Genomic DNA, 68,551 nt, shown 5'->3' with positions numbered 1-68,551 from the left:
GGCGGCTCCCCGTGCCTGACGCCCGCGCCCTGTGCATGTGCACATGACTGTGTGTGACCGGGACAGGCAAGGCCCCGGCTTGGGCACCCTTGCCTCCCTGGGTCCATGCTCACCATGCTGGGCCATCTGTTTCCAGAAGGTCCTCTGTGGCTGGGACAAGGAGGTGTGTCCTCCAGCCCACGTCTGGGGGGCCTGACCAGGGACAGGCAGCAGTCGCGCGTGGGCACCCAGATGGCCCGCAAAGACTTACTCAGGCGCTTCGGATCCGCCCTGAGGGCGGGGGCCTGTCTGCCTGGTTGCCAGCTTACAGGGATGGGGACAGGAGACAGACGCGTCCCCTTGGCCAGTGTCTCGGTCATTGGAGCTCCTCCCCCTCCCTGGAGTGCCTGCTCCGTGGGTCACTCTGTCCAGGCCGAGGCAGGACCATGTGGGGCAATTCCAGAGTCAAGGCCTCCTCCTCCACCGGCCTCAGCAGAGGCTCAAGGGCAGGAGGAAAGGCATCAGGTCGTGCCCCAGAGGAGCCCAGGGAGACGCTGGCCAGACAGGTGCGGGCAGAGGGCGCACCTGTGCACACACGTACACACAAGTGCACACACGTGCATGCGCACACACGTACACACATTCACACGCACACACGTACACACATTCACACGCACACACATGCACACATATACACACATGCATGTGCACACAAGCACCCATAGGTCACATGAACTAGAATAAGTACTGCCCGAGGCTGACCTTCAGAGGGAGGCTTGATGCCACTCACACAGGGGCACACGCCTGTCACAGGGGAATTCTCAGCAACCCGGGAGCCCTCAGGAGACCCTCCTTCCGCCCTGACGCCATCGCTGCCTAGAGAGCCCCCGGCTCCCCACCCGCCATGGGGCAGCGGAGGAGAGGCCAGAGGGACATCTGCTGGAAGACAGCTGGGAGCGGGGACTGGGGACGACAGCAAGGAGCCTCCTGGGTCCAAGCCCCGTGGCACAGGCCTCGAGCGCGGAGGGCCGGGCAGGGAGGATGGAGGTGCAGCCTCAGTCACAGGAGACCCCAGCTGCTAGTCGCCTCTTTCCAGGAGAGGGAGCACGTGGCGGCCCGTCAGCCGCCGGTTGTTCCCAGGCTCGGGTGTGCGCCAGCTCCGGGGACGCGATGCCACCTCAGGCCACTGCCACACGCCCTTCCTCTCCGCCTCCCCAGGCCCAGATTCAGGGACGCCTCCTCTGTGAGGCCACCTGAGCCCTCCGTCCTGGCCCCTCCCAGCCCTCCAGCCCTGCCCCGGGACCCGTGCTTGCACTGGTTCCTGTGCCTCACACAGTAGGTCACTCCCTCAGGGCCCTCCCAGGATGCACCTGTGGCGGAGCCGCCCTGCCAAAGCCCCGCGGCTGGACCCCCATCCTTTCCAATGTGGCTTCTTTTTTTATTTTAAATATTTTTTCGTTGTCAGTGGACATTTATTTTATTTTATTTACTCATCTGCGGTGCTGAGACTCGAACCCAGTGCCTCACATGTGCAAGGCCAGCGCTCCACCCCTGAGCCATGGCCAGGCCTCCACTGCGGCTTCCTAAGCCCGCCCACTGCCTCGCCTGCTGCCCCATGAATCAAAGCATTTTGAATGGCAGCTGCTCTGACCGAGAAGCCCTCCCCACTCCAGGCGAGTGACCTTCCAGATGACTCGTCCAGGAGCCCCTCCCCCAGGAAGCCTGCTCTGACTGCCCTGGTGGCCTCAGCGCCTCCCCTGGCGCACCACAGCCCCATGGCTCAGCACGTGTGTCCTGGGCTGACCTGGAGATCCATCCATGGCAAGACACCAGGGACCCCAGCCAGGGACCCCACGAAGAACATCTCCCCTCCCAGCTGGCCTGGCAGGTTTCAAGTGGTTGTGACCTTGGAGGTTAGAAAATCGGCCTTGGGCAGCACCTTAGTTGGGATTCCTCTGACTCCTCAGGGGTGCCCCAGGATGCCACAGTCCCTGGGGACTCCCCAGCTGCCCCAGCCCATTCTCCACATGGCAGCAGAGGACACCCGCGTGCCTGCACACCTGACGGTTGATACAGACCCTCCATGGCTCCCGGTGCCTCAGGGCAAAGTCTCAGGATTGCCATAGTCTTGGACCTCTCCAGCCTCCCCTCCACAGCCCTTCACTCTATCGGAATAAACCGTGAGCAGGTCCCCACACGGGTGCACCCCTGAGTCCTTGCCGGCCCCCCGGCCTCCATCTGCAGGACCTCCATCAGCACAGGAGATGGTCCCTGCTCTCTCCAGAGAGCCTGGGTCAACGCATCAGGCCCATCCACGGTGCCACTCACCCTCAATCCCGGACAACGGGCCCCCCGGGCCCTCCTCTGTCCTCGTCTAGCATCGCCTCCAGACCGTGGGATCGGGGCTGAAGTTCTGCTGGGCTCATTGCCTGGCACCAGCCTGCTGTCCCTGTTTGTTGAGTGACTGAGTAAATGTCCCCATTTCATAGACAAGGCACATGTGGCCCAGCAGAGCAGTGACCATGGCTCGGGTCCACCGTGGAGCCCAAACCCAGGTCTCCTAGGAGAGCTACCAAGAGTACCTGAGCTGCGGCCTGGGCCTCACCCACCTGGTCAGGCCCCCACAGGAGCAGCAGGCTAGGCCACCGTCCGAGAGCCAGAGTGGTCCTTGGAGCCTTTGGGCCACTTGCTGAGGACAGTTGCAGAGCCAGAGCTCCAGGCTGCCCAGGCCAGCCCCTGTCCCCTTCCACCTCCCAGTCTAGGAGACGGGGTGGGCAGGCGGCCCAAGGAGGGATGTGGGATCCTGATTTATGATGGCAGCAGGGACAGCGAGGTGGACACCACCAGGGACCCTCAGAGATAAGAGCCCAGAAGCACGTGAGACACGTGAACAGCGGGCAGCGGGCACGCCAGCTCCCCCGGGCTGCTGGAGACACCAAGGCCAGGGAAGGAGCAGGCGGCCGTGCGGCCAGGCCGGCTCTCGCCCCTCCACAGGCCCGCCCCCCTGCTCTTCCCCAGGGCGGCCTCCCCTGCAGCTGACCGCCCCACACAGGGGCGCCCTGCCAGCACTGCCCCTCTGTCAAGGCAAACCTGCCCCAGCAAGCCACCTGCTGTCACCTGGACAAACGCTCCCGTGGTCCAAACCAGATGGCATCTCTCCATTGCTGGGTGCAGTGCGGTCCCTCAGGTAGGGCTGGGGCCACCCTCAGCTCCCAGGACGCACGTGGCCTCCGTGGATCCCTGACCTCTACCTGAGCTGTTGAGGCCTCAGGTTCAAGGTTGAGTCTTCAGGGTCAAGGCTAGGGAATCTCTTCTTTGGGATGAGACCCTGAGCTAAGAGGACAAGGACCAGCCTTCCAGCCTAGTCCCCGCCACCTCCAGAACACTCACTAGCCAGCCCTGGCTCAGACACGTGCTCTGCCATTGCTTTGATCCTGGTCACGGTGGTCTTGTGAGACGGAGGAGCAGACTCACGAGAACTAGAGGAAGCGAGAGCTGAAGACGCAGCTTATGGTAGGACCCCTGCCTGGCACCTGCGGGGTCCTGGGCTCCATCCCCAGCACCGCGAAAAAGGAATCAGAGGACCCTGAGGCTGGCAGGGGCCATTCGACCCAGGCCACCAAGTGCTCGGCGGGGCTCACACTGGCAGCTCCCATAAGTGACCCCAGGTCCAGGGAAGGTTGCAAACACGCCCACTCTTAAGTCCAGGGCAGGGGGCCTTCCAGCTGGCGCCCAGGCAGGACACGGTGACAGGGATGCCCGACTTGGGAGAGTGGGCGGTATAGAGGTAGGGGATGCACTGCCGCCCGCTCAGGGCACAGGCCGCACGTGGGCAGGGTCAGAGAGGCCTGTGCCCAAGGGGTGGAGATGTGCCAGCTGAGTGCCCCCAGCAGGAAACGGAACCAGGCGCCCGCGGCGGGCAGAGGCGGGCAGAGGCGGGTGCCCAGGCACAGACTGCAGGGCTGGGCCAACACAGCTCCGTGGCCCATGAGGCCGCAGGCTCCTCCAGGCAGGGCCGGGCCTGCTGGTCAGAGCCCCACAGACCCCCGCAGCCCACCCCGCCGCCCTCCCCAGGAACACTCAGCTCTGGATGGAGACTGTCGGGAAGCATCCGGTGTCTTCCTTGGCGTGTGCTCTGGGAATGTCGTGAGAAAAGTCAACCACGCTGCTGTCCACACAGGTGGGGCACCTGGGGCTGGGATCCAGGTGCGGAGCTGGCCGGCCAGCCCCAGGCCCCGGTGCCAGACCACGAGCCACGAACCGCGAGCCACACCCCACTCTGGGCCTCAGTCTCGCCTTCGCGCAGGGGGCTCCCTCTAGACCTTTCCATCCCTGGAGGATCTGAAGGTGCTGACTCAGCAGCGCACACCAACAAGCTGCAAAAGGTCCCCGCGGGGACCTCAGGGACACCTGCCTTTGTTCCTGCTGGGGCCCTGCTCCTCCTCCTCCTGGCAGCCTCAGGGACCAGCGACAGCCCTCTGGAAAGCCTCCTTTGACCGCTGGTCCTTCTAGTCCCTCCATCCCCTGTTGGTCCCAGCCCCGGTGCTGTGGGTAACCAAAATGAGGGGGGTTGCTGGACAGAGCTGTCGGCAGCCCTCTCCTCCCTGGCTGGGAACCAGACCCAGCCCTCAGGTGGCTCAGATACATCTCTGGGGCATCAGGGTGACCCCAGGGTGACCAGGGAGCAAGAGTGTCAATGAAATGACCCAGGCTTCTGCAGCTGCCAAGTTTCCCCCACCACCCCCCAGACAGACCTGGGCCAGGGGTCTGGGTGTCCCTGGCACTGGCAGGTGAGCCTGGCTGATGCCCGACGCCAACTCAACACAGCGGCAAAGGAGATGGCGGAAGGCTGGCAGAGCCCGGCAGGTGTGACAGAGGCAGAGGAGGGCAGAGGCCCTGGCTGCCCAACCGCAGGCCGGCTCACTGCTCTGCAGGGCTAACGGCAGCGCTCTGGCCCCTTCTGCTTTCAATGAAGACATGGTGGACAGAGTTTAAGGATGTGTTTCCTTAAACTTCTCTGGGCTGGGGCCAGAGACAGGAGGCAAGGACAGGAGAGGAGTGGGGCCAGAGGACAGTGCAGCCCCTGCCTCCAATACCAGCAGAGCTGCCGGCCCACCTGGAAGGCTGGGTCAGAACAGCAGCCTGGGGTTCCCCTGGCCCAGGTTCACGGTGGGAGCTGTTTTCACAGGCAGGGAAACTGAGGCAGAAAGAGCGGGCCCAGAACCCAGGCAGAACCCATGTGGGAGCCCAGGGCACTGGCCCATAGGCTGTGCCTGAGCAGCTTCTAAGGAACAGTTTTGAGGAGGAGGCATCTCTGCGGGTCAGAGGCCCAGGAGGGGATGGCCTGTCCCCGCCTGGACACAGGTGTGTGTCTGTGAGGGAGCCTTGCGGGCCTGGCCCTCTCTGCCCTGCTTTCTGACCCAGGCATTCTGGGATTCTCAGTCTGGCAGATCAACCGGGGCCTGGTGCTGCAGCCTCCAGGGCCTCAGCTGGGGTCCCTGCAGCTGAGAGCCACGCCCAAGGCCACCAGACCTGTGGAGCACGAGAGTCCGGGAGGGAGGCCGAGCCGCCCTTGGATCTCCTGACCTGCCGGGCCTGCCCGTCCCGCCTGCCCCTAGCCCCGCTGCGTCTGCCTTGGCCTGCCTCTCGCCAGGCCTGTAGAGGCCCGAGGGCCTGGAATGGATCATATCCGGCCCAGCCGTCTAAACAGGCCTGAGGCCCCAGAGCTTGTGGGCCCAAGGGGAGCCCAAAATAGCGTCTGAGTCAGTGTCCCTGCAGACACCCCCACCCGCGGGGGCCCACAGGGAGGGGCCTCGAGGCAGTCCAGACCGGGGACCAGGCCAGGTCAGTCAGCCACCTGCTCTATTGGGGCCCAGCCAGCGGCTGGCAATGCCCTGAGGGCAGCGAGATCACCAAGCTCGTGAAACAGAGCCCAGGAGAAAGGCGCAGCCCTGCCCAGGGGCAATGGCCAATGTCACCCAGACAGAGAATCAGGGCCTGAGAGAACCCTCCGTCCTGCCTGGGGCCAGAGCAAGCCCTCCCGACACAAGTGAGCCTGACGAACGGGCTGGACAGGGACGGGACGGGAAGTGGGGAAACACCCCGAAAATAAGCAGAAACCCCTCTACAGTGGTGGGTGACCGAGTCCCAGGAGTTCAGGCTTGTCCCAAGGCCCTGCTGGGGACATTCTGCAGACAGTCCAGAGGGCTCCGCCTCAGCTCTGTCCCCAGAATCACCCCCCTGGTCCTCGCCCGGCAGCCCCCGTCCCGTGATGACCCCTCAGATTGCGAAGAGCACCCAGAGGGGCCCACCGCCCTCCAGGGGTGGCCTGCCCTCAGGAGAGCCCAGGTCCGGGGCAGGATCTGGACAGGGTCTAGGCCACTGTCGTTCATGGTCCAGTCGGGGTGGGCTGGGCAGAGGGCCCTCCAGGTCGTGAGGCTGGGCCCTGTTTCAGGCAGAGGCCAGGAGACACACGGCTCACTCAGCTGGGTCCCAAAGCTCAGGCCACATCCCGTCCCCACACCCCAGGTGTGTGGCGAGGTCATTTGCCTGCCCCTCGTCCCTGGGCTGGGGCGGGAGGCGGACGCCTAGTCCCCCGCCGCTGGCCTGATCCCCCAGCTTTCCTGAGAGCGGCTCTGCTGTTCTTGGCCAAGGGCCTCCTCTGAGCCTGGCACGGCTCGGGCTTGGCGCTCACCAGCGAGTGAGGGCTTGGCCGGGGCCCAGCCAGGGCAGTGGACATGATTAAAGCCCAGAACCTGGGCCTGGGCGGGCAGCAGCGGCCCCGCCGGGCTCCAGTCTGAGGGCCGGGCCCACTCCCAGGCCCCTCTCATCCAGCACAGGCTGCAGGGCCTCCGCTGGCTACCTGGCAAAGATCGTGTTCCTCTGAAACCCATCAGGGCTCCCCCCAGGGAAGGACCCCGAAGACGGCGGAGCAGGGTCCTCTCTCCCTCACAGCCTCCGGGAGTCCCCGCCAGGCTCTGGGCTGCGGGTGTGGAGTCAGATTTTCTACAGAGCCCCTTGTCCCTGCTCCAGTTTCTTGGAACGACCCTGAGCCAGCGACCCGAGGGGCTGCTCCGAGAGCCGTGCAGAGCGCGTGCTGAGCGGCCCCTCCGGCCAGGCACCTGCAACGTGTGTTAGCTTCTCGACTCTCTGGCTCGCACGACCCTCTCAGAGAAGGGGAAACTGAGGCACCCGGCAGCTCGCCTGCCCGGGGTCAAACAGCTGAAAGTGTAGTGGTGGGGACTTGAACCCAGGCTACGTGCAGCCAGGACCTTGGCCTGGAACCACAGGAGGGGACAGAGGAGACAAAGAGAGACAGAGTCTGGGCTGGGCTAGAGGCCCCCAGGCCAGCTGGGGGGATGCAAGGCAGGGCGGCAGGGCAGACCCAGGGGCCCGAACAGCCCCTGAAGATCCTCTTAGAGAGCCCAGTGTCCCCGGGGCCTGTAGTTAGCAATAGGTGTTTTCAATTCCTTTCACTTGCAGGCCTCTTGGGAATCCCTTTCTCCAATGCTGCCTGAAGAGAAGCATCTCAGTAGAACCCCAGTGACCCACCCAGTTTCATTTCTTTTTTTTTAAATATATATATTTTTATGTTGATGGACTTTTATCTTCTTGGTTTATATGCGGTGCTGAGGATCAAACCCAGCGCCTCGCACGTGCTAGGCAAGTGCTCTTCCACTGAGCTACAATCCCAGCCCCCAAGTTCCAGTTCTACAATTGCTGTAATTCCACCCCAGGGACTGGGACCGCAGGCTGAGGGAGAAACAATAGCAAGCTCCCCGGGTGGCAAATCCCATTAGACCACCCATCTGTTAATTCTATATGTGAAATATTAGAGTCCAGGAAATCATGCATTTTTCTTCATCCTAGGTGCTGGGGGTGAAACCATGGGTCTCCCTCATGCTAGGCAAGCCCTCTACCGCTGAGCTGCAATCCCAGATCCAAAAATGCAGAACTAGGGACATATCAGAGTAGGTCTTATTCCCCATTAAATCCTCAATGTCCAGCACAAGGCCAGATGCATAATAGGTGCTCAAGAAAACATGCTAAATAAATGAGCGGGTGCCTCTCTGTTCAATGGCTGATACCCCGGCTTCCACGTCAATGCTGTTTAATAGCCAAATGCCATTGCCTGAGTCGTTTATACCCTACCTTCGATTAATCCCAGCAGAGGGACTTAGATTAGGTTAAAGTCATTAAAGACACAACTCCACCTCTTGCTTCCAGGCAGACATTACCAATCAGCAGTGTGATTTCTCACTACTGGGCCTGGACAGTCTCAGAATCCTTCATGTGGCTCAAGCAGTCATCGGTCACCATACACAGTGGGTAAAGGAACAACCTCTCTTTGCCATCCTGAAATGAACTCTTCCCACCCGTAGCCACAAGGCCAGGTGGTGGCCTGGGTATAGGAGGAGTTGGAAGAAACAGGTCAGGAGGCTCCTTGGAGGTTCCTAACCGCACTCTGGGGACCCTCCAGATGCACATACAGGTAAGCTTGTCCATACCTGTGAGAAAGGACACACACGTGGAAAGGAGAGAGTGCCCCCAGCTTGCTGCCCGAATCCTGGCAGGCATTGGAACCAGATCTCAGCCTGAAAACCACAGGCTTTTTTATTAATCCCAGGGCCTGGAGCAAGGGCTGGGCCGTTGCAACAGGCTGCGCAGCTGGCGACCCAGGAGGGAAGAGCTTTTTCCAAATGCTGGGGCCACCAGGCTTGGGGAGGGCGTGGGCAGGCACGCTAATCCGACTCTGCTGAGATTTAAAATGACCTGGATCAGCGTAGATCATCGGCCTAACTATGAAAAGTCAAACTGCAAATCTTCTAAAATAAAACAGGAGAATGTCTGCCTGACCTTCGGGTCAGCAAAGATTTCTGAACCAGGACAGAAAAAGCTCTAACCTCTAGAGAAAGGTTCCATACATTCGATTTCATTAAAAACCAATGCACATCCGGACATGGTGCTACATGCCTGTAATCCCAGCCACCGGGGAGGCTGAGGCAGGGGGATTGCAAGTTCAAAGCCAGTCTCAGCAACTTACTGAGACACTAAGCAACTTAGCGAGACCCTGTCTCAAATCAAAAATAAGAAGGGCGGAATGTAGCTCACTGGTAAAGCACCCCTGGGTTCACTCTGGTACCAGAACCAACACTGGGCTGGGGGTGTAGCTAGCTCAGCAGTAGAACCCTGCCCAGCATGCATGAGGCCCAGGGGTTTTATCCCATCACCCCCAAGCAAGAAACAAACAAATTCAGGAACTTTCGCTTAACACTAAACAACATTAGAAGAAAGGCAAACTATAGAGCAAAATTGCAACACCATATATAAAGAACTCCTGTAAATCAATAAGAAAATATCAAACAACCCATTTTCAAACATGAGTCTAAGACTTGAACAAGTACTTCAAGAGCAAGGAAGTTAAATATGCCCCCAAAAGCAATTGAGAAGAAGCTTCATGGTCATTATGCACCAGGAAAATTTCAATTAAATCCATAATGGGATACCCCTGCACACCCACTGGAATGCTAAAATTTAAAGCCTGAATTCCAAGTGTCTAGGATGTGGAACAGGTAGAATTCTCTTACACTGATGGTGGGGATGTCAAATGGTGCAATCACTAGAAATACCATCTGGCAATTCTTCAAAATGTAGCCTCAAGGTAAGTGTATGCAATATTATTAATAGTTTTGTGCATGAGGTGGTGAAGGCCTGTAATCCCAGCAACTTGGGAGGCTGAGTTAGGAGGATTGCAAGTTCAAGGCCAGCCTCAGCAATTAAGCAAGACCCTGTCTCAAAATTTTTAAAAATGGGTGGAGGAGGTGCTGGGGAGGTGGTTCAGGGGTAAAACACCCCTGGGTTCAATCCTAGTACCAAAAAACATATTAGTAATTTTGTGCATGAAACCCAGTTTCCTGGTGTGGAATTCTCCATCTGTGGCAGCAAGTGTGTGCTCGAAGGTTTAGGATTTTAGAGCTCTTTGACTTGTAGGATTAGCAATGCCCAACTTATTACAGGAAGGAATTCTACACAGTAAAAAAAAATGAATAAACTCCTGCCACCCATAATAACCTGGACGGTCTCGCAGCTGCAATACATGCAGAAGATTTAGCACAAAAGAACACAGCCTGGGATTCCACACCCTGAAGTTCACACTGGCCTACTGACCTTGCCATAATAAGTGACCACAAACCTGGAAGCTTAAGGCCACAAAAACTTATCCACTCACCGCGGAGGTGTGGGCAGGGCCGAACCCCCGACCCCCCAAAGGTGCTAGGGAAAGAGCCTCCTTGTCTCTCGGCAGCTGCCGGTGGCTGCCACACGGCCATCAGAGTGTCCCTTGGTCTGTGGATGCTCCATTGCAGTCTGCCTTGGCCTTCAAGAGACCTTCTCCCCGTGGGTCTCCACTGTGTCTCGGGGTCCAGATGTCCCCCTCCTTCCCTTCATGAGACGACAGGCATTGAATTGAAGACCCGCCCTAACCTGACATGACTTCATTTTAACCTGACTACGTGTGTGAAGACCTGTTCCAAAGATTACCTTCTAGATGTCACGGGTCAAGACTCGAAGGCGTCTTTTGGAGGGATACAATTTAACCCAGTACAAAGTTCAAGAACAGGCAACAGTAGTCAACCATGAGAGACAGATGGGCAGCACTTCTAGCAGGCCCTGACCCGGAAGGGATCCAGAATGGGCAGAGAGACAGACACAGAGGCAGAGACGGAGACACAGAGAGATGTGGCGGGGGGGCGGTCCTGGGGACTAGGGGGGGGCTTAGAGCACGTGTCCCTTTGCAACACAGGCTCACATTTCTCATATTGACCCATCAGGGCCGGGGCTCCTCATGGCTGAGTACGTACAATGTGAAAACAGCTTGTAAGGGGCACTGTACCCCTCAGCGACACCCCGCACCCCAGCCCTTTTAATTTTTTGAGACAGGGTCTTGCTGAGTTGCTTAGGGCCTCACTAAGTTGCCAAAGCTGGCCTTCAACCTGCAATCCTCCTGCCTCAGTTGCCGGGATTGAAGGCATGTGCCACCTGCCTGGCTAAAATACAGATTTTTTTTTTTTATTGTTTTTTATTGTAGCGAGGCTAACAGTTCAGGAAACAGTTGCCATTGAAAAGCTGGTTTGTTAAACTCACAGGTTTCAAGAGAAGAGGGCAGGCCCCACCCCAGGGGCCGCACAGGGCCAGTCCCAGGGTTGGTCACAGGCAGAGGAAGAAGCGGAAGGAGGCAAGAGCTTTATTGTGCGAAGCGACCAGCGAGTGAAGTGAGCAGGGTGAGGACTGGTGAGCTGAGGTCATTCCAGCAAGCTCGGGGGGCTCTCGTGCCCCAGTTGTCCGGGGTCTGGCCCTGGGTGATGAGGGCCATACACAGTGACCAGGAGTGTCGGAGCCCTTGCTGGGAGGTGTCCGGCGCGGGCTCTGGATGAGCTGGTTCACACAGGAAGGGCGAGCTCTCTGCTATCTCTAGGAATGAGCTAGCCCTGGGAGGGCAGTCCTCCAGGACGCGGGAGGCCCCCGAGGGGTCACAGCCTCAAAATACAGGACAGCAAGATGTGAGTAGCGGAAGGGAAAGACGGCACCTCCCACGTGTCTGGCGATGCAGTCAGCTAGGGTCAGGGGAACTCCTGTGCCCGACGGATGGCAGCGGCAAGAGCCGAGGTTGGAACCTTCTGGACAGACCCCACCTGGCTCTGCTGCTGCCTGACGCCATGCACAGTCAGCTGGTAGTTTTCTACACCTGTAAACTCTCAACCCGGGACTGATGGCAGCCAAGGACATGGATGGGAACAATCAGACCACCTCGTAATACTGTGTGAGACCAGAAAAGACCCTTCGGAGAAGTCAGTGCAGATGGGGACATTTGGAAGAATGTTCCAGAATGTGCACACGCCTCCTGAAACCCACCCCTTCAGCCCCTGGCCTTCAACCAGAGGGTCTGCTCTCAGGATGGCGTGAGGGAAGATCTGCTGATGGTCAGGGAAGGAACTGGAGTGTCCAGAGGGCTTCCATCCAGAGTGTTCCATCACCGCATTTGAACTGGGGGGAAGGAGAAGGCCCCCTCCCAGGTCCCTGAAAATCCTCTGTTGAACATGACTATACTTGGAGATAGGGTATTTTAGGAAGGACTTAGCTTGCAATGAGATCATTCGGGTGGACCCCAATCCACTATGACAGGTGTTCTTACAGGAAGAGATTAGGAGCCGGGCATGGTGGAGCATGCCTATAATCCTAGAGACTCGTCCAGCAACTCGGGAGGCTAAGGTAGGAGGATCCAAAGTTTGAGGCCAGCTTCAGCAACTTGGTGAAATCCTGTCTCAGAATAAAAATAACAAATAAAAAAGAGTTGGAGGTAGCTCAACAGTAAAGCCCCTGTGGGTTCAATCCCCAGAGAAGCAAAAGAAGGGGAAGGAGGGGGACAGGGAAGGAGGAGGAAGAAAGGGAGTAGGAGAGGGAGCAGGAGGGAGCAGGACAGACACGCACAGAAGCAAGAGCACGGGAGACCAAGGGAGAAGGTCAGGGATGGAAGTCTCAGAACAAAACGACCCTGCCAACACCTTGTCTTGGATTTGCAGCCCCTGGAACTGAAAGAAGATGAACTTCTGCAGCTGAAGCCTCCCAGTCTGTGGTGCCACATGGCAGCCCAAGCAAACCCGGGCACCAGCACCTTGCTTCTTTCTGGGATTAGAAGCTGTGACACTGGGGACTCCAGAGGTCACAGCACAAGCCACTGGGCCTCACGCTGGACAGACAGCAGCATCACCTGGAGGGCTGGTTAAAGCAGACTGTCGGTCCCACCCCCAGGGTCTCCCAGTCAGAAGGGCTGGGCCTGAGAATCTGCATTTCCAGCAAGTTCTCTCCCTAGCAAAGCTTATGCTGCTGGTTCAGGGTCCACAGTTTGAGACCCAAAGATTCTGATGCTTGTTAAACTCAGAACTAGTGTCCTGACAGCCAGAGAGTCCCTGGGTGAGGGTCCCACACACACATCTAGACCAGTGCTTCTCAAACTAGTCATTCCTGGGGATCTGCAATACTAAAGCCTGGGCCTGCTCCGGAAGAAACGGGATTTAAAAACTCCCAGATTCGAACGCACAGCCAGGGCTCAGAACCTCTTCTCTGATCCAGCTCTCCCGTGTCTTAAGGGAGCTCCTGACTCAGAGACTGAAGCCAGTTGCCCAGGGTCTCCCAGTGACAGGGCAGATCAGGAAGAGAAGGCCTGAGGACTCAGCGTGACGGTTGCCATGGTTTTTAAAGCATTGGAAATGTCTTCAAATTAAGTGCCACTCAGAGCCCCAGAATCTAAACCGAACAAAAACAGGGCAGTTTTGGTACCAGCTGGGTGGGACTGGAGTCCTACCCACCCAGCAGCCCTACCCTCAAGCCATGGGTCTCAGGAGACCTCCAGAAGCCCTGAACTTCACCCAGATGACCATGCAGTGTCCCCCAGGGAGTCTGGAGGGCTTTGGGGGTGAGGAGTTGGAATGGCAACCCAGGCTTAGGGGCCAAAGCCCATCACCCACCTCTCAGGAGTGGGCAGGAGCCAAAGGGGTTGGGGGCAGTGTAGCTGCCTGAGCCCCCACAGGCGCCCACCACGGGCAGGTCCCCCCCCCCCAGCAGGTCCACAGCCCTCGGTGCAGGTGGAGAGAAGGATCTGTGTCTCTCTGACTTTCTGTCAGTGTGGAACGAGAACAGTGCCTCGCAATGCAGTACACTCGTGCACACGCGTGAGCTCAGACCGGTGCTGAACCAGATCAGCCACATCACACCTGTCCACGCAGATGCTCCCAAGCCACGACGGGAGCCTCCTACGAACCCTCAGGAGTGGACATTTAGTGTCAAAAATGCATTTATCACCAGGTGCAGGGGCACACGCCTGTCATCCCAGCTTGGGAGGCTGATGCAGGAGGATCTCAAAGCCAGCCTCAGTAACTTAGCGAGGCTCCAAGTAACTCAGCAAGACCCTGTCTCTAAATTAAACATTTTTTAAAGGGCTGTGGATGTGTGCTCCGTGGTTAAGCACCCCTCGGTTCAATCCCTGGTATCAAAAATAATGATAATAATATATGGAAACAACATGTATCCCATTTGTTTACAATAAAAATAAATTTTAAAAAAATAATAATATATGCATTTATTTCATGGAACCTACTGAGCCTCTGGCTTGACAGCACGGCACCTGGACCATGCTTCCCGATTGCATGGCTGACTGGGACTGGTTCCTCACTTCTGCCAGCATCCGGAGTGTTTCTCACCCACCAACACCAGCCCAGGAAAAGATCAAAATGCAAAGTACTGTTTCTACTGAATGCATATTGTTTTTGTATTATTGTAAAGTCAAAAATCATTAAGTCAAGGCATCCTAAAGGAGGGCTGTCTGTATTCCTATTTTATTCTATTCTAGTCCATCTGACCCTAAAATGCTACGGAACATTTAGTGACCCACTAACTGGGTTTCACGCCCCACGGATGGGTCACAACCTACAATTTGAAAAATGCTGGTAGAACATGAAAGGCCCTTTATCAGAGCCATGACCGTGGCCAGGGCCGGATGGGAAGGCCAGCGTCCTCTGAGAGTTGTTCCTGGCGGTTTTAAGCAGGGCGGGCCAGCGGGGCTCTTTGCTCCCGGAAGCTCCCCAGCAGGCAGCCGTGTGGGTGGGCTGGAGGGCGAAGGGCGGCCACCAGGTCAGGGTTCACTCTGGCCCCCCTGTTTTTGCATATCCCACACGTCTCTGGGCCACCGGGAGCAGGGACCAGATTCAGCTCTTCCAGGAAGCCTTCCTGGTTGCCTCCACACATCCTGGGACTCAGCCTTGGTTCCTGAGACTGCAGGTGCTGGGGCCCTTCCGTCTGCCCCTGCCCGCTCCCCACACGCCCCGCACCCCCAGTACCAGAGTGCGCTCAGGAATGCAGAGAACTGAATGAAGGAGGAGAGAAGGAGTGAACAACCGGCCAGCGGGAGCCCCTGGCCCAGCCGTGCCTGCCTCCCACCCTGCATCCTGGCAGCTGCCCTGGCCGCCCGTGGGACCCGCCTGGCGCCACCAGGATCATGCCAGCTGAGGGTTCCGGGCATGGGTGGAGGGCTCTGCTCAGGGCAGGGAGCGGCCAAACGTGGTGTGGGGATGGAGACGGGCAAAACCTAGGAGGAAGAGGCTCCCCGCCCCACGGCGTTAGGCTCTTGGAAGGGCTCCTGGGCACGGCAGAGGGCTGGGGGAGGCTGGAGGAGATAAGGTCCGGGCGAGGGAGAGAGCGGGGCAGGCGAGGTGAGAGCCTCGGCCGCCCTGCCCACCTCCCAGAGCCAGCTGGGGCCCCGGGCGAGGGGGAAGATAGCTCAGCCTCAGGCCCTACCAAGTGCCTGGCCCAGGGACCCTGCTGTCCAGGTGCAGAGCGGACTCCGGCTGGAGCAGGGTGGAAGGCCTGGTGAAGTGCCCCAGGGGCCTCTGCTGCATGCACGGAGCCCAGCCTGTGCTAAGCTAGCACTGAAGGACAGCGTGTCAAGTCCTCAATACCTGTGGGCGTCCACCCGAACCCCTCCCGCTCTCCCCTCCTGAGCAGCATCCTGGGTGGGAAACCAAACACAGTGGGAAAGGGTCTCCCTTGAACAGAGATGGAGCATCCCCGAGGGGCAGGGGGACCAGAGGGCGCACTTCCTGGGGACGAGGCAGCCCAGCCCCTGAGCAAGACACAGCACAGTCCCTGGGAGCACAGGAGCTCTCGGGCTCCAAGTGGATCAGGGAGTCCCAGTCCTGTCTCCCGGCTTCATGTAAGAGGCCTGGATCTGGGCAGGGGGTGCCAGGCACGGGGAGACAGAGCCCGAAACCGGGACAGAATCCACTGCCTCCGCCTGCCCACGTGACAGGGGCTTAGAGCTGAAATTCAGGAGATCCCCAAGAGCTCTTTCTGGCCAGCCTGAGCTTGGAGACAGGACTCCTAATAACTCCTCAGTTTATAAACTGGGATAATAATATGCCTGATCGAAAAGGAAGATGTGCTTTGTAAACTCAAGTGTCAAACAAATGAGAGGCGTGCTCTGGACCCCTCCGTCTCGTCCCCCCGGGGAGGGCTGCGCAGGGCTGCCCGGCTCTTCATGTTCCCTCGGAGGGCAACAGACAGCCTGTGAGGCCGAGTGGGAACAGCCCCGGGCAGGACAGCCCGTCCAGGACACCCACCCCCTGCTCACACCAGCCAGAGACCCAGACTGACAAATGACTCAGATGCACAAACGCCCAGGTCTGGGGAAAGCCTGGCGTGCCCAGAGGTTGCTGGGTCTTGGAAGCCTGGGGCACAGGGGCGGTGGTGGGGGCAGTTTGTGTGTGGGGCGGGGGCTTCCCGCCATGCCTCCCCCTCACCCAGCCAGCCTCCATCGGCTGCTTCCGTTGCCTGAAGTGGTACCATGGTCCGCATCCCGTGCATGAGCACTTGCTGAATGCAGGACTCTTCCAGACATAAGTTTTCCATCTTAAGTCTCGTGAAGACCTCAGTCCCCGCGGGAGGGCACTGGAGCCTCTGGGGGTGAGTTATTGTTAGTGTCACATTGTTGGGTGATCCACCGAAGCTCACACCGACATTAGTCCCCATCATGACCCCAGCGACGACGGCTGCCCTCCCACCGCCCAGGATCCCAGCTCCCCTTGCACACCTCCCAGTCCCAGCCGCGAGCAGGGCCTGTCCTTCCCTGGGGCTGACCTCAAGGGATGAAGCAGGGCCCAAAAGTGGCCCTGTCCAGCAGGGCCTGACACCCGTTTCCGGTCACAGACCTTTACTTCCAGGGAGGTCTGTCCCCACACCAGCACCCTCCTTTCCTGGCCCTCAGTCCAGCATGGAGCTTCCTGGCCACCTCTGGGCAGGGACAAGCTGCAGACTGTCTTCCTCTTTTCCCAGCTAAGGCTCTGGACCAAGGCTGCCTGGGGGCCCACGGTAGGTGGCCGCCCTCTCTGGCTCAGCCTCTCCCATGGGGCCGCCTGTCCTGGGGGCACCTCAGCCTTTCCCTGCCAGCCTCCTGGGACATCCTCCTCCTCTGCCCCTCTACCCTGATCTCAAGCCCCATCCAGCCTCCCATCCTCAAGTAGCAGGATCCAGACTCTTCCCTCCTTGTCTGTCAAAACCAAGTCACTTGTCTCCACTCATACACTGAGTCTAAACCTGCACTGTCCCCTGCAAGGGCTGAGGTCATCTGAGGCTCCTGGGCCCTTGAAATGTGACTAGTTCAAACAGATGCAGTGAAAATGTAAAATCTGCTCCTTTAAGACTTGCTACGAAAAAAAAAAAATGCAAAATATCTCACCAATGCTGTTTATACTGATTACCAGTTGAAATAATATTTTAGATATTCTAGGTTAAATATAACATACTGCCAGGTGTGGTGGAGCACACCTGTCATTCCTCAATACTTGGGAGGCTGAGGCAGGAGGATCACAAGTTCAAGGCCAACCTCAGCAATTTAGCAAAACCCTGTCTCAAAATAAAAAATAAAAAGGGCTGGGGATGGGACTCATCCCCAGGTACAGCACTCCTGGGTTCAACCTCCAGGACCACACACACGCATGCACACACACAGTTTCCTTTTCTTTTATGTGGCTACTAGAAAGTTTAAAATCAGAGGAGGGGAAGATTCCGACCTCACTGTCTGCCCCTGAGCCTGATGGACAAGGCAGGGAGGCTGGGGACGGTGTGGCCCGAGGTCCTTCACCTTGTCTCGCTACCGATTCTGTCCCGAGCGCCTGCCCCACCAGCGTTCATTTCCTTCCCAAACCTCAGTTTGGTTCTATGAGCAACACTTTTTAGTGAACCGTTGACCCTCTTCCCTCTGGGGCTGGCCAGAGGGACCTTGGCTCAGACAAGGTATGCATGGCTGTCAGCAGCATCTTCAGCGGCCCAGGAGGGAGCACCACTGGGTCTGGGGTCTGGCGGAGCCCCGCTCTGCCTAGGCCAGCCCCACAGCCCGTCTGTCCTCTCTCTGGCTCAGGGTCACTCAACAACATGTCCCGTATTTAACAGACGATGGGACTGTGTGTAGACAAGGAAGAAACAGAAGCCACACCCCAGGGATTCTGTCTACACCAGCCTCTGTCCCATCTCCCAGAAGGTTCATCAGAGATGACCATCCAGCACTTGGATGAAAGGGGAGACAGACACACATTACCCTCAACTGCCTTCCATGGCGGCCAAGCCAGGGGGTGATAAGAAGAAGCCCCCAAGCTCAGCCCAAGGAGCTCGTGCTAAAGACCCTCAGGATGCTCAGAGTGGGAGCAGACTCGGAGGTCAGGGGAGCCAAGACGAAGGAACCTCGCCAACACAAGTCCCTCACTCAGACCTCCAGGACCAGCCTCGGGGCTGGAGAGCAGCTCCAAATGCCAGAAGAGCAGCCACTCAGGAGGGAGGAGGGAGACGTCGCTGGTCGAGCTGCGTCGTGCAGTTGAGAGGTCTGGAATTTCTCCGAATGGCTACTGAGCATTTCGAAGCAAAGCAATGACGCTCTCAGAGCTGTGCAGAGATCCAAGCCCTGTCCTTAGATGGTGCCCCTGGAGGATCAGGAGCAGAGAGACGGTGTTCAGGACTCACCGGGGAGCCCTGGGCCTACAGGCCAGGCAGCAAGCAGGCGGTGAGGCTGGTAAGGATCATGGCGGAGGCACCCAGCAGCTCGCTGCAGGTGGCCCTCCAGGAGAGACCCTGTTTCATTTGTACAGGTCTACAGGGAGGCGGCTGAGCAGCTCAGGTCGCTGGGCTTCTAGAACGTACCAGTGCCTGGCCGAGCCAGTCAGTGAGCGCTGTCCACTCGGCCACAGTCCTTGTGCTGGGTGTGGCACGTGTTGGGCTGACCTGTGCCTGCGATCCATTTGACGGACTTGGCTTTGAACGAAGGCCCCTTTGGAAGTGTACAGCCTGTGGAATATGTCGGGGGAGCTACCGCAGCAAACATCGGCTGCTAAGGACGGGGCCGGCCACAGGGCCCTGGGCCCAGCAGCTTCAAGTCTATCCCAGCAAGTGCCCCTCCACACCTCTCCTGGATCCCCCTCAGCAAATCCTCTCCCGCTGGCTCCAGCCTCTTTCCCAGTCCTGGAATTAATAAAGACTCCAAGCCGACTGCGGTTTGTAAGTCTGAAAGCCAGTTCCTGCCCACGTCACTGCCCCAGAGGAGTGGGGCCCAGTCCCCCCAGCACCCGCTTCCCTCCCGCTTCCTGGGAAGGAAACAGGCACACAGATGCACCCTTGACCTCCCTCCCTCCCAGCAGACCGCTCCAGGCAGCCGTCTCAGCCCCCACCCACACCGACAAGGGCTGACTTGGGGGGGCTTTAGGCCCCACAGTCCCCCATCAGTTACCCCAACACACTTCCAAATACCACAGTATGTCTGAAGGTGATTCTCCCAGCATGTCTGCACCTTCCACCATTTTGGAGCTGCTTTGGCTGGAGACGGGGAAAAGGGAGCCATTACCTGGGGTCCCGGGGTGGCCTGGAAGAGAGCCATCCTGATCGCTGCACTAAACACAGGAATGGCTCTCGCAGAACTGGCGGTGGCGATGGCAGTAGCAGTGGTACCGGGTAGACGTAGGGAGCACTTGTAAGCTGGCAGGCACAGGCGGAAGCAGATAACCATGTTTTATTTATCCTCGCAATCATCTTCCTAGGCAGGGATATTATCACCATCGGAGAGATGAGGGGACTGAAGCTTAGGGAGAAGTCAGCCCGCTAGGAAGTGCCACGGCCAGAACTCAGTCCCAGGTCCACCTGAGTCCCAGACTTGCCTTTGACCTCTTTGCTCCTGGTCACCTGCCAGCCCTCCAGACTCCCACCGTGGTCCTGGCTAGGTGAGGAGCATTAAACTCATCCCTCTGGTGCAGGGAAAAGCCCCAGGAGACATGGCCTGGACTTTGTTCCCTTACAGTCTGTGACTTAGGACACAGCTTCCTCTCCTATTCTGTGGTTCTGACATTTATTTCCCACTAGCAGGGGCTGGGAGGGACACGACCCTCCCCTGATCCACCATACACACGCACCCCAAAACCCCCCACTCCCTCCCTGCTCAGCCACAGCAAGAGTGTCAGGGTTCTGCAGGACGCTGCCCCTGCTGCTCAGGGCAGGCCGCCCCCTCCTGGCAACCGGAGGAATGGCAATCCTGGACACTCTCCCAGGACCAGAGAGCCAGCCCATAGTCTGTGGTTCCTGGGTCTTATCTGGACATTGGTGGGGCTCGGCCATGGGACAGGTGGTGACCAAGTGACAATGAGGAGACTGGGTGGCCTGTCAGTAGGCGTGGGGTTCCCACTTCCCTGTTCCCCAGTGAATCTGGGGTCCAACCTGCCCATTGCCAGACACTGGAACCTGCACAGGGCCAGGTATGGAACTGTGACCTTGACTCATGCAGAATAGAGCCTTGTATGTCAGGGTCCCCTACATGCCCCAGAGGCCTCAAGGGACAACGCAGACATGGCCTTCGCTCCCAGGCCATCCTCCTGACTGCAGTCCTCTGGCCTCGGCAGATGTCAACCACAAACCTGTCCAACACCCTCTTGCAGCTTCGGGCAGGGAACTGAGTCCTTACCCCCATGCAGAGGGAGCCTTATAGTACTCCAGCATCCCCATGCTGTCCCCTGGACGCTCCACTGGACAACACCACCCTTCCAGCTCCTTCTACCCAGGCCCCTGGACCTCTGCAGACACTGAGCCCTGTCCTGCCCAACCTCCCCCTCCCAGCTTTGGGCAGGGCCGGTCTCTAGCCAGGCTTAGGGGTGCTGGGGTGTCTGGAGGGCCAGGGTGGGGGCTGAGGCTCGAGACAGCTGGCCTGTGTCCCCACACTGGGCCCGGGGCCCAGCCGGAGGGGCGGGGGCCTGGCCACTCGGGACTTGGCGAGGGCCGGCAGTTTTGGCCGGGCTGCGGGGCCCTCCCTCCCGCTTCCTCTCCCGAGGGCTGTCCTGGCAGAGGCCCCCTCGCACTTTCTGGCGGGAACCGGGCCAGCGGCGCGAGCAGCCACAGAGGGAAAGCGGGAACGGGATGGGGAAAGTGTGTGTGTGTGTGCGTGTGCGTGCGCGGGCGTGCGCGTGAGTGTGTGCGAGGAGAGGCCGCGGCGGCCAGCCCGAGCGGCGCGGGCCTTTCGTAATTGCCCCCTCCCGGCCCCCGCCGGCGCCCCCGCCCGCCCGCTCCGCCCTCCTCCTTCCCGCCGCCGACCAGGCAGCAATTACGCTTTGGGGATAAAACGAGGCGCGGAGAGCGGCCGGGGCATTCCTCCCCGAGACGGCGATGGCGGGTGTGACGGCCGCAGCCCCGAGGCCCGGAGTCCTGCTGCTCCTGCTGTCCCTCCTCCACCCCTCGCAGCCCGGAGGTAAGGGCCCCTGCCGTTCCCACGCTGCCGCAGCCCCGGCGGCGGGTCTGGCGGCCGAAGATGGACGGGCCCGACGGAGCCCTGCACCGCGGGCCTGCGGCTCGGCCCAGGGGCCTGGAACGCCGGCTGGGTGCGCAGGGGGATCGTGCCAAACAGAGCGCAGCTCAGGACGGTCCCCACTTCGTGCCAGGCTCTGCTGCCCCAGAGGCCGCCGGGCTCTGCTCCACCCTGCCAGCTCCGCCCGGTGCGCACCTGCGGCCCAGCCAGGCATGCTGCGTGCAGCCCGGGGCAGGGGACCTGGCTTGCAGACCCCAGTGATCTGTGACCTCAGCGGGTTCAGTAGGTTGGGAAGTCGGGATCCGCTGGAGGAGGGCCGGGGCAGGTTGATTAGGGGATTGCAGATTGCAGTGCTACTGCTGTGGTCTGTCCCCCTGGAGGGGGACCAGGACTCTGGAGTGTGTATTTCATGTGCGTGCAGGAACAAGGGTGTCTCAGGCTACATTGCACAGGTGTGTGCCACGCTCCGGCAGGTCGCTGAGGGGCGAGGGACTTTCTGGGGAGGTTGGAAGGTGGATTCACAGGTTCACCACCAGACAGGTGTATGTGTGCAGGGCAGGGGGTACCTGGAGTTGCCTCTTGGTGTCTGCAGAAGACACCAGACACCTACACACAGGAGATCTGGCATCCAGATGTGTCACTGGGTGTGGATTGTCACTGCACATGACCAACCGTGAGTGTATGTATGCACACCTCTGGGAGAGAGATGGGGAGTCCAAGCAAAGAAAGGCAAGTTGGGGAAGGTGACCACCTCCCAGCAGAGGGACCCCAGGCTGGAGTGGACCCCGGTCTGTTGCTGGTATATCTGGTGTGTGTCTGGATCCAGGTGCTGCTGGGTTTGTGGGACTGTTCACTGGGGCCAGCTGGAAGCCCAGAGATGCATCTGGCAATGGGAAGAGAGAGGTGCGAGATCACCGGCCACCTGGTGGGGCAGCCCAGGTGGGCTTTGGTTTCCGTGGGATTCCTCCTTGCTGTGAGAACCAGACTCTGAGCGGGTGACAGTCAGGGTTCAGAGTGCAGCAGGGTTAGCTGGGTAGGGCTGCAGCTGTTTCCCTGAGACTGGCCTGCAGGGCTGGCTGCTGGGACAGAAGCTCCCTGTGCAGGGGCCATTCCTGGATGAGGCCCAGGGACATGGGCACCAGGGGTGAGGAGCAGTAGAGAACCAGCACCTGAGAGCTGTGACTCTGGGCTGCCTGACCCCCTCCCCCAGGTGGCCCCCAAGCACCTGCTCACCTCCTTCCCAGCCAGTGCCACCACCTGCAGAGTCACAGTTAACCTCTCAGCCGGGAGAGATGGGGATTATTATCTGCACTTCACACATGGGGAAACCAAGGCTCAGTCAGTCTCAGGCAGCCCCTGGGGGTTAGCACCAGCCAGCTCTCTACCCTGGGTCAGAGGAAGAGGGTGTTGGGAGTGAGGTGCCAGACAACGTTTGGAGAGGGCCAGAGACTTGAGTGAGTCCTTTAAGGGCAAAGTAACCCTGTCCCACTAGCCTTGGTGACATCACTAAACCCTTGGAGGGCATTATTCCTTGCAACGATATCTCTCAATTCTGTCCCAAGTGTCTGGACTGGCTGGGTTCAAATAAGGGGCTTGTGAATGGATGAGGACTTCTGGGGTTTGGGCACGGAGCCTTCCAGAGTCTGGAGATGTTGGGAGCAGAGGGACCCCAGTCACGCACCCACCTGGATGCCCTAGGGAGCCCAGCATCCCTGCAAGCTCCCCAGTGGGGTAACAGAATTTCCTGGGAAGAACCACCCCCTAGAAATAGTCTCAGGCTTTCTCCCCATCCCCCTGATTTCTACACCGAAGGTGGTTTGAATCAGGGGCTTTCAACCCTGGCTGGGTATGAGTTACCCCGGGGAACTTTAAACAATTCTGATGCCAGGTCCCACCCAAGAATTCCTGCTCCATTTGGTCTGGGGAGGAACCTGGACAGTGGGGACTTTTTTAAGCTCCCCAGGTATCTCTGATGAGCTGCCAGAGGCGAGAAGCTCTGGCTTAGAGGTGGATCCAGCCCTGTGTGTCTGCTGAGGTCTCGGCAGGAACACAAATATGCCCCGTGTGGGAGGGGACAGAGTCACCCACGGAGGACAGATTGTTTCTGAAAAACCATTGGCAACCTTTTCCTGCAAACAACAAAGCCTCGTGAGGTCTTATCTGCTCCCCAGGCCGGCCCCCTGGACTACAGCTTGGCAAAGCCCCCTGCCAAGGCCCGCTGGCCCGCAGCTTGCTCCCAAGCCGGCTTTTCCCAGATCTTTGAACCTGGAGCCCAGGCTCTGGGCAGAAGGCCCTGCATGTGACTGGGGTCAGCTGCAGGTCCCAGGCCGAGTGCTTCGTCTCTCTGGCTCTCGGTTTCCCTGGCTGTAAAATGGGAAGAAACATCCCGTCTGCCGTCCCGCCTCCTTGAGCCAGTGGGAGTACAGCGTGTCACCCCTGCCAAAAACGTCTCCAATCAGAGGGCTGTGGGAAGGTTCAGATGTAAAGCGATAGGGTCTCACTCGGGCTGACGGATCCTCGTAGTTCATTTCTAGGTTTAATTTCTAGGGTTGACTTCCCCCACCCCCGGGAGGCAGCGGATGGATAAGTGGCTGGGCAGTGACGGAGGACACAGGCAGGCCTGGGGGAGCCCCCAGGAGCCCCAGGAAACCCGGAAAGCTTCCCAGTGGAAAGTGAGACCTTTCCTTCCAGGGGCTGGGAATGGGTAGGAGATGGGCTCCATCTGGGGGGCTCTGGCCGCAGAGAGGAGGAGACAGGAGTGCATTCCGTCTGGGCAGGAGGAAGCCCCTTCAGGTAGATGGGAGGAAGGAGCGTCTGACACGTCCCAGGAGGTTTGCAAGAGTCCCAGCCCAGGCCAGAGGACTGTTCTGATCCCTGAGAGCAGAGAATCATGATCGTTAGCTGCAAGAGACCAGTTCCACCCTGGGCTCCTCAGTAGAACAAGCCAAACCCACATAAAACAAGACGAGGGTGTTCCAGGCCAGCTGAGCAGCCCGGGCGAGAAGAACCGCAGGCTCAGGGCAGGCAGGAGGGAGAAACGGATCAGCCTCGGAGGCAGGGTAGGGCTGGAGAGGCCAGGGCATTCTTGGCAGGAAGGACGCTCATGTTGAGGAGGTGGGGATGCGGTGACCGACTCCGCGAGGAGGCTGCCCCTTGTCAATTCTAGTCCCTCGCGTTCTAGTCTCACCTGCCCCACCCGGGAAGAGAGACAAGCAGGAATCCTTTGCAGCCGCTGGGGCTTCTCCATTTCCTCTGTGCAGAAACCGCTGCTCCCCGGGGCTGTCTTGGTTCGTGGAGTTCGGCCAACGCTGTCGGGATCTGAACTGTGGGCGTGGAGGACGGGAGAAGGGAAGCAGAGTCCTCCGGAAAGGGCCTGTCCACAAAGCCAGCCCCAGGAGAGAAGCAGGGTTCAGCCAGGCCTGAGGGCCGGGCAAGCCCAAGAGGGGAGACCCCAGGGCAGATATAACCAGCCCCAGATCCACAGGCATCCTCTCTGCCTCCCTGCAACTGCTTCACCCGGTTCATTGAGCACCTACTATCCATCCAACCTGAGCAGCAAAGTGGGAGGAAATGGAGCTGAAGGGTCACCGGTCATTTTCTTGTTTGTTTTGTTTTCTTTTGTGAGCAATTACTCTGCGCCAGACGCAGATAAGACGAAGGCTCTTACTGGAACCCTTGCAACCTTACAAGGCAGTGAGGATCATTCCTACCTTGCAAAAAGGAAACTGAGGCTCAGAGAGGTTAGGCCTCTTGCCTGAGGCCACCCAGATGGTAAGAAGCAGCCAAGTTAAGGTTAGAAACCCAAGGTTCTGTCCTGTGCCTCCCCTTTCCATCCACCTCACGGTTCCTGCTGTCCACTCTGGAGCCTGAGAGCAGAGAAGAGGGGAGAGAGGGCCACAAGGGAGGAGGGAGAGAAGGTGCAGGAAGAGAGAGGCTGAGGCAGAGGGGAAGCATAGAGGCACAGAGAATGCTGGGAGCTGGAGGCCAGAGCAGAGAAGGCATCAAAGGCCGAGCAAGCTGTGTGGGCTCGGCTGCCGATGGCAGGCCCAGTGCTGGTTCCCGGCAGGCCTGGCCCCCGCCACCCCTCCAGTCCCCCAAGGCTCTGATCAGATGCTCACACACTCCAGGACTGGATTGCAGTCGCCGGGGGTCTGCAGACCCAGGCACTGGCTTTGGCATAGGGTGGCCAAGACAGCTGGGCATCCCCAACCCTGCTGAGCTATGGCTGAGGCTGATGAGGCCCAGGGACCAGCTGTGTCCTGTGGCCAGGCCGCTGTGGTGCCTCCCAGATGCACTGCAAATCTGTGTGGCACTGCCCCCAAGCCTGCCTGTGCCCCCACCAGACTCTGCAGCTTCCTTGGACAGGGCAGGGCTGGACCATGGGCAAGGTGACTTGTCAAGGTTGGAGCATCCTGTGGTGGAGCCAGGACCCCTTTGAGACCCAGTGGTTGCCATGACGATGGCCCAGGCCTCCGTCCAGGACCAGCATGCCAGTATTCTCCAGTGACAGCTTCACTGGTCCATGGGGACTGTACTCCTGACCTTGGCCAGGGAATTAGCTGTGCCTTAGGAAACTATTCACGTTGCTCATCCGTGATGTCCCCCTCCCGGACCCGGCGCCTCCCAAAACAGCCTGTGTCAGATGGCCAGAACTCCACCCAAAGATTGTTGCCCAGTGGCCGGGACGCTGACCTCACGCCATCCTATCAATGTGGGAATGGCCGTGATCTTGCTGGCAGCTGCCGCCCGCTCTGCCCTTCCACGTCTCCATCTCTGACCCGTCCTGCCCAGACTCCGCCCCGTGCAGAGCCCTCTGCCCCTAAGGAGATCAAGTGGCACCCTGTCAACCAGCGTTCTCAGAGGCTGGGTCCAGGTTGAACCCAGGCCCCATCTCTTTTCAACTGTGTGGCCCCAGACACATCCCTTAACCTCTCTGAGCCCAGCTTCACATCTGTTAAATCCACAAGAGTGATCTCTGCCCTTCCAGCCCCGAGGGGCTACTTTGAGAAACGAGAATGAGAAAATGTAAACAGAGCCTGCTTTGTAAATAAAACCATTACCAATCTCATTAGCAATGTCACCAAGCCTTTGTGAGTTCTGACTGATGGAAGACTCTACCTATTCCTTCCAGGGGTCCCAGGGGCTGTTCCTGGTGGAGTTCCTGGAGGAGTCTATTACCCAGGTAAGGAACGCCGAGCAGCCACACACCCAAGGGAGGCAGGGGTGATGGACAGGCTCAGCAGAGGTGGCACATTTTGACACTGCAAGAACATTAACACGCCTACCCCTGAGGACCTACCAGTCAGCTCCACTTAAAAGTGCAGCTAATGAGATCCTGTTTTATAGCTGTTAAGAGCGTAAATATTCTGAAAGATGAAACGCGATTCTTGGGAGCCGATGGGAGGCGGGCGCCCGCGCACATTCCTACCGTTAGGTTTCAGAGCCTCCTAACCATGCATCCCACGCTTGGCAATCCATTCGAAGCAAGTAATTGTAAAGAACAGAAGAAGAATAGTCGGGGACCCGGCTCGCAGGAGCATTATTTGCAAAATCCATAAAGCAAGCCACCTTTCTGATGGGAATGAGTGATTAAGTCAGCAACACGGGGCCACTAGGCACCAGTGGGACACGGTGTGTGGTCCAATGCCATGTGCAGATGGAGACTGGAAGTCCTGGAAAGAAAATGGGCAGGATGTTGGGACAAGGGTACTGGGGAAGGGGGAATCACATAATCTAGGGGAAACACATAATGTTATTAAGTCAATTTAAAAAAAAATGAAAGTAACCTGTTTGATCCTGGAAAGGTATATGTGTGTTCAGAACTGACGAGAAAGTCAGGGGAGACGCCAGAGCCGTCCTGGGCGCAAACTGGCACAGGGATAGTGACTCAAGAAGAAGAAACCGAGGGTCACAGAGGTTGACCTGTCCAGGGTCACGGAGCAAGGCAGGGGTAGACGGGAGGCTGGATGGAGAGTGGTTTATCTGGAAGGCACCGACGGTTTTCTCCCTCTCTTCACAGGGGCTGGTCTCGGAGGCCTGGGAGGAGGAGGTGAGACCAGGGGTCGGTGTCCAGGGCTAAGCTCATCCTAGGGCCCAGCTCCCCAGGTCCCCAGAAGGTCCAAGCATCCAGGTCCCTCATTGTGCAGATTGAGCATCCGGTGGGAAGAGACCGCTCCAGCCCTTCCCGGGGGTCTTTTCCCTGGAGGTTCCTACCTACCTTCAGATGTCCATGTCACCCACCTGGGGAGGGGGAGCGAGGTGGATAAGTGGTAAGAGGGTGGGCTGGGGCTCCCCTTCACCACCACACCTTCCCTCTGCAGCACTGGGACCCGGAGGCAAGCCACCCAAGCTAGGTAAGAAAGACTGGAGGCTCAGCATCCTGAGGGAAGGCCGAGGGGCCGGGGAGGGGCGACTCAGCGCTGGGAGGCAGGGAAGGGAGGACCAGCAGGCAGGGGCCAGGGCCCAGGGCTTCCAGGGACAGGAGGCTGGAGCCAGCCCAGGGTCCTCTCTTTGTGAGGGTCCTCTACCCTGTAAGTGCCCACCCATCCAGCTCCCCAGAGACAACCCTCTGCTCAGGGCCTCAGAAACTGCCCCAGCGCTGGAGGCCAAAGTAGAGATTGAGGTCCCAGTGGCCACCAAACCTGTAAAACAGCACTGCAGACCCAGGCACAGATAGAGGGCCCCAGACTCACATGATCTTCAGACCCTTGATCCCAAATTAATCCCTATCTAATCCCAGGTCAAGACCCCGACAGGCCTGAGCATCATGCCAGCCTGAGCCCTTATCCTGACCCCGGCTCAGGCTGAACCCTACCCTTGACCAAGCCCCAGCTCAACCCTAGGCTGAACCCTGCCCCTGACCCCAGATGCTAAAGTGGAGCTCCCTTCCGGATCCCAGGCCCCGTCCAGCTGTTCCCAAACCGTGGAGGTTTCTAGTCGGAGGGTGGCTTAGATCTGACCCGGCTCACCCACAGGGCTCCAGCCTGCCTCCGGGGGCCACATTCGGCTCCAGGGAATCTGCCGCCCCCCAGGAGGGGAAGGGATCTCTGCGGGAACACTGGGGGATGAGGAGCAGGTGGAGAGATGACGTCTCCACCCAGATTTATGGCCCCTGGTGTGAGATGCTCCACATGCGGCCTTGGCCCCCGCCCTGCAGCCCTGGCTCTGGACGTGGTCTGGATGTCCCACGGCTCTTACGAAATCCTGACCGTCCCTGATCCAAGCACAGACAAGTCTGCAAGACCCAGATTCCCCTTCGCTAAAAGCCCATCTGTGTTGTGAAACTCCAGGGCCGGGGCCAGCCGAGAAGCGGAGGGGTGCCTGGGGCAGGGGGACCCTGGGGTCTGGGGTCTGCCAGGCCAGGAGCCCTTGGGGCCCGCCGCTTCCCCCGCCTGAACCTGCATCCCGTCTTCCGGGAGGGCCGAGGGTGTAGCTGGGTCTTGGTGGTGGAGAGAACACAGGGAATGGCCGGGTGAGCGATGTGCCCAGCATGGAAGGCCCGGGGTTGAGGTCACGCCTGCCAAGGTGGAGGGTGCGCTCCCTGACCAGCCCCATCGGCAGTGGAGGAGCCAAGACAGGCTGTGGTCAAGTAATGGAGGGAGGGCTGAGACAACTGCAGGCAAAGCCTCCTATGGATCGTAGCTAAAGGGAAATTTCTACTAAGGAAAGGCTTAGGTTAGACTTCCAAAAGAACTTCCAACTCAGGTAGACCAAAAGGAAAGTCAGGACCTCTCCTTTGGATGCAGACAGCCCTGTCTGTGAGGCAGGGGGCTGGATTCCATGACCTCCCTAAGGTCATCTTTCAGCCTCAGGATTTAGAGCTACAAATGCTACCCGAACGGAGCTCCCTACATCCGGGCTCAGGGGACGTCCGGGCCTGCCCAGGCAGGACGGGATGGGTCACAGGCAGCGCATGTCATGCTTGGGAACAATTAATCCCTTGGCGATAGCGGGTGGGTGGCCTGGCAGCTGCTTCTGCACGTGGGCCCCGCAGGCTGTCCCGCCCTGGTTCAGCCTCAGCAGGGGACCAGGCAGCTGGGGCCTGCAGCTGGAGGACAGCCTCCCACCCGGAGGGGCGGGGCAAGGACAGGACGGGCTGGGGGCACCCCTGAGCCCACTGGGCGCTCTCTGCCCATGAGCTCACTGGTCCCCAGAAGGCAGGGAGCATAATGGCCACATGAAGACAGGGAAACGGAGGCTCAGAGAGGGGAGGTGACTTGCTCCTGCACACACAGCAGGCAGAGGCAGGGTCTCAGTGCAGAACCTTCTGGCTCCAGAAAGAGAGGAGGTTGGACTGAGGGCTGGGCTCTGGCTGTGCACAGCTCTTCCCCTTCTCTCCAGGCGCTGGACTCTCAGAGATATTTGGAGCAGGTGAGTCCAAAGAAGGGGACACACGGGGGTAGAGCTGGCCAGGTAGGAGAGCAGCCCCGAGAGAACCATCTGGGTGTGACCGTGGGAAAAGGATAGATGGCAGCAGGGGGCCATCTGCCCCCAGACTGAGCCCCACCCCTGCCCCGCCCCTCCTTAATTCCTGTCTAGTCCCCTCTCTTCCTTCCAGCCCCTGTGGGCAGGAAAGATCCGAGCATGTCCCCTGCCCTCGGGAGCTCAGGAAACAGACCTGGCTCCGGAGAAGCCACTGCCAGAACCAGGAAGGGACAGGGCACGGTGCCAGGAAGTCCACCGGGCCCCAGGCCCTGTCTGTCCACCCCCAGGGGCAGTTAGGGACCCCTCCTATAGAGCAACTGCCTGAGTGTCCCAAGGCCCAGGCCACACGATTAAGAAATGAGTGGGGCTGGGCACAGTGGTCCCTGTGATCCCAGAGGCTCTGGAGGCTGAGGCAGGAGGATCACGAGTTCAAAGCCAGCCTCAGCAACTGAGCAAGGCCCTAAGCAACTCAGTGAGACCCTGTCACTAAATAAAATAGAAAAAAGGGCTGGGGGTGTGGCTCAGTGGTTAAGCGCCCCTGGGTTCCATCCTCAGTACCAAAAAAAAAAGAAAGACTGAGTGGGAGGGCTGGTTGGGAGAGAGACCACGCCCACGGCCAGCCGGAGAGACCCAGCCCAGCAGGCCCCATGTTGGAGGTCCCTGGAGAGTGTGCACCCCAGGGCTCGGGACCCTGGCAGCCAGGACTGGTACTCCAAGCAGAGATTCTCACATAATTGGAAACAAAGCTGCAGGGCTTTAAACTCCAACCTGATTGCCCATTGTCCTGGCCAAAGCTGAGGAATGTCCCCTGGGAGGGGTGATTGGGTCCAGATGTGGGAAGGAGAGCGCCCCAGGGACACATCTGGCTTTGCATCAACATTCTAGCAACCAGGCTCCAGACCGCAGGGCAGGCTGGATGGAAGGGCAGATGGTGGAGACAGACCCAGGTGAAGGGGGGCCAAGTCAGGGACACCTGCAAGGGAGCAGGGCAGGCCTGGCCTGGGGCCCCCAGCTCAGCTGCGGTCTGGCCTGCAGATGCGGCCTGTGGCCCGGCCCTTGCACTCTGTCCTGCTCTGGCCCTCACAGGAAGCCCCACTGCATCTGGTGGGCTCCAGGGCTCTTGTTAAGGACACGGGCCCTGCCCAGCTGGTCAGGGGATTTGGCACAATCCTGTCTACACAGCATACCACTGGGTCACTAAACCGTGGCTACCCTTTTAGCAGGATCACCCCAAAGTACCAAAGGCCTAAGGATCAGCTTAGGGACCGGAGTGGTGACCTGCTAGTCACAGCACTGCTGGGGTCTTGCCCTGACTCTGGGAGACCCTCCTCCCCTGGGCCCGGGGAATGTGCCCACACGCCACCCTCTCATCTGCTCTGTCTTCTCCCCGCAGGTCCTGGAGGGCTTGCAGGCGCTGGACCCGGAGCAGGTTAGTGTGGACACCCACGGAAGATGCCCCATGGGGACTGGTCGGTCACTAAGCCCCAGCCAGGTGCTGTCCTGGGTGCTGATAGGGCATGAGGGAGTCCCGTGGGTGCTGGGGACTGTACAACTGGGTGATGAGGACCCAACGGAGGCAGTCCTGGGGGCCAGGTCGGGTCACCAGGCCTTCAGGAAGACATTGGGGCAGGTGGGGTTTGGCCCAAAAGATCCTGCCTGGCCTCCACCACAGAGTCCAGTCCTGGGGAGCAGCGGTGGCTTCCTGGCTCTGAAGTCTCGCAGGGAGCAGAGGAGTCACAGATGAACCTCCTGAGTGGGCAGGGCCCGGCGGGCGGGGCTTGGCAGTCTCCAGGGGTGTGATGGCTCAGCCCCTCGCCCCGCCCTCTCCTCTGCAGGACTGGGAGCCTTTCCCGCAGGTGCCTACCCGGGGGCTCTGGTGCCAGGTGGAGCAGCCGGTGCTGCTGCAGCCTATAAGGCTGCCAAGGCTGGTGAGTGTTACCCTCTGGGATGGGCCATCCGCCCCCTGGCTTCCCTGGACTCTCCACTTTACCTGCGAGGTGGATGGGCAGGAGCCTCCCCTCCAACCTGCTGAGGCTTCGGAGGCAGCCAGGGCTGTCCGGTCTCAGAGCGGGTTAGTGGGGCGGGAGCTCCGTGCTGGGCCTGCCGCCTCCCGATGTTCCTGGGGTGCCCCTCACCTCTCCACCCCCGGCCCTACAGGTGCTGGGCTTGGTGGTGTCGGAGGAGTTGGCGGCATCGGCGGAGTCGGTGGCCTGGGCGTGTCCACAGGTGAGGTGGCTGACCTGAGCCCTCCAGGTGAAGCCGCAGTCCCCGGGGAACCAACTCTGACGTGGCTCCTTTCACGCCAGGTGCCGTGGTGCCTCCGGCCGGAGCCGGAGCCGGAGTCGGAGTCGGGGCTGGAGCGAAGCCAGGAAAAGTGCCCGGTCAGTGTGGAACCCCAGGGGCTGGAGGGCAGAGGTCAGGGAGGGCAGAGCCTCCGCGACCATTGCGCTGGGGGAGAAGGGCAGGTCCTGGCCGCAGCAGGCAGGGGAGGTGGCCAGGCGGAGATCAGGGGACCTGTGTCTGTGGAATGGGGCCGAGGGCCCCAGCCTGCCTTCCAGACCCTTCTGTGAAGGTGAAGCAGAAAGAGACCCCAGAGAGAAGCTGTGGCAGGGGTGACGACGGGGACACTGAGGCTCCGTACCGAGAGTCAGAGCGGAAAGGCCGGTGCTGGCCCCGGCAGAGCCAGGGTGCCGTCCTCTGACGCCCCATCTGGTGCTCGTCCCACAGCACCAAGCCCTTTAGGAAGTGACTTGGGGCTCAACAAAAGGCTGCCTGTCCCTGCAGCAGGGAGGGGACATCTGGAAGCTGTTAGCCAGAGGTGGGCCTGGGGCTGTAAACAGGCCACAGGAGATGGAGACGAGTTCATGCACAGGAGGGTCAGCAGATGACTTCCGAGAGTCCGTGGGAGGAGGCGGCAGACACCCGTCTGCTCCCGCTGGCCCCGGGCACCTGCGGGCCACTCCTTGGGGTCTCTGGGTGGGGAGGCCCGGTGGAGGCCCTGGACGCTGAGCTGCTACTCATGACACCTCCTTCTGGCTCCAGGTGTGGGGCTCCCAGGTGTATACCCAGGTGGCGTGCTCCCCGGCACAGGTGAGGACCAGAGCGCAAAGCTCCTAGGAGGAAAGCAGCCCCTGTCAGCCTCCCCAGCATCCCCCCACAAGCAGAGGCCACCAGAGGCTGGGTCCTGGTCAGCAGCTGTTTTCAGTGTCAGAGTTCAGGCTAGTGGACTTAAGGTCCCTGGTATCCAACATCAGCCTCCCTGGCCCCACCCGAACCCTGACCCTAGGCCCCGAGCCCCAGCCCAGCCCCAGGCAGGTCCCCGAGGACAGACTGAGTCCCCAGGGTAACCAGTTCTTTCCCCAAAGTCATGAGTCACCAGGGGGCCTGCCCAGCAGGTCCACCCTGCAGGAGACCCCTAAAAGCTACCCACACCCTCCTTTCCCTGCCAGGGCCTGCCACCCCATCCAACATGTGACCTCCTGAAATCCCCCAAAAGCCCAGGTCCAGGCAGTTCTATGGGATTTGCTGACAGAGTGGTCCCCTCCCCTCTGGTCAGGTCAGGCAGCCCAGCTCCAGGGGAGGAGGGAGAGGTGGGAGACCCTGGCAGATGGTCCCAGGCCACCATCAGGAGGGTGCTCGGTGGCTCTGGACAACACACAGCCACTTCACCCAACCCTGGTGCTCTGTGCTTCCCTCCCAAGGGTGGTCAGAGTGAATTTCCATGGAGTCCATTCAGGCTTGAGGCCCCGAGGCAGGAGCTCACACAGCTGGGAAATAGGGCAAAAGCTCAGACCTTCTGACCCTGGGCCAGGCAGGGGAGGAAAGTCCCCACCAAACAGGTCATTCTCCACCCACCCCGTGAGCCATGCCTGTCATGACAGATCAACGCAGGGACCTGAGGCGGGGACAGGGCTGAGAGGGCCTCTGCCACAGTCATAGCCCTCTTTGTCCCTAGGAGCTCGGTTCCCTGGTGTGGGGGTGCTCCCCGGGGTGCCCACCGGAACAGGAGTCAAACCCAAGACCCCAGGTACGCAGCCGCTGGGCTGGGCCCCTGGGATGGGTGGGGGCTGGGCTGTGGGGTATTGGCAGGGATCCCGGGCCCACTCAGGTCCTCTGGTGGGCATTGTGCCCAGCACTGGTCCTGCTGGCCAGGAAGGGCAGCACACTGCTCAGAAACCCCAGACCGTGCTCAAGGACAGGACAAACCACATGGCCTGGGTAGAACTGGCTCCTGCTGGGACTGCCCCCCTACAGTGCTACCTGGCTGATGTCACCCCTGTGCCCTGTGCCCAAGGGCTGCAGTGACAGTGCTTTGTCATTGCAGGTGGAGGCGGAGCTTTTGCCGGAATCCCAGGTGAGACAAGGCTGGCCCTCCCAGGCCGGTGGGAGGATTGGTAGTGGCCAGACGGGCAGGGGCTCTGGACCTGGGAGGATCTGGGCACCCAGAGTCCCATCCAGACCTGCCGAGTCCCCCAGGGCTCCTGCTCCAGGCCTTGCATTGACTTCAACCCAAAGGGGCACCGATCCCAGGCCTGTCCCCCCACCCCTTCTGCACAGAGCCCACACCAGCCTAGGACACCCAGCCCCTGCCAAGGGCCACCAGCACTAGAGGCTCCGCCTGGGTCCAAGACCCCCGGGGAAAGTGGCCTGTTGCTGGGGAGTGCTCAGGGAGGACGGCTCCCTGTGGAGCAGAGAGCGGAGCGTCCTGCAGAGAGCTGAGCCCTGATGTTCTCTGTTCCCACAGGGGTAGGGCCCTTTGGGGGCCAGCAGCCTGGAGTCCCCCTGGGGTACCCCATCAAGGCGCCCAAGCTGCCAGGTGAGTCAGGGGGGCTTCAGGAGGCAGGACTAGTTGGGCCCGCCTGCTAGACTCAGCCTAGGGGGACACAGATGTCCCTGGGGTCGGGGAGGGAGCCTGGGTATTGAAACCACTTCTGGTCACCAAAGAAAGCCTGGGGAAGCCAGTCCCCAGATGTTAGGCAGGCGTCCGTGTGCATGAGAGCACGCACGCAGAGACCCGGGGCTCTGATGGACAGCCACGGTGGTGACGCTATTGGACGCCTGGAAAGAACCCTCTGCCGTCAAGACGCCCACACTGCCACCCCCACCTCTGCCACCCCCACCTCTGCCACCCCCACCTCTGCCACCCCCACCTCTGCCATCCCCACCTCTGCCATCAGCCAATGGCAGTCTTCCTGTGGGGAGAGACACGAGGAAGATGCTCAGACCTCAGGGCCACGGTGGCGCCTGGACCTGCAGGGGGAGGAATGGCCCATCAGACCCAGGGGCAGGGGTGTCCTCTCCCTCCTCCACCAGGGGCTCTTGCGGGAGGGAGTGTCGGTGCTGCAGGTGGGAGGTCTGTCCGTCCAGGCAGGTGGGAGCGCAGCAAGGCCGGGTGGCTGTGGGGCAGCCCTGGAGCCCACCCTGCTCTCTCCTCAGGTGGCTACGGACTGCCCTACGCCAATGGGAAACTGCCCTTCAGTGAGTCAGGCCTGTGGGCTTCCAGCTCTTTCCAGCTTCGGGGGCCTGGAGAGGGTGCAGCGGCCTCAGCCCTGGGCTGGGAGCGCAGCTAGCTGGGCAGGGGCAGTGGTGGAGAGTTGGAATGGGGGTCTCCAGAGGACGTAGCGTGAAACGTGGACTCGGCCTGGTCCTCAGTCCTGGCCCCTCACCTCTCACGAGGCCTCGGAAGAGCCTTTCCTCTTCTCTGAGCCTCAGTGTCCCCTTGTGTATAATGGGAACAGCAGTGCCACATGCCTGTTTGTGTGTGTGTTCACTCTGCTGGGGGTGACACAGGGACACTCAGGGCAGCAGGGCTCTGCAGGATAGGGCAGGGGAGGCCGAGGTGGCGAAGTCTGCGTGGGTGAGGCTGACCGCGAGCCTCTCCTCTCATAGGCTACGGACCCGGAGGAGTGGCTGGTGCAGCAGGCAAGGCTGGCTACCCAACGGGAACAGGTAAGGCAGGCCTCGCTCACCTCCAGGCAAAGGGGCCTGATCGCTGTGGCTCCAGAGCCCTGGCACTGGCCAGGGTCCCTCCAAAACTAGGCCAGCCCCCTGCATCCAGACCCTGGAGGCGATGGCCTCCGTGCGGCTCTGCCACCTCTGCCGGCTGCAAAACCCCTCCCCACCCACACGTAGAGGGCGGGCCGTCCTGCAGATGGAACAGGGGGCTCTGGAGACACGATCTCAGCATCTCCCCTCTGTCCCCTCTCCTCTCCCAGGAGTGGGCCCCCAGGCAGCAGCGGCGGCAGCTAAGGCAGCAAAGTATGGTAAGCACCTCTGGGGTCCCCGGCCATCCCCAACCCCACCTGCACCCCCACTCTTACTGTGGAGAACTGCCTCGCAGGCAGCTGATCAGGTGGCCCCCATCCCCCCTTTATCTATCCCTTCATCCATCCATCCCTCTCCTATCCATCCATCCTTCCATCCTTCTCCTATCTATCCATCCATCCATTCTTCCATCCATTCCTCCCACACCTGTCCCTCCTCACCCATCCCTCCATCTCCCTCCCTCCCTTTCCCATCCCTCCCTCTCCCCATCCTTACATCCCTTCACCCATCTATCCCTCTATCCCTCCATCCCTCCCTCTTCTTCTATTTATACATCCATCCTTCCATCCATCCATCCACCCATCTTTCCATCCATTCATCCACCCAACCATCCATCCATCCTTCCATCCTTCCATCCATCCATCCATCCATCCCTCCATCCTCCCATCCATTCCTCCATCCACCCAACCATCCTTCCATTCATCCATCCATCCATCCATCCCTCCCACACCAGTCTCTTCCCACCCATCCCTCCATCTCTCTCCCTCCCTTCCTCATCTCTCCCTCTCTCAATCCCTACATCTGCCCCTACATCCCTTCCCCCATCTATCCCTCTGTCCCTCACCCATCCATCCTTCCATCCATCCCTCCCACACCTGTCCTTCCCCACCCATCCCTCTGCCCTCCCTCCCTCCCCCATGCCGCCCTCTCTCCACCCCTACATCCCTTTCCCAGTCCATCTCTCTGTCCCTCCCCCATCCATCTCAGAGGTGGGGTCAGGTAGCAGCTTGGTGGCGAAGGTTGGCCTTGTGGAAGCCAAGTAGAGAAGGGGGACATATTGCTTCTATCTGGGGCAAACCAGGGAGGCTTCCCAGAGAAAGTGATGTTTGACTCAAGCCTTAAAATTCAAGTGGAACTGCCATGGGTTAAACAGGAAGGAGGACCTGTGCCACGGTGGTTAGAAAGATCGTTTTAGGTGGTACCTATACAGGCATTTTAAAAATTTAATAGCTACGCATCCATTTAATATGCACCACAAAATTCTAACTCATTCCTCGAGCCTGGGATCTCTGGGACGGCGATGACATCCCGTTCCCGTCTCCCCCTGCCCCTAGAAGCCCTCAGCTCGGTGTTGGACCAGGAGGACTAAAGTCCTTGCTCTATCCCCAGCCCGGGAGCCCTTCCGGTACCTAGAGTGGGACCATCCCAGGGGGCCAGGAACGTGGGGAGGTGGGGCCTGCCTTTGGGGGCCCCACAGGACCCCCTCCAGGCCCCAGAGGCCCCGTGGCCAGCAGGGTCTGGTGGGGACGGCTGGAATGCGGGAGCGGGAGAGCGGGCAGGAAGGGGCTGCCAGAGCCAGGCGCCCAGGCACTTGGATTAAGAACTTGGCCGCGTCTTCGGAACACAGGGAAAGGAAGCCTCGAACATTCCTTCAGGGGCCCCTCTGGCCCAGGGAGCAGCGGCTTGTGGTTTCTCAGTATGTGGCGGTGATTAGGGCTGGATTTGTCTGGAAACATCCAGCTCCCTTAATGAGCGTGTTCAAGGGGACACCCAGGCCCGTCGAGGAACCGCGAGGCAGGGGCCCTCCCAAGCAGCATGGCCCGGAGGCGCCAGGCCCCGGTCCCAGGGGGCTCGCGCTGGGTACCACGCCAGCATCCTGGCGAGCCCTGGGGAGCCACATCACACCCCTGTCCCCGCAGGTGCCGGGGGAGCCGGAGTCCTCCCTGGTGTTGGAGGCGGCGGCATTCCTGGCGGGGCCGGGGCCATTCCTGGGATTGGAGGCATTGCAGGTACTGTGGGTTCCAGCGGGGGCGGAGGTGTCCTTGAGCAGGCCCCAGGCGAAGGGCCTCACCCTCTGTGGCTCTTTCCAGGGGCTGGGACTCCAGCGGCTGCTGCTGCTGCTGCAAAGGCAGCCGCTAAGGCTGCCAAGTATGGTGAGTGCCCTCAGGGTGGCCGGTCAGGGCTGCAGGCCTGCCCTGGCCTCTGTGCGGGCTCTGGAGACCCCGTCCCATGGGGCTGAAGGGAGTCACCTCTGCCCAGCAGGAGCCTCCTTCTCCCCTCCCTCTCCTGAAATTGCCCTTTCTGGTCACTCTGCTGGGGACGCCATCTCCCCACTCTCCGTGGATTGACCCTGCACGAGTAACAGCCCTGGGGAGCACCTGGCTCCTCCCCTTCAATCTCCTGACCACCCCAGCCCCGTGGCTGTCCAGTGCCCTGGGTGCCCGCTGGTGGTAGCTCTGATCTTGCTCTAGAAATCAATCATGCTCCTCCCAGCCAGATCCAAACTCCACAAGTCCGTCAGGCTCTCTCTTAGTCCCCCCATCTCTGAAGACTGGATCCATGCAGAGCAGATGCCACCCCACCTGTGGTGATCCTGCACTCAGGACCATCACCCCAGAGCTCCCCTGGACCCCTGCTCTCGGACGCCTTGGAGGTCCCCACAAATCTTAGGCTGGGAGAACAATCCTTTCTCTTCCACAGGAGCTGCTGGGGGCTTAGTGCCTGGTGGGCCAGGAGTTAGGGTCCCAGGTGTTGGGATCCCAGGTGTCGGAGGCCCAGGTGTCGGGGTCCCAGGTGTTGGGGGTCCAGGCATTGTGGGCGTACCAGGTAAGCTGGACTTGCTCTATGTGCATGCATGTGTGTGTGTGTGAGAGAGAGAAATCGACTATTGCTGAGATTTGGGGGTCCTCCCCAACACCTCACTCGTCTGTCTACACCCGTGGCTGTGCCTCATCCCGTCATCCTCCCTCCTGGCTGTTGCTGTGCTCCTACGGGCAAGAATCATGTCCTTTTCATCTCTGTTTCCAACACTTAGCTGAGTAGATGCTCAGTAAATTGTAGAAAGATGGGTGGGTGGAGGGTGGGAAGATGGGCGACTGAATGGTCACATAATGGCTTTGCAGATAAGCAGGTAAAGTGATGGATGAAGGAGTGAATGGGTAGATAGATAAGCCAATACAAGAATAGGTGGATGGATAGATGATTGATAGATGATAGATAGATAGATAGATAGATAGATAGATAGATAGATAGTTGGGTGGAAAGATTAATGCATAGGTTAAAACAGATGAAAAGGAAGCTAAGGACTAAAGGAGTTAGAAGGATGGTCAATGGTTGATTGGATGAACAGATGGATGGATCAGTGCACTGATGGATGGATGAATGGATAGGTGGGCAGGTGTGTGGGTAAGTGGTGATCGGGTAGGTGATCGGGTAGTTGGACTGAGGTCCAAGGATCGACAGACAAATGGACAGACATAGAGTAGGACAGCTGGTGAATGGATGGATGAGCAACTCCATCTCGACTTGACAGATAGAAAGAAGCTGGACCAGCAGACAGGTGGGTGGAGAGAGGGATACGCACTGAGCCCCTCTCCCCTATTTTCTCCTGAACATTTGTGTTCCCCTTGGTCTCTCCAGGGGCTGTGTCACCTGCTGCAGCCGCCAAAGCAGCCGCCAAAGCAGCCAAATACGGTTAGTGCCTTAGTGCTGTGCCAACCCTGTCTGCACCTCTGCTGGTCTGAACCAAAGGACTCTGGGCTGCTCACCCGGGGTCACAGAGCAGGTCTCTGGCAGAGCTGGGACACCGAGGTGGCAGGCCCCAGGGGAGTGTCTTCCCCAGTTGTCTCCCGCCATGAAGCCATAGGCTGAGCGCTGAGAGTCCCAGAATGACTTTTCCAGGGGCAGTGTCCCTGACCCTCCCTGCCCTGGCCAGGCCCTCTCAGAGGAGCCCAAGCCTGGGGACAAGCCTGCACTCAGTCTCCCCAACAAAGGGAGCCTCCCCAAGTGCTCAGTGAAGAGGGAAATCAAGGGGGGACTGAGGCTTCATGGAGGAGGCTGGCGAGGGGCCCAGACGTCCGTTTCCTGCCCTCTTGGACCAGATTTGGGGGAAGCAGACATCTTTTCCCGTCAGCCAGCGTCCCTCAAAGCCCTCCCAGGCTCCCTCACTGAGGCACCTGCCTGATTCTCCTCCCTCCACAGGGGCCAGAGCTGGAGTGGGGGTCGGAGGCATCCCCACGTATGGGGTTGGTGCTGGGGGCTTTCCTGGCTATGGTGTTGGAGCTGGCCTTGGAGGTGTCCCTGGAGCTGGCCTTTCCCGTGAGCCTTAGTTCTTTCTGGTGGAGAAGGGGTGGGGCTTCCCTTCAGCGGCTCTGCAGGGCCAGGGGGAGTGTGGGTCAGGGTTCAGTGTGCTCAGGGACAGTGGGGACCTCCAGTGCCTTTCGGAGCAGGGAGCTGGAAGCCTGCCCGCTGAGGTCGGGCAGGGGCTCTGAGAGTCTCTCCTTCTTTCCTCGTAGCTGCAGCCCAAGCCGCAGCTGCTGCTAAAGCTGCCAAGTACGGTAAGTGGCCTGCCCTGTCCACCCCCAAACCTGCTCTCCCCAGGCCCCAGGCTCCAAGGGCAGGTTGGGTCTCCAGCTAGAGGCCAAGCAACCTCACACTCAGGCCTCCAGGGCTGAATGGCCTGGCCAGGTGGCAGGGCCACATCCCACAGCCTCCTGAGCTGTCCCAGGCAGCGCGCTGTTCTCCCCCGCCTCCCGCACCCCAAGAGCTGAGCACTGGACACTTTTCTCTCCTCCAGGTGCTGGAGGAGCTGGAGCCCTGGGAGGGCTGGTGCCAGGTGCAGTACCAGGTGCAGTACCAGGTGTGCCAGGAACCGGAGGGGTGCCAGGTGAGCAGTGGCCCCACCGAAGGGGCCCTGGAGCTGACCGGAATCAGCAGCATCGTTTTACAGATGGCACGACTGAGCCCAGAGACAGGGAGGAGGGCCAGGATTTCCCCAGAGTAACCAGAAGGGAGGAGCCCTCCACCAGCCCCGCCTGCTGGTCCCTGGCAAACCCCCTCCCTGCCTCGGGATGCTGGAGAGTGTCACCTGGCTTGGTGGCAGAAGCCTGCACTGCCCAGAGCAGGGTGGTCTCCCGCCTTGGTGTCTCTCTGGTTCCTCCCAGTAGGAGAACCGACATCCTTGGGTTCTCTCAGGCTTTCTCCTCCACCAGGCCAAGGCCAAAGGGAAGAAGACTAAGTGACCATGACATTCAGTGACACCCTTCCTTAATCGTTTTTCCCATCAGAAGAGTCTCTTCTGCATTCCTTCTCTCTGGGAGAAAATTCCCCTTTCGAGCTTCCTTAAGAAGTGGGGATGGGGGGCGTCCAGAACTAGGGACGTGGCCAGTGGTATGGTGCTTGCCCATGCACGGGATTCTGGGTTCAACCCCAGCACCGCAAAACATAAAAAATAAAAAATAAATAACCACCTCCTCCAATAGGTTTGGATCGTGGAGTTTTCAGGATTTTTAAAAATTAACAGATCCTAAGTAGAAAGCTCTGCCAATCTTTTGGGGCAGGTTTAGGAGCAGATCATGGGGCCCCTGCCAATCACTGCTCTGGGTTCCTTCCACGATAGCCCACAGGCTGCCTCTCAGGGCTCCACAGAAGCCCAAGAAGGGCAGGGATGTGCCCGGTGCCAGGGGGTGGTCCTCAGAACCCAGGCAGCCCACTCGGGCCGGACACGCATGCCGCCATCCTGGTCTCCAGCACAAGGTGGTGGGCGGGAGAAACTTCGCAGGGGGTTCTGGGAGGGATGGGTGAGGGGGCAGCAGTGCTGGGGATTGCTCCCCCATCCCCTCTCTTCACCCACCAGGAGCAGGGACCCCAGCAGCTGCAGCCGCCAAAGCAGCCGCCAAAGCTGCCCAGTTTGGTAAGTGGTCTCCTAGGGCCCCAACCCTTGTCCCAGAGCACTGACCTCAGGTCCCCTCAGGTCCCCTGCTCAGAGGTCAGTCATGTTCTGGCAACGAGGGCTCTCCCCACAGCCTTGGCGCCTCTGATTGCCTTTGGGGGTAGGTGACATCTCCCATTAGGGAAGCAGCCCGAGAGGTCCTGGTGAGTCCCCAGGCCCTGGCTCCCCAGCCTCCACCCTGGTCCTCCACCCGCTTCCAGGCTTCATGCTGGGTCCCAGCCTCATCTCCCTGAGCGATACTCTCCCTCGCCGCCCCGGCAGCCCTAGGCACACACTTTACTGAAAGTGGGAAATGGCCTTGGCCCGGCTGGTGGAGCCCAAAAGTAGGTCAGGCCCTGGCCCCGGGGATCTGGGAGTCTTGGCCTTAGGGATCCGTGGCAGCGAGGTTCCAATCAGACTCGAGGGTCAATGAGGCCAGAGAACATTTTAACTCCAGGGTCACCGTCCTCCTGACTCCCAGGAGACTGGCTTTATTCTTCCCATTTGCCAGACATGGAGACATAGGCCCCCGCCTCGGGGACCTGCTCATGGCCACACAACTAAACGGTGGCAGAGCAGAGGTTTGCACCGGTTCTGCCTGTCCTATGGTGCTCCCTTTATCACAAGCCTCTGTCCCCGTCACACTCAAGTCTCCAAGGGGTCCTTGATCTCCAAAAAGCTAAGCTCTCCTGAACTTGGACACGCTTTGTATTAGGGAGGAGGAAGCTGAGACACACCATGGAAAAGTAACCAGCCAGGGTCTCCCGGCCAGTCTGCCGGGGCTGGGGTGAGAACCCACCGGCCCCGACTTCTGGCCCGAGACTCTTTCCGGCACCTTCCTTCTTCTTTGCTCAGGCCTTGGTTAGCCAAGCCCCAGGCTAGCTACTGGTTCTCTTGTAGGATTAGGCCCTGGAGTCGGTGGGGTTCCTGGAGTCGGTGGGGTTCCTGGAGTCGGCGGGGTTCCTGGAGTTGGTGGGGTTCCTGGTGCTATTGTCCCTGGTGGTATTGCAGGTGAGTGGCATGAATGATTAGGCCTGGGGGTCCCCTGCAGCCTCTGCGGGTACCATCCCTGAACCTCCCCACTCCCTCCAGGAGCAGGGACCGCAGCTGCTGCCAAGTCCGCTGCTAAAGCCGCCGCCAAAGCTCAGTACCGTGAGTGCCCCATGCCTCTCCCTTGGCCCAGAGGCCCAGGGTCTCCACAACACGTCAGACCCACCCCGGGCATCCTGCAGCATGGTCAGGCCCCAGGACAGCAGGCAGAGAGCCCGGAAGCACAGATTCAGGGAGAGGGTGTCCTGGGTTCGAATCCTGAGTCCCAATGTAACCGTGTGAACTCTGGGGTTCCAGGGTGGGCGTCAGTGGCGTGGCACCACCTCACGTGGAAGGTCGATAGGAGAATTTAGTGAGTTCATCTGAGAGGGGAGAGCGGGAGGTGAGGCAGGAAAGGAAGTGGGGTCCCCACTGCAGACCCGAGTTCCAACCCGAGGAAGCCTGAGGAGGCCTGAACCTCTGGTCAGTGGTAGTCTCAGGAAGACCGTTCCAGGGCAACCGAGGGGTGGATAAGATGGGGGGTCTGGAGATGGGGACAAAGCCAAGGAGGAGGCTCAGCCGGGGGTCCAGCTCCCCGCCTGCTGACATTTCCTGCTGCCCACCTCTAGCAGGGGCTGCTGCTGGGCTTGGTGCCGGAGTTCCTGGATTTGGAGTTGGTCCTGGGGTCCCTGGATTTGGAGTTGGTCCTGGGGTCCCTGGATTTGGAGTTGGTGCTGGGGTTCCTGGATTTGGGGCAGGTGCAGGTGAGAGTTTCTAGAGGTTAATCAGAAACCGCCCCCTAAGCTCAAAGGCAGGAGACCCCTCCTCTTCCCAACACTCCCCGGGGCCCCCTTGCCACCCAGAGGTGCACAGTAAATCCTCCATTACATTTTCCTGGGCAGCCAGAGACAACCGGGGTAACGGGAGGGGAAGGACGGGCAAAGGACTCTGGGCTGCCAGGTGTCAGAGGGAGCGACGACGGGGCTCCAGACTTTGAAAAAGCCCACCTGCCACCCAGGGAGGGAGGGTGAAGTCCTAGGGTCAGCGAGCATGGGTAGGTCCATTCAGCAATGCTCCATGGCAAGGGGGCCACTAGGAACTCCAGTTCTTCACCATGCGGTCACTGAGCCCCAGTCCGTGCCCAGCCACAGGCAGGCCGTGGAGGGCCTGGAGGGGACAGGAGGGGACAGGTGGAAGAGGAAGCACTGGCAGCCTGGAGCACCCTGGATCAGCCTGGCAGTGGCTTGGTTAGATAGTAAGCCCCGTGTCTGGCAGCATGAGCTCCTGGCTGGAGGCTCAGGACTCAGGGCTTTGAGGAAGCAATGTGGGCTAAGGAAGGTGGGTGGGCTCCCTGGAGGAGGAGGCAGAGCCTCAGGCAGAGGCCTGAGCTGCTGACCCCCTTTCCCTTCTCCCCAGTGCCCGGATCCCTGGCCGCTGCAAAAGCTGCCAAATACGGTGAGTGTGACCCCCCCGTGCCACAGCAGTTCCCTCGCCACCCCACCAGCCTGACGGCACAGGGCTGGGTGGGCAGGACAGAAAGAGGCCATTTCTAGGTCACGTTAATGACAGCTACAGATCTGGCCCCTGCCCACTAAATGCCTGTAGTGCCTCCAGCCCCTGTGACAAACAAAACACCTGTCACATTTCCAAACCCCCAGGGGCGGGCAGCTGAGGCCCCGCTGGCCCCGACAGTTCCCTGGGCCCTGGGTGCAGGGTGGTGCAGGCCTGCCATTGGTGTGAGGAGGCTGGGCGGCCTCCGCCTCCGTCCCAGCCCCTTGGCCGGAGCAGAGGGGTCTGTTTCCTCCTCTGGGCACCCCAGGCCCCCTCCCTGCCTTCCTGTCAGCCCGACCGCCTGGAGGACGTGGCAGAGCTGCTGGCCTTGCCACTTGGCACTCTGGCAGTCCTCCCTGGCCAGACCCACCATGTCTGTGGCCCCCGCATTCCTGGCCTCCTGGGAGCCAAGCAGGGGGCCTCCGCCAGGGACCTGCCAACTGGCCCCCGTCAGTCCACTTGGGGCCAGTTTCCACTTCGGAAAATCCCAGCTTCCTCAGCCCCACCCGCGGCGGCCCCCGGGATCCACGGCCGCCCCTCCTGTTCCTTGCTGGCCGCCCAGCCGGCCTGAGTCAACCCACATCGCCAGGGAAACGAAGCCGTGTGGTGCAGCGGAGCCGCTGCGTACTGGGCGGCTCTCGAGCAGCTTCTTGCCCGTGGATCCTCGAGCGCATGGCTTAACCTCTGCTTGCCTCTACTTTCTCAGCTGCAAAATGGGGGCGTAGCAGACCCTCCCTTTCCTGTCATCACACACAGTGAGGGGGATAAGCTCATGGAGCCCTAGAACCCTGAGCGGCTGTCAGAAGCCACTCGCTGCTGCCCTTAGCGGCACTGGACCGCAGGATTCGGCACTTGGAGTGCATAGAGCATGTGGCCCTCTGCTCTCACATACCCCGAGGGCAGGCAGGGTAGTATCCTGCAGGGCGTGGGGGACTCGGGCTCAGAGACACCACAGCGTGTCAAGTGGAGACGCCAAGACTCAAGCCAGCTTTGAACCCGGACTGTCAGAAGCTGAGACCAAGTAGTCCACGGTCAGCAGCGTTCACACCCACGCTGTCCCTCCAGTAGGCTCCTGGCTCGGTCCAGGGAGAGGAGGCCTCTTCTGCTCTGTGTGGGAGACCAGGAGGCCAAGGCCTGACTGGGATGGCCCTCGCTGAGGACAGAGCCAGGACCCAGACCCGGGGTTCAGGAACGGACGTCCTGCCCTGTGCTCCTCCCTCTGGTCACGTGACCTCTGCCACCTGCTTACCTTGTGTGCCTGGGTCAGAAGCAGGGGACTGATCCTCCGCCCTCTCTCCCCAGGAGCAGGGGGCATCGGCGGCCTGGGAGGACCTGGCGGTCTTGGTGGAGTAGGTGTCCCAGGTGGCGTGGCAGGTGAGTTGCACCCTCTGGAAGGGCTGGCAGGGAGAGACAGCGACCTTGGACAGTTCCTCCCTGAGTGCCCTCTCTGTCCCCAGGGGTCGGACCTGCCGCTTCTGCTGCTGCTGCCAAAGCTGCTGCCAAAGCCGCCCAGTATGGTGAGCGCTGGTGGATGTGGGGAGGCTCCCCGCAGAGGCCACGACCTGCCCCGAGCCCCACCTGCTGGCTCCTCAGTGACCTCGGAGGTCCTGGGGGCTAAGGCTCCATCCCTTCCCAGGACAGCAGCCCCACCCCTCTGCAGACAGACTGCTAGAAGCTCCCTGATCAGCAGGTTTAATGCACAGCTCTCTCCGCAGGCCTGGGGGGCATCGGTGGGCTTGGAGCCGGAGGACTGGGAGTCGGTGGGCTCGGAGTTGGAGGGCTTGGGGCCGCAGGAGCCATCCCAGGCGCTGGCTTTGGAGGTGAGGACTGTTCGGGAATCAGCAGGCATATTGCGCATGCGTGTGAGAGACAGAGAGACAGACAAAGCCTTTCTTCCCTCCGCCAGATACTGCTCAGCCTTCCTGAGCAGCGAGGTGAAGCAGGGGAGGAGGAAGGGCCAGCAGAGCTCAGGACAGGGCCAGGGCGCCTGGGTGCTCCTTGGTTAACTGGAACAGTCTGAAGCCAGGCCCAGCGAGCCTCGCCAAGGTTTCTCGGCAGGGCGCACGCTGTTGCCCAAGCTGCCCGGGTCGCCCCTCGCCCCCACCCTGCAGTGCGCTGCCCCCAGGCCATGGGGACCTCACCCTCCCTGCTGGGCCCCTGCAGCCCTAGACCAGGGCTGGGCAAGCGGAAGCAGGGCTGCCCTGGCAGCAGAGGCCCCACACCGGTCCTCTCCTCTCTCATCTGACACTGACCACCACCAGTTCCTTGGAGTGACGGTCAGGCCCATTTTTCAGACACTGAAATAAAAGTTTGGAGAGAAATGAATTTCTCAAAGTCTGCACCCCATCATGGCGGCCTGAAGACATTTCCCTCTCTCAGGTGGTCCTTGGGTCCCCTACACACAGTAGGAGCTTAATAAAGCTGGAAGGCTGGACAGTGAGGGTTAGGGTGACCAGATGTGGGAGAGCAAGTGGGGCAGATGGTGGGGCCTGAATTCCTCACCCCACCCGATGCCCATCTCTCCAGGTGTGTCCCCAGCTGCAGCTGCTAAAGCAGCCAAATATGGTGAGTTGTCCCTGCCGACCTCCTCCACCAGGCCTGCTGGTGGCCCTACCCCCTGCCATCGCTCCCACCTTGGCTCAGGTCTCCATCCTGCTCACGGTTCCCCTGAAAGTCTGTGCAAGATAAATCCTGACCCCAGAACAGAAGCAGAGGGGGGTCAGGACTCCTACACCCGCGCCTGGTCCTGAGCCCCATCTGCCTCTTCCGAGGTGCTGCTGGCCTTGGAGGTGTCCTAGGAGCCACCAGGCCATTCCCAGGTGGAGGGAGGGCTGGCTCTGCTGTAGAATCCTAGGAGCAGAGGGCCTCCCGCAGCCCACACCCACATGAGGACCCAAGGCTGGGGGTGGACAGGGCACTCAGGACAGGAGGCGTCCTGGGCTAAGGGCAGGCCTCAGAGCTGAGGCAGTGCAGGAAGCTCAGGCATCCCACCGGGTGCTTGGTGGGGACACATGTAGTCGAGGAAGCTCCCCTGGCTGCCCTTGCATGGTGATGGGGAGACATGGCCCCAGACAGGCTTGGGTGACCAGGCCAGAGCAGGGCCTGCCCCCTACCTGCCACCAACCCCTAGTCTCCCCTGCAGGAGCAGCAGCGAGACCTGGCTTCGGATTGTCTCCCATTTTCCCAGGTACACCCAGGCGCCCTGCCCTGGCCCTGTCCTGAGCTCTGCTGGGTCCTCCTCCCCTGCTTCATCTCCTGCTCAGAAGGGCTGAGCTCGTATCCAAGGTCGAACCCCAAGAGCTCAGGTCGCACCAGGCCAGACCCCAAGCTGGCAGGAAGCCTCCCCACCCCCGTCTGCCTCCCTCCTTTCCAAGGACAGGGACACTGGCTTTTCTAAAACACCTTTCATGCTTCTCAGGGTGCTTGGGGGACACATAGCTTCTCCATCATGTTCCACATGAGGCAAACCGAGGTTCAGAGAGTGCCAGGGACTGCTCCAAAGTCACACAGGCAGCTGAGGCAGAGCCCAGGGCTCCGGGAGCCCAGAAGTCAGGCCTTCCCATCACACACCCTGAGCCAGCCTCGCCAGCCGGGAGGGCACATTGGGCTGCTGGGAGCAGGTGTGCTCAGAACCTCTCCTTGTCTTGTAGGTGGCGGTGCCGGGGGCCTGGGAGTCGGTGGTGAGTCTGCTATAAAAAGATGTCTCTTTTGGGGGGGTTCGGGCCCTGAGCGCCTTTCCTGGAGTGGAAGGAGAGTCCCACTGAGGGAGCTGCTAGTGTGGCCATGGCCCTGGGCACGTCTCTGGTATGGGGGGCTTGAGGGAGCCCCCAGGAATCACAGAAGCTGAACGTCCCTCCCTGGGATATGGAGATAAGAGCCAAGCTCTTGAGTAGCCACTGAGGCAAGACAGGAACCTGGATCCCCTGGGGTCAGAACTAACGCAGAGACCAACAAGTTCCATAGAAAGGGACAGTAACCATGTGAGAGAAGATCAAGCAGGTGGCAGGGGAGGGGCAGCCCAGAGCTGTCACATGGGCCAGGCTGAAGCCAGACAGCACTTGGGGCTGGAGCACCCACCCGGCAGCCAGACCTCCAGGGCAAGGCCTCTGAGAGGCCTCTGGTTGGGCTGCAGAAGATGGGAGTGAGACTGGGCAGGGAGGCCTTTGCGGCCTGCTGAGACAGGACAGGCCGGGCACGCAGTGGGGGTGCCGGGAGAGCCCCTCCCCAAACCCATCCTTCCTCAACAGGAAAACCCCCCAAGGCCTACGGAGGGGCCCTGGGAGCCCTGGGATTCCAAGGTGAGTAAGACGCAGTTCCTGGAAGAGGCAGGGGATGGAAGGACAAAGACAGAGCCAAGGTCAGGGTCCACTAGCCTGGGCCTGGGGACAAGCAGGCTCAGACCCCGCCCCCCAGGCTCACGCGGGACCCCATGATCCTGAGGTGCTGCCCACCCCCTTCTGTGGGGAGGGACCCAGGAAGAAGGGGCGAATGGAAGGGCAGAGAGAGCAGGCAGGACAGGTGGAGCAGAGAAGCAGGGTGGTGAGCGAGAAGTCAGTGGCCCCAGCGGGGACCTGCTGAAAGGTGCAGACAAGCCTGTGGAGCTAACTGTGTGGGTAGGTTCTGGTCACCCGGCCCCACCACCCAGGCTTCGAGGAGGCCAAAGGCGTCAGAGCTCTGCCCATAGTCACCCAGGAGAGTGGAGGCCCTCCTGCCTCACCTGCCTGCACTATCAGATGAGGTGGCTGAGGCCAGAGGTGGGAGGGCCAGGGACAAGTCCAGACTGACCCTTCCCAGTGTGCCAGCTGTCCATCAGGCTGGTGCCTGTGGTCCTGTCAAGATGCTTTTCAACCAGGATGAGCAGGATAGGCTGGTCTTCCCGTCCCCTGTTCCTCTGCTGGTTGCCACCAGGGGGCGGTAACAAGCCACATCTACTGGCCGTAGAGCCTACTCAGACTCCGCTGCCAGATCCAGCAGCCTCTTACCCAGATGTTGACCTAGAACAATGTGCCAGTCAGACCCTCCCCAGGAATCCCGGGCTCCTCTTGCAGCTTAGCCACAGACTGTGTGGATAGGACCCCCTCTCCCTCTCTCTGAGCCTCGGTTTACTTTTGTGATAAACCCTCACCTCTAAGGGTCCAACCCACTCCCTTAGAAGGCCATCCCTCCAGACACCTGGACTCCTTCTTCACCCCATCTGATGGGGCTGCTCTGCAGGCTTCCCAGAAGCAGTGGACCTTGTCCAGCCCGGTACTTTCCTAACCTGGCCCCACTCTCTCTGAGCCTTGATTTCATCAGTGAGGCCTGGGGCCCTGCTCCCACTCCACCTGCACAGCTGAGTTTTCCCTGGGCCATGGCCTGGCTTCTCCGAGCCTCTGTTTGAAATAGTCTGAGCAAGCAGGGACTGAAAAAAAAACCCAGGCTGGACACAGTGGTCACACCTGTAATCCCAGCCACTCAGGAGGCTGAGACAGGAGGATCGTGGGCTCAAGGCCAGTCTCAGCAACTTAGGGAAGCCCTGTCTGTAAATACAATAAAAAAAAAGGGCTGGGATGTGGCTCATTGGTTGTGTCCCTGGGTCCAATCCCCTGGGGTGGGGCACAAGCTGACCTTCCTGTGCACCCCCCTGCCCAGGTGGAGCCTGCCTGGGGAAATCCTGCGGCCGGAAGAGAAAGTGAGCTTCCCGGGACCCCTGACTCGCGACCTCATCAACGTTGGTGCTACTGCTTGGTGGAGAATGTAGACCCCCGTGACCCCACCCCGTACCCCACTCCATGCCCCCGGAGGGGACAGTAGGCGGTGGCCTGGGAGATCCACAGGACAAGAAGCCCAGAGAGCGGTGCCCACCTGCCCCGACTGGGAGGCCCCCCTGCTTCAGAGGCCAGGGCTGGTGGGCTCAGCCCCTGCCCGCCCCCTTCCCCCGGGAGCTCCCCCAACAGTCTCCATCTCCGGGAAATTGGTGCTACTTGCTGGTGCTTTTATCTTCCTGGGGGGAGGGAGGAGGGAAGGGCAGCCCCTGCGGGACCCCCACCCTGGGCTCCTCTGAAGATGGTGCAGATACTTCCTGGGCAGTCCCACCTCCCCCTGCCCGCCAGGAGCCACCCCCGGCTGCGGTCCAGCTGGTACCCAACCACCTGAAGCCTTGAAGCTGGATTCGGTCACAAGGTCCCTCCGCTCCTTGGGTCCACTAGGCCTCCTCCCCCACCAATGGCTGTTCCCCCACAACGGGGGCACCTTGGAGTCAGAAGACCCCCTCACACTGGGAATAGCCCCCTTGCTCTTGTGGAATCCATGTGCCCGTCCGTCTGCCCATCCGACCATGTCCCCCGTTGACCGCCTGGCCCCTAGTTGGCTGGGCACGCCCCGCCCACCTGGTTAACCTTCCTTGGCAGCCCCGCCCCCGCCCACACCCCCGACGCTGGCCCAGGGTGTGAGCGCTGCGCGGGCTGGGGCCACAGGACCCTCCTGCCCGCCCGGGTCTCCCCACACGCAGTACTGTATCCCCCGTCCCTCCCTCGAGCCACTACTACAGAGCATGTCCCGTCCGGCCCCCAAATCTCTTCGTGTCTCGCTGTGATAGATCAATAAATATTTTATTTTTTGTCCTGGATATTTGGGGAATATGTTTGATTGTTGATGTTGTCTTTGGGTTTTATTTTTGTGGTTCGTTGAAAACTTCTTTTTTTTTTTTTTTTTTTCTGATCTGGGGAGCTGTATCTCCAGTAGATTCATTTTAATCACTTTGGTATAACTCTGGATGAAACACATATTTTTTAAATAAGAAAAAAGAATTAACTGCTTTGGAAAAAGACTAATAAATCAAGTCCTTTTAAAGGAAAGTGTCTCGGGCTCCTTTGTGGTTTCCCATCTGCCTTCAGCTCCTGGCCCGGTGGGGGACAGGGATCCTGGAATGGCCCCTGGTATGTCGGGGAGGCTGGGAACCCAGAGCACCTGCTGCTGGCTTCTGGACCATCCGTCCCTCCCTGAGTTCTGCAAGTCCCTTGGCAGGGAAGCAGGGCCTGGCCAGTCTCTTCTCCGGAGGTGGGTTCGCCCACCTGGCCACACCTTCCCCTACACTTGTCCCAGATGGCCAAGTCCCTGAGGGCAGGTCTTGGTGGGTGGCCTCTGGAGGCTGCAGATGGAGGGTGAAGGAGACAAAGCTGACCCCTCTGTCCAGACCAAAGCCTTGAACTTGATGGACAGCCACGTGGAGTCGGGGATGGCCAACCTGAGCACACTCAGAGAAGAGGGTGGTTGAGGCTCCCTCAGGAAGACCCGCCTCTCGCAGGGCCCACGGAGGCCACCACTGCACTTCGCTCTGCAGAGTGAGACCGGACCCCTGGAGCTAGGCAAGCGGCACACGCTGTCATCCCAGCACCTCGGGGGGCCGAGCAGGGGGATCCCAAGTCCAAGGCCCGCTTCTGCCACTTAGTGAGGCCCTGTCTCAAAAATGTTTAAAGAAGGGCTGGGAATGTAGCTTAGTGGTAGCTGAGTGGGTTCAATCCCCAGTGCAAAAGAAAGAGAGAGAAAAAGCAAGAAAAAGAAAAAAGAGGAAGAAATGACACTCTCTGCAGGTGGCAGCAGGACACGCGACCATCCTTAGGTGACCCATTCCCAGAGTCCATCCTGCTTCTCCAGGACCCAGGAATGTGCTCCCTGGAGGCCACATACGCCTGCTAAACACGCTCTGGATACCAGATTCTGGAAACCTCTCCCCAAGTCACTGAGCCTACTTCCAGGACCCACGTGGCCTTGGTGGCCTGTCCTGTGGGCAGACCCCATTGCCGGCAGCCTTCCAAACAAGAAGGCAGCCAGGATCTCTCTGTGGGGAGCGGGGCTGTGCGTCTGCATGCAGGGGCCCTCGCAGTGCCAGAACAAATTGGGGTAGACGAAGAGTGGCCTCGCTCAGGACAGGAAAGTCAAAGGACAGAGTGGAGGCGGCAGGGCAGGACAGCCAGAGGGCCAGGAGGGAGGGCAGAGCTCAGCCGCCCTAGGGACCCCGCTGGTAGCCGTCCATTGACCGCGACCAGCCTGCCCGAGAGTCTGGCAAAGTCCACGGGGCCACCACTCACTCACTTCCCCGTTCAAGGAACTATGTCTTCTTTTCCTCCTCAGCTCTCTGGCCTGGGACAAGGGCAAACTCGTCTTCAGCCCCAGGGACCCCCTGGCCTGGTTTCTCATGGCCCTTGAGCTGGCATCACCACCTATGAACTGGCAACCCCCACTGACGTCCCCAGCCCAGGCCTGGACGTCCACGGCTGATTCCAACATCGCCACCCGGAAGTCCTCGAGACGTGACCTAGCGCGGATCTTCCTGTCCCCCACACCCGCTCCCTCCTGGTCTTCTCCATCTGGGTAAATGACAGCTCAGGCCCTCAAACTGGCAGCCACTCTGAGTTTCTCATATCTCATTTGTTTCATCAACAAATTCTGAAGCATGACTTTCGGAATATCTCCAGGGCGCACCCACCTCTCCCCTCCTGCAGGGCTGGGCCTGGGCCCCCAGCCTCTTTGGCCTGGGTTCCTGAAATATCCGCCTGGTCCCCTTCCTGACTCTCCTCCAGCCTTCTCTCCACCCAGCAGCCCAAACAATCCTTTCAAAACAAGTTGGTGCAGATCACGCACCTTCTCAAACTCCTTCAGCGGCTCCCACCTCACCAGAGCAGAGCCAGAGGCTTTTCAATGGCCCGGGAACCCCTCCCTCAGTTGCCATGGCAGCTCTGCCCTCACATCCTGCCGCTGTCCGCCAGGCCCTGCTGTCGCCCTGACCCTCCTGCTTTTCCTCCGCTGCACCTGCTCTCCCCTCCTGAGGCTGTTCTTTTTGGGCTTCCCAAGTTCCTGGGTCTCTCTCCTGCTCTAGGACTTGAATTAAACGGCACCGTCTCAGACAGTCCCTCTCTGACCCCTTTCTTTTGGGGGGTACTGGGGATTGAGCCCAGGGGCGCTTAACCACTAGCTACATCCTCAGCCCTTTTTGTATTTTATTTGGAGACAGAGTCTTGCTGAGTTGCTTAGGGCCTCGCTAAGTTGCTGAGGCTGGCTTTGAACTCGCGATCCTTCTGCCTCAGCCTCCCGAGCGGCTGGGATCACAGGCGTGCACTAGGCACCGGGCTCCCTGATCCCTTCTAAGCTTGTAACCGCACCTGCCTCCCCTGCTCAGTACTCTCACCTGTCCCTGCCTTCTCTTTCTCTGACGCACCTGTTACCCTGTGGCAAAGGACGATTTGTTTATTTACTGCACCAGAACACAAACTCTCTAAGGATGGGTACTGTTTTGAGAACAAAACAGATAAAAGAAAAATGTGAGGGAGAGTTCCAAGTTGATAATGACCCCAAAGATATCCAGGCCCCACTCCTTAGAACTTGTGACTGTCACTGTATTAGTTTCCTTGAGGGGTCCATAACCAGACAGTGGGGGACTTAAATGACAGGAAAGTACCTTCTCGTCATTCTGGAGGCTGGGAATCCGAATCCAGTGCTGGCAGAGGCCTGGTCTTCAAGGTTGCTCTTGTTGGCTTGGACATGCCATGTTCCCCCTGTACCTTCACCTGGCCTTCCTTCTTCACATGACCATGTTCTAATCTTTTCCATGAAGGACACTGGTCATACTGGTAACTTATTTTAACTCAAATTACCTCTTTAAAAATCCTATCTCAGGCTGGGGCTGTAGCTCAGTGGTAGAGAGCTTGCCTGGCATGCATGAGACCTTGGGTTCAACCCCAGCACCACATAAAAAAAAAAAAAGAAAAAAATGAAAAACCCTATCTCCAGCCAGGTACAGTGACACTCAGCTGTGATCCCAGAGGCAGGAGGACTGAGTTCGAAGCCAGCCTCAGCAACTTGGCAAGAAACAGTCTCCAATTAAAAAAAAAAAATGGGCTGGGGATGTGGCTCAGTGGATAAGCATCCCTGGGTTCAATCTCTCCTGGTTAAAAAAAAAAAAAAAAAAAAAAAAAAAAAAAAAAAAAACAACTATTTCCAGTCCTTAGTGGGGTAAGGAATTCAACAAATGGGTTCTGGGGAGACAATTGAGCCCTAAAGAGTTCCCATATATGGGAAAACGGTCTTTGCAAATGTGATTAAGTTAAAGATTGAGGAAGATGATCCTGGGGGGGGTCCCAAATGCCATGACAAGTGTCCTAAAAAGAAGCAGGAGGACTGTATGCCAACAAATTGGGAGATCTAGATATAATAAGTAAATTCCTACAAACATACAACCTACCAAGACTGAATCAGGAAAAAACAGACCATCGGAACAGATCAATAATGAGTAAGAAGCTGAATCTGTAACAAAAATTCCAACAAAGAAAAGCCTCAGACCAGATGGTTTCACTAGAGAATTCTGCCAAACATTTAAAGAATTAACACCAGCCCTCCTGAAAGTCTTCCAAAAAATTAAAGAGGAGGGAACACTTCCAATCTTATTCTATGAGGCCAACAGGACTGTAATACCAAAACCAGACAAAAGACACAAAAAAAACCCTAAAGACCAACATCCCTGATGAACACTGATGCAAAACCCTCAACAAAACACTGGCACACTGTATACAACACTGTATTAAAAAGATTATATACAGCTAGGCACAGTGGCACACACCAGCAACTTGGGAGGCTGAGGCAGGAGGATCGCAAGTTGGAGGCCAGCCTCAGCAACTTAGCAAGATCCTGTCTCAAAATAAAATAAATAAACAAATAAAAAGGATGGGGATGTGGTTCAGTGGCAAAGCATCCCTGAGCTCAATTCCCAGCACAAAAAAAAAAAAAAGAAAAGTAGTTATCTCTGTTCACAAGACAACATGATCCCACGTGTAGAAAATCCTAAAGATTCAACACACACACAACGTACACACAAAAAAATTAGTTGTTTTATACACCAAGGGACAATATACAAAGGAACTTGAGAAAACTATTCCATTTATAACACATTTGCATCAAAAAGCATAAAATACTAAGGAATAAACCTAACCAAGGAGGTGAGAGACTTGTTCATTGAAAACTACAAAACATTGTGGAAAGAAATTAAAGACACAAATAAATAAAAAGCCATCCCATGCTCATTGAGTAAAACACTTAAAACTGAGCTGTTCATGTACCCAAAGTGATCTGTGTCTTCAACACGATCCCTCGCAAAATCTCAAGAACAGTTTTTGCAGAAACAGAAAATTTTATCCTAACATTCACATGGAATCTCCAGGGGTCCCAGATGACCAACACAGTTTAGAAAAAGAACAACGTTGGAAAACTCACACTTCCCAATTTCAAAAAATACTACAGAGTGATCAAAACAGTGCGGTGTTGGGGCTGGGGATGTAGCTCAGTCGGTAGAGTGCTTGCCTCACATGCATAAGGCCCTGGGTTCCATCCCCAGCACCGCAAAAAAAAAAAAAAAAAATCATAAAGACAAAAGGCATAAAGACAACTTAACTCACAGCCTAGAATAGAAAGCCCAAAAATAAACCTTCTTATGTATGGTTAAATGATCTTCAACCAATTAACATATGGGACAAAATCTTCAAGAAAATGATGTGGAAAAAATTAACTCAAAGCCAGGAGCAGTGGCCACGCCTGTAATCTCAGCAGCTTCGGAGGCTGAGGCAGGAGGATGGCGAGTTCAAAGTCAGCCTCAACAAAAGCGAGGCACTAAGCAATTCAGTAAGACCCTGTCTCTAAATAAAATACAAAATAGGGCTGGGGAGGTGACTCAGTGGTTGAGTGCCCCTGATTTCGATCCTCAGTACCCCCCCCCCCCAAAAAAATGAACTTGGGCTAGGGAGATAGCTCAGTCAGTAGAGTGCTTGCCTTGCAAGCACAAGGCCCTGGGTTCAATCCCCAGCACCACAAAAAAAAAAAAAAGAACTCAAAGATTAAAGACCTAGGACACTGGGGTTGTAGCTCAGTGGCTGAGCACTTGCCTAGCATGCGCGAGGCACTGGGTTTGATCCTCAGCACCATATAAAAATAAATAGATAAATTAGAGGTATTGTGTCCATCTACAACTAAAAAAAAATTTTTAAGTTAAAGACCTAAATGTATGATCCCAAACTATGAAACCCCTAAAACAAAGCAGTAGAAAAGCTTCATGACATCAGATTTGGCAATGAACTCTTTTGCTATGACACTAAAAGCCCAGGCAACAAAAGAATAAATAAACAAATGGGACTACATCAAACTTTTGTGTATCAAAGAACACAGTCAACAAAGTGAAAAGATGACTGACAGAATGGGAGGAAATATTTGCAAATGATGCACCTGAGAAGGGATAAATAGGCAGCATTCATAAAGAACTCCAACAGGCAGGTGTGGTGGCCCTCGCCTGTGATCCCAGCTACACAGGAGGCTGAGGAAGGAGGATCACAAGTCTGAGGCCAGCCTGGGAAACTTTGTAAGACCCTGTCTCAAAATATTTTTTTAAAAGGGGGTCGGGGCATAATTAAAGGGGAGAACATCTTCCTAACATGTGTGAGACCCTGGATTCAATCTGCAATACAGAAACAAAAACAAAAAACAAAACAAAAGCTCCAACAACAACAAAAAAATCAAATAACCCGTGGGCTGGGGAGATAGCTCAGTTGGTAAAGTGCTTGCCTTGCAAGCACAAGGCCCTGGGTTCAATCCCCAGCACTGCAAAAAAAAAAAAAAAAAAAAAAAAAATCAAATAACCCAATTTAAAATGAGCAGCAGACTTGAGTATCTATTTTTCCAAGATGACATACAAGTGGCCAGCAAGCACGTGAAAAGATGCACAGCCTCACAATTCTTAGAATGGCAGTTATCCAGGGAGGAGGAGGAGATACCCAGAGAAGGACCGGGGAGGTCGTGGAGACATTGAAACCCTTGGGCACAGTGAGTAGGAAAGGGAGATGGAGCCACTGCAGGAACAGTGATGTGGCACTTCTCTGAAAAATATAAAGGAGGCCAGGTGTGGTGGGGACGCCTGTAATCCCAGCGGCTCAGGAGGCCAAGACAGGAGGATTTCGGGTCCAAAGCCAGCCTCAGCAACTTAGCAAGGCCCCAAACAGCTTAGTGAGACCCTGTCTCAAAGTAAAAAATATAAAGGCTCAATGGTTAAAGCAGCCCTGGGTTCAATCCCTGTTAACCCCCCACCAAAATGAATACATAAAATTAAAAGAAGGCTTACTATATGATCCAGCAACTCCGCCTCTGGGGGTCTATAGCCAAAGAGATATTTGCACAACTATGTTCATAGCAGCACAGTTCACAATAGCCAAGAGGTAGAAGCAGCCCAGGAGTTCACAGAGGGACAAATGGATAGACTATCCGTATTGCACGCGTACACACACACACACACACACACACACACCGGATATCATTCAGCTTTAAAAAGGAAAGAAATTGCGTGATACACTACAACATGAATGAACCTTAAGGACATTATGGTAAGTGAGATAAGCCAGTCACACACACACACAAACCCTATGCACCCCACAAATGTGAGGTTTCTAAACTAATCAAATTTGCAGAGTCAGAGAGTCAATGGGGGTCGCCAGGGCCTGGGGGAGAGAGACTGGGGAGTTGTTTAATGAGTTTCCGATTTACCAAATGAAAAAGTCCTGGAGATTCGCTTCTCAGCAGTGCGAGACAGTTACTGTTAACATGACTGAAATGTATACTTAGAAATGGTTAAGAAGTTAAACTTTATGTGGTGTGTTTTTCTGTTGGTTTTGGGGGGTAGTTTTTTTATTCAATTGAGAAAAAGAAACACCCGCGGGAGAGACAGGAACAGATTCTCCTCTAGAGCCTCGGGAGGGAGTGTGGACTTCCAGGCCTCCAGAACCGTGATGAACTATCTGTGGTTCTGAGTCTCCTGGTTTGGGTAATTTGCCACAGCAGCCACAGGAAACAAAAACAGCAAATAAGTGACCAGCTCTAGGGCCAGGCCAATCCGTGCTATGAGGATAAAAACCCAGTGAGGGAACTAGAGACAAAGACACCTGTCCTGAGGCCCCATGCTCAGGAAATCAGAATGGTTGCGAGGTGCCCTGTGGCATTAACAAGAGTGATCAAGGCAAGTGTTGGGGGCTATGCCATGCAGACTCACCAAGATGGCGCCTGGCAGCCAGCCAGAAGTTGTTTTGGTCACATCGGCAGTGAGGAGGTTGATTAACATAAGCACACCCAGGTGATTTATCATTGGCCGTATTCAATTAAGTCCACGCGCACACAACGTGTGCACAGGTGTTCCCAAGCGCTCCTGATCGTGCCTGCTCATTTTGACCTTTGCCATGATTGGGCAGCTAGCTCCTCGCCTAATCTTCGCATAATTGGCGTCAGCCCTACCCTTCACCTCCTGGAGGGGATATACGCCGGGGTTTGGAGTTCGAGGTTGGAGGTTCCAGGTTCCAGAGCCAGGGTTCCCCGGTTTCCTGATTCAACAATAAACCGTTCGGAATTCAAGAGCCTCGCTACTCGTTTGTCCCCCGCGCCAAATCGACGCCGCTGGACGGTGTCAGAAGAGGACATGTGGACAATGCAGCCAGGGCCTGGGTCCCATAAAGGCCAGAGTAAGGACTTTGGGTTTAGAGAGACAGGTAGTATCACACTCAGACCAGCTTGCTCAGAGGCTGTGTCAGTTACAGGGACAAGGATGTGACTTAGGTGTTTGTGGCCCTAAATGCGCCCACCTTGACCAGGGGGAAGTGTGGGATCCTGGATAGATGTTGTACGTGGAGCCCAAAGCATAGGCTGAGGGACTAGGTAAGGGAGTACGGACAAGATGGGAGGTATCAAGGACAGGTGCTCACCCCCAAGTTTGGCTTGCACTACTGGATAACCATGGTGTCCTTTCCTGAGATGAGAAGCAGCTGTGGGAGAGCTGGTCTGGGGACAAATTAAGAGCTCTGGCCAGGAGTGCTAAGGTACTCATTAAACATACAAGCTGAGATGCCAGGTAGGTATTTGGGCCGTTGGGACTGCAATTCAAGAGGTCTGGAGCCAGGTGGGGTGCTGCACACCTGTAATCCCAGCTACTTGGGAGGCTGAGGCAAGAGAATTGATCACAAGTTGGGGACCAGTCTTGGCAACTTAGTGAGACCCTGTCTCAAAATAAAAAAGGACTGGGGATGTAGTTCAATGGTAGAGCACTCCTGGGTTCAATCCCCAGTACCCAATTTAAAAAAAAAAAAAAAAAGGTCAAGAAAGTCACCGAGTGCCCCATCTGGACAAGGTCACCAGCAGAAATAAGGAGGGAGCAGACTGGGGCTGACAGCAGGGATCCCATGATGCCATCTGTCTTGGCTAAGGCAGCTCGGGCTTTGTCCCCTGCTCTCAGCAAGTCTTGGGCTCATTTTGTGGCTGTGGCAGTGTCCCCAAGGAGCCTCTTGCTTGTCACCAGCTTTTGTTCAGTCAGGCACCAATTTGGCAAGTTTACACTCATTCTAATTGCTGACCTGGAAGAAGAGAGCTTTTTCCATGGAACTCTCAACCCCTCATCTAGAAAACTTTGATTATGAACCCATAAGTAAAATACCTTTGAGCCAACACCAAATACATATTCACTGCTTGGGTTGATTAGATAGGGATCCTGGGTCCTTTGCCCCCAGTCCCACACACGGTGGCTGTATCCCCGTCACAGAGCCCTCTCCTCCAGGTACCCTCTCCAAGACACTTCACCCTGGCTGGTACCTGCTGCCACCCTCATTGGTCTCCCTCAACCCCGACCAATCCCTTGTAAACATCCCCTTTTTAAAACAAGGTCCCACAGAGCTCTGGGGAGCCTTAGTCCCAGCTACTACTGGAGAGATTGAGGCAGGAGGGTTACTTGAGCCCAGGAGTTCAGGGTCAGCCTGGGGAACTTAGTGAGACCTTGTCTCTAAACTCAACCAATCAATGCCAGGCACAGGGATGCATGCCTATAATTGCAGTGACTTGGGAAGGTAAGGCAGGAGGATTGCAAGTTCAAGGACAGGCCCAGCAACTTAGCAGGGCCCTAAGCAACTTAGAGAGACCTGATCTCAAAAATGAAAAATCAAAAGGGCTAAGGACATGGCTCAGTGGTTAAGCTCCCCCTGGGTTCAATCCCCAGTACCAAATTTTTTAAAAATCAATCAATCGATAGATCAATAAAATAAACAAGGTCCCACCAAGTGTGCTTTCTGCTTCCTGCTGGGGCCTGATATATACACCACAGGAAAGCAATGAGCAAGCTGAATGTTGCTGTACAGCCTCTAAGGTCCTTCATGTCCCCTTGGGACACTTCACTGTGAGTGCCCAGGGATCATCTGACCAAAAGATGCAGCGAAGGCACCAGCATCCACTTAAATGCTAATTACTAGAGAAGCCTATTTCTATTAAAAATAAAAATCTAATCTTCTTTTTCTTTCTCCATATAATTATTTTGCACACAGAGGTGAGTGTCTCCTACTTCGCTGGCCACTGACCCAAGACCCTGCCTAGATCTGTCTCCACAAACATGACTGAAGCTGGCTCTGCCTCTTGCTCACCCTTCGGGGTGAACTGGGACGTTTGGCTCAGTTTACAGTTTGTTGCACAGTGGGGTGAAGTGCGAGGGTACTTTTTCGGGGGACAGGGCTGCCCCTGTGAAAGGTCAGCATTCTAGAATTGTCCGCCTCTGGGCAGCCTGCAACACCCCTCCAGTGCTGAACTGGACAGCTCAATTTCTTTGGTCACTTGACTCAACCAAAACCTCATTCAACTGTGCAGGTTCCTGGACCCTGAGCAGAGCCTGCCAGGTCCCGTCAACACCAGGAAAGGACGACAATGAGCCTGGCAGAGACGTGCTCTTTTCCCAGATCCTGCGCATTGGCAGCCTGTGACGCCTGGGACGATTTGAGTCGTGTCTTCGCCCGCCCCCGCCCGGCCTGCCCTCACTGCAGGCCTCGGGGGAGGAGAGGACCCAGCTGGCGCCCCTCCCCAAGGTGACCACGGCGTCCTCAGGGTCCACAAGGCCTCCATCACCCCCGGCCTGGGTTCCTGGCCTCCAGGTGGCTTGGGTCAGAAGGGGTCCCAGCGGGGAAACGGAGGTGTCCACGCGCCTCTGGCCGCCCCATCGGAGTGCTCAGCCCAGCCTGCCGCGCCCAGCAGGGAGCTGTCACCCGCCCCGGGAAAGATGAATGAAAGGAGGAAGGGCGGAGGCGGCGGGGTGCGGCGGGCGGGGCAGCGGGGCGGGCGCCGCAGCCCGGCGGGCGCGCAAGCTCGGGTCGCAGGGGGCGTGGTCTGCTCGGGGGCGGGGCCTGCGCGGGGCGGGGCCGCGCAGGACAGATCCCGCCGCCGCGCGCGCCCCGCCCTGCCGCAGCTCGCAGGCCCCGCCCCGGCCCGCCCCTCCGCGCGCTCCCCGGGCCGCCGCGGCGCGGAGCCGGTGCCCCAGCCGGCGTCCGAGAGGCGGCGGCGGCGCCGCGAGCTCGAGCTCCCGGCCCGGCCCGCGCTCCCCGCCTCCGCCTGCCCGGGCCGGCGGCGGGCGAGCTCGCGGGCCCGGCCGCCCCATCCCCGGCCCCGCCGGGCCCCGCCCCCCGCCGAGTGCATGAGGTTGACGCTACTTTGTTGCACCTGGAGGGAAGAACGTATGGGAGAGGAAGGTGCGCGGGGCGCGGGGCGCGGGGCGCGGGCGGGCGCGGGCCTGGGCCGCGGACGCGGGAGGGGGCGGCCGGGTCGCTGCAGAGGCTGGGTCTACCGCGAGGCCGCGCCCCTGCCTCCTGGGGGATGCGCTCGTCCTTCCGAGCCCGCAGGCCCCTCCCTGCCGCCCTCCCACCGGCTTCCCTCGGCCAGAGTGGGCTGCCCTCTCGCCGGCCGAGGGCCCCTCCTCCCTTTCATCCGGGCTGCGCCCCTTCCCCGGCGCCGGCCATCCCGGCAGTGCCCACCCGGCGCTGGCCTCCGTCCGCGTGCTCTGCCCACCCTGAGGCCACCGTTCGCCCGGAGTCCAACCTGGCCTAGGGAATAAAGCGCGGCGGGAGAAGCTGCAGCCCTGGGTCCCAGTGGCCACCCCGCGCCGGCCGGGTTCTGTGACCTTGAGCCAGGCGCTAACACTCTGGGTCTCAGTTTCCCAGTCTGTACAGTTGGGGACCGGGTGATCGGCCCCCGGTACTTGTGGTTGGGAGCTGGATGGGCAGAGAGGACATTTGCTCCATGGGAACCGGTGGCCGTATACTGCGGGACCTTTCCCCCTCCCCCTGCACCAAACCTGGTGCTTACCATCAATTTTGGCTTGGTGGGGTGACTGCCTCCTAGCTTACTCTCTAGCCCCTTCCCCCCTCACTGAGACCAAGGCTTAGGGCTGCACAACAGTTAGGGTTCAAAGACCCTCAAAAATCCCAGTCCCACCGGGTCTGGGGTCTCCTTCCCTGGGTTTCCTTTTCTGATTCCTTGCATAGACCCTTCCAGTTCCAAGCTAGGTCCTAATCGGCCAGTCCTTCCCCAAGCCAATGAGCACCTGCTTGGGGCACAGAGCCACCTCTCCATTGTCCCTACCTTAAGTCCCAGGGTACTCAGAAGGAGCAGGCCATGGCTTTGGAGGCTGGCTGTACAATAGGGCAGGCTCTTGCCCTCTCCAGAGCTCAGTCTCCCCATCTATACAATGGGGAGAGGCAAACCTGGGCGTCTTGTAGGGTCTGCCAGCTCCAAGGGCCCTGGGCCCTGGGATGACTAAGCATACCAAGTGGCTGGCCCTGCAGCCCCAGCCCCTTATCAAGACAGGATGGCTAAGCTTCAGTTAGAGCCAGCACCTGGGCTTCCTGCTTGCCCCCTCTCAGCCTAGGATGCTCCAACCCAGTCCTATTCAGTCGCTGCCCTTTGAAAGGCCTCTCTAAGCAGTTCTTCCTGGGCCAGCAAGGGAGGAGAGGGACAAGATTGTCACCCTCTGCCTTATTTCTAAACCCTGCTGCTTTCTCTTGGTTCACCTTGCCAGACTCTGACTGCTGTTGCTGGAGGGGGGACATCTGATCCTCCTCCTCAGTTTACAGATTGGGGTGCTAAGGCCCAGAGAGGCTTGGTAACTCAGCAAGACTCAGACCCGACATCCTTTCTCTTCTCACTTGACACAGGGACTGCTTAGCCTGGGTGCTGTGCCCTGGGATTTGTGGAGGTTCACCTGAGGTCAGCAGGGCAGTCTGGGCCTGTGCCCGACTGCACCTCCCGAGAATCTCCCTGACTCCCTTTCCTCTCCTGCAGGAAGCGAGTTGCCCGTGTGTGCGAGCTGCAGCCAGAGGATCTATGACGGCCAGTACCTCCAGGCCCTGAATGCTGACTGGCACGCAGACTGCTTCAGGTAGGGTGGGGCTGTTGCCCCAGGCAGGGCCCACAGACACCTGGTACTCCTGTGCTGTCCTTAGGTGTGACTTCCAGTGAGCCCGTGGCCTCAGTTTCCTCTTCTGTAAAATGAGGAATTTTGACTAGAAGAACCCTCAAGAACTTCCTGTTTTGTGTTTTCAGACCTCTAGGGAGAGGATAGGAACACCTGCCAGTACATTGGTTCCAGGACCCGCACAGACACAAAGCCTTTCTATAAAATGGCCTATAACCTGTGCACATGTGTGCATTAGTGTGTGTTTGTGTGTGTATGTGTATGTGTATGTATATATATATGTGTGTTGTTGAAACAGGGTCCTAATATGTTGCCCTGACTGGCCTCCAGTTCATGGGCCCAAATGATCCTCCTGCCTCAGCCCCCCAAGTAGCTGGGACTCCAGGCATGTGCCACCATGCCCTGATTTCAGCAGTATACTTTAAATCATCTTTAGATGACTTCTGATACCTATTAGAGCGTAAATGCTATGTAATTAGTTCTTATACCGTATTGTTTAGGGAATAAAGACAAGAAAAAAAAATCTGTACATGCTCAATACAGATGCAATGTTTTTTTTCCCCATGAATATTTTCAGTCCAAGGCTATTTGAATCCACAGTGTGGAACCCGTGGGTGCAGAGGGCTGATCCTATCACCAGGCCTACTGATCCCTAAGTGGGGGAGGAGGGGAGGGCAGCATGTCCTGCCACTGCTTCAGGGGAGGGAGAGAATAGGATAGGCCTTGAGGGGAGCTGAGCCACTGTCACTGTGTCCCAGCTGGTTGTCAAGATGCATGGCCCAGTGAGACCAGCCCTGGCCTCCAGACAGATGGGCGTTGGGGGCAGGGCTGTGGCGGAGGACAAAGCAGCACATGGCAACCCAGAGGTGGCCTAGTGACCCAGTAGGACCATCCTGAGCAGCCAGGTGCAGGGGATGCTGAGAGTCAGCTGTGGAGCCAGAGCAGGGGTCTCCAAGGATGCATGGGTCCTGGGTGGAGAAGCATTGTGGAGAGGGATTTCTGCGGGGATCTGGTGCCAGCTGCGAATCAGAGTTCAGGGGGAGTGCTGTCGCAGGAGGGAGATGCAGCCCAGTCAGAGAGGTTTCTGACAAGCTGTTGTAGATTTTTTTGTTTGTTTTCATTTTGAAGAATAAGTCATAAGACGTGGTGCCACATACCTGTATACCTGTAATTCCTGTGACTCAGAAGGCTGAGGCAGGAGGATCTCAAGTTAAAGGCCAGCCTCAGCAACTTAGCAAGGCCCTAAGCAACATAGTGAGACCCTTTCTCAAAATAAAAAAATCAAAAGAGCTGGGATGTGGCTCAGTGGTTAAGCATCTCTGGGTTTAATCCCCCATAACACCCCTGCCCCCCCCAAAGAAAGAGTAAACCTAGGCTAGGCCTGAGTAGCCTATAATCCCAACTGCTCAGGAGGCTGAAGCAGGAGGATCCCAAGTTCAAGGCCAGCCTGGACAACTTAGTGAAATGATGTCTCAAAATAAAAAGGGCTGTGGCGGTAGGTCAGTGGTAGAGTACTCTCCCAGCATTCATGAAGTCCTAGGTCCATCTCTGGTACCACACACACAAAAAAAGTCCTCTTAACATTTTCTAGTATTTAGCAACGGCCAATCACTGTTCTTAGTACTATGCATTATTAGATATCATGTTGTTTCCCTTCTACCAGAAGAAAATTGGGACACAGAGAAGTCACAAAGTCAGTGAAGAGAACACCCAGTGTCCACTCTGGTTGGTAAGACCAAGAGGGAGGCAGCTGATAGTCCCTGGGTTCCCTGTCTGCTGCGCAGAAGGAGGCAGCCCACCTGCACGGGAGATGGAGGGAGTTGAGAGCAGGAGGAGACCTTTTGGTAGCAATACCTGAATCCAGGGGCGCCTTGAGGAGGCAGAGCTGGGAGGGATTTGGGAACGGTGCTGAGGACCATGGCAGGGACCTCTGAAGGCACCAGGGGGCCAGCAGACAGCTGGGAAGGGGTGTGGGTGGACATGCTGCTGAAGAATGCCATCCCACTGAACAGACGGGGGCAATCTGGCAGGGAACGAGCTGTTACCAGAGTTCAGAGGCCAGCGCTCATGCCCCTGGCCTGGGATAAGGTGACTGGGAGAGGAGTCCACACGGAGAAGGGACAGTGTCTGCAAGTACAAGTTGAGTGTCCCTGATCCACGAAGCTCCAAAATCCGAAACGTGAGCACCAACGCGGTGGTGCGGAAAGTGGGAGGCTCCATGCCTGGCCTCACCCGAGGGGTCAGGTCCGGGCACAGCCCACGAGACGGCGCACGAGTTACCTTCAGGCTCTGCGTGACGTGAGGCGCGTGTGAAGCATAAGTGCGTTCCATGTTTCCACTTGGGTCCTGTCCCCAGGAGGTCTCCACAGGTGTATGCAGGTGTTCTAAAATCCCAAAACTTCAAAGCCTGAAACCCTGCGGGCCCCCACATTTCAGATGGGGGAGACTTCAGCCACGTGTGAAGGTTTAGCCCTCCCCGTTAACTGTCCCAGGTACCAGGTCCACCCCGTGTGCATGTGAGGGATGGAGGGTTAGCGAAACCAAGCACCTTGCCGTGGTGAGGAGCTGACACCGGAACACCCCGTCGGCTTGCCGCATCCCCAGAGTTGAAGCAGGAGGGGACGGGCAGGGGCTGACCGGTGGCGGTGTGCCTGGGGAGTGGGTGGTCCCATGGTGCTCGTGGAGTTGGGGGCCAGTTAGTAGTTCCACACCTTGTCGAGTTGGAGGTGGGAAGGCCAGGCGGAGTGGCCCCCTCAGAACTGGTGCCAAGGTGGCAGGTGGGTTCGTGGGGGCTGAGAGGTTTCAAGGGAAGACTTTTGGGGCCCCTGGGATGGGGAGGAAAGATGGAGCCCTGGGAGATGTGAGGGAGGCCAGGCGTGCAGCCCCAGACGCCGGAGGAGGGAAGCAGAGGGGCACCTTGCATGGTGCCTGGCTTCGGAGCATCTCCCTGTGTCCCCAGGAGAGGTGTGAGGCCCCGCCAGGACCACAGGGAGCCCTGGTGTGGCGGGCCCACAGGCAGGGCCGCGGTTCCGCGCTGTGGCTTCACAAGCATTCCCGGCCCACTACTCTTCTCAACAACCCCCAAAGTGAAGGGGTGAGGCCAAGAGTGTCCTCGCCCCACGACGGGAAAGCAGCTCAGTGGGCACCGCTTGCCCAGGCACATGACTGACAGGCAGCCAGACCGGCTCTGGGCAGGATAGCTAAGGCTCTGGACCCTGCTTGGTTTCCCTCTGGAAGTGTCACAATGCCATGATCCCCTTAGTGACATCGAGACCTCTATTCCAGGACCCCTGTCCCCCGCCCCAAAGATGCTCAGGAAGTAAGACCACAACAAGGCTGTGACAGCCTTGCAACCCCCTGCCATCTCCTCTGTGCTTGTGATTGTTACACCCCGCCTTCCGGGTGGCACCTGCTTTCCAGGTGGCACCTCCTGGGGTCCAAGTCAGTCACTCTTCAGTAACGATGGAGCCCCTGCTCTGCACCAGGCCTCCTCAGGCAGCCTGGGAAGAGGGTGCTGTGTGTTGAAGCGGCTGACAGCTGAGGAGACAGGCACAGAGGCCAGCTCCCCAGGAGCTAGCGGGTCAGGACTCAAACCCAGCCGCCTGGCTACAGAGCCTGCACTGTCCCTCCCAGACCACAGGGTCCCTGCCTTTCTGGCTGGTGAGCCAGACAACAGACAAATGCTGTCAGGTGCTGCAGAGACGGTGTTCCCAGGGGGTGATGTCTAAGAGGAGAGTTGAGGGGAGCAACCCCGGATCTGCAGAGGTCCGCATGCAGAAGCCCTGTGGTGGGCGAGGTGTGCTTGGCACAGCTGGGCCTCAGTCAAGATGGTGTGCTGGAGTGGGGTCAGCCCGCTGTCGAAGGGTGGCCCTGCGTCGTCTTTGAATCTCATGGCCTGAGCCCTTGAGTGCTGCTGAAGTCCCAGGCCCCCTCAGGTGGGACAGCAGGACAGTAGAAGCTGCCTGGAGAAGAGCACCATGCCTCTGGTCCACAGGAGGGTCGCTGCACACTAGGCGTTAGTACTGGGGTTTGATGGCACCCTAGGGCCAGCACCCGGGAGATTTATGGCCAGGCCTAGTGGTCCAGACTTCCCCTTTGGCCCAGCTGTTGCCTCTTGTGCAAGGCCCCTTCCCAGAAGCCTCCGGTGCAGGAGCCCTCAGACTGCTGTGGCTCACAAGATCTCCCTGGAGGCTAGGTGGGCCGGCCCAGCCAGGAGGGGTGAGCACAGCCGGCCATCAGTTGGCTGGGATGCAACCTCTCCTTCAGGGAACCTTTCCCGAAAGGATGAACTGTCCATGGGAAGTTGACTTCTGCTCCCTCAGGGGCAGCACCGGAAGAGGCAGCTGCTTTTGAGCTTGTCCCTGTCCCCAGAGAGGCCCAGGCCCTCAGTACCTTTGTCCAGGCAGAGCCAAGGAAGATGCAGAGTACCTTTCTCCAGATATGCAGAACTAAGGGCAGAATGTTGGGGTCAGAACCTGGATCTTTCCTTTCCCACATCCTTGCCTGGAATCAGCCTGAATCCCTCCCTCTTCACCCCACTGCCTGGGGTCAGAGCCTGAATCCCTCCCTCTTCACCCCACTGCCTGGGGCCAGAGCCTGAATCCCTCCCTCTCTACCTATACCAAAGCTGAAGCAGCAGACACTCGAGCTGCTTCCTGTCACAGTCTCAGACCAAGGCCTTTCGCACCCACACTGCTGTATCCTCCTCCCCTGTGGTGTGGCCACGCTGGCCCCTCCCTCTGCAGCCTCCAATCCTGAGCCCCTGGAACAAGATAGGGAAGCTCTGGTCAGGCCACCCCTGCACTCCTGTAGGCCTCCAGAGTCCCTGTCGTAGCTGCAAAGGATGCTGTTGGCCTCTGTCCTGAGAAGAAGCCGCCTCGGAGGGGCTAAGTAAGTGGAAAGCCCCCTTCCCGCCTGTCCCCAGGCCTGAGTGCTCTCCCAGGCCCCT

At 58.4% G+C, this 68,551-nt stretch overlaps 2 protein-coding genes across 16 annotated transcripts in view; both read left to right on the top strand.

Annotated features, from left to right (window-relative positions):
• Positions 1–20,900: 20,900 nt before the first annotated feature.
• Eln (elastin) lies at positions 20,901–50,146 on the top strand. 14 transcript variants are annotated; one of them, XM_047533037.1, is made up of 36 exons: positions 20,903–21,298; positions 26,487–26,537; positions 27,375–27,404; positions 27,676–27,708; positions 29,696–29,725; positions 31,173–31,208; positions 31,615–31,707; positions 31,937–32,005; positions 32,086–32,160; positions 32,822–32,869; positions 33,735–33,806; positions 34,104–34,133; positions 34,524–34,595; positions 35,216–35,257; positions 35,669–35,728; positions 35,995–36,042; positions 37,744–37,833; positions 37,915–37,977; positions 38,525–38,650; positions 39,464–39,517; positions 40,025–40,141; positions 40,339–40,380; positions 40,620–40,709; positions 41,679–41,735; positions 42,654–42,764; positions 42,846–42,905; positions 43,415–43,546; positions 44,199–44,237; positions 45,636–45,707; positions 45,791–45,850; positions 46,049–46,153; positions 46,860–46,898; positions 47,476–47,520; positions 47,984–48,013; positions 48,581–48,631; positions 49,965–50,146. In XM_047533037.1, exons 1-36 carry the CDS (start codon positions 21,217–21,219, stop codon positions 50,006–50,008), a joined length of 2,298 nt encoding a protein of 765 aa, XP_047388993.1. In that variant the 5' UTR covers positions 20,903–21,216; the 3' UTR covers positions 50,009–50,146. The 14 variants fall into 14 exon arrangements, with proteins under 14 accessions (XP_047389005.1, XP_047388996.1, XP_047389000.1 ...); XM_047533036.1 differs by having other exon boundaries at positions 20,905–21,298; positions 43,412–43,546; XM_047533049.1 differs by lacking the exon at positions 35,216–35,257 and having other exon boundaries at positions 20,901–21,298.
• An 11,508-nt stretch (positions 50,147–61,654) lies between these two features.
• Limk1 (LIM domain kinase 1) overlaps positions 61,655–68,551 on the top strand; it is a 22,716-nt gene continuing 15,819 nt past the window's right edge. The window contains exons 1-2 of one of the 2 annotated variants that reach the window (XM_047534292.1): positions 61,655–61,882; positions 63,471–63,567. In XM_047534292.1, the coding sequence (XP_047390248.1) occupies positions 61,828–61,882; positions 63,471–63,567 (152 nt within the window). In that variant the 5' untranslated portion in view covers positions 61,655–61,827. Of the gene's footprint in view, positions 61,883–63,470; positions 63,568–68,383; positions 68,494–68,551 lie in introns of those variants that run through there. The other variant, XM_047534293.1, reaches the window with a different exon arrangement.

The sequence above is a fragment of the Sciurus carolinensis genome, chromosome 18 (assembly GCF_902686445.1).
Source record: "Sciurus carolinensis chromosome 18, mSciCar1.2, whole genome shotgun sequence".
Taxonomy (NCBI): domain Eukaryota; kingdom Metazoa; phylum Chordata; class Mammalia; order Rodentia; family Sciuridae; genus Sciurus; species Sciurus carolinensis.
This window is presented reverse-complemented; position numbering and strand designations above follow the sequence as displayed.

Bases quoted from the DNA above. Each gene is read 5' to 3' on its own strand.
- Eln (XM_047533036.1), top strand. From the start codon at position 21,217: ATGGCGGGTGTGACGGCCGCAGCCCCGAGGCCCGGAGTCCTGCTGCTC. The intron at 38,651-39,463 runs GTAAGCTGGACT...TGGTCTCTCCAG, and splicing joins AGGCATTGTGGGCGTACCAG to GGGCTGTGTCACCTGCTGCA. The intron at 39,518-40,024 runs GTTAGTGCCTTA...CTCCCTCCACAG, and splicing joins CGCCAAAGCAGCCAAATACG to GGGCCAGAGCTGGAGTGGGG.